At 34.9% G+C, this 62,506-nt stretch overlaps 2 protein-coding genes across 5 annotated transcripts; both read left to right on the forward strand.

Annotated features, from left to right (window-relative positions):
* Window positions 1-767: 767 nt before the first annotated feature.
* LOC113226957 (tetraspanin-13) lies at window positions 768-18,075 on the forward strand. Of its 3 annotated transcripts, XR_003310160.1 has the most exons (8): window positions 768-1,023; window positions 3,140-3,307; window positions 9,076-9,174; window positions 10,009-10,128; window positions 11,633-11,764; window positions 13,237-13,352; window positions 16,680-16,745; window positions 17,527-17,567. XR_003310160.1 is itself a non-coding variant. In XM_026459781.1 (7 exons), exons 1-6 carry the CDS (start codon window positions 964-966, stop codon window positions 13,309-13,311), a joined length of 654 nt encoding a protein of 217 aa, XP_026315566.1. In that variant the 5' UTR covers window positions 768-963; the 3' UTR covers window positions 13,312-13,352; window positions 17,527-17,650. The 3 variants fall into 3 exon arrangements, 2 of the variants coding, with proteins under 2 accessions (XP_026315566.1, XP_026315565.1); XM_026459781.1 differs by lacking the exon at window positions 16,680-16,745 and having other exon boundaries at window positions 17,527-17,650; XM_026459780.1 differs by lacking the exons at window positions 13,237-13,352; window positions 16,680-16,745 and having other exon boundaries at window positions 17,527-18,075.
* A 6,326-nt stretch (window positions 18,076-24,401) lies between these two features.
* Window positions 24,402-57,521, forward strand: LOC113226845 (uridine phosphorylase 1). 2 transcript variants are annotated; one of them, XM_026459621.1, is made up of 9 exons: window positions 32,194-32,562; window positions 34,092-34,296; window positions 37,328-37,451; window positions 39,186-39,347; window positions 48,718-48,903; window positions 52,920-53,058; window positions 54,240-54,433; window positions 54,844-54,917; window positions 55,703-57,521. In XM_026459621.1, exons 2-9 carry the CDS (start codon window positions 34,103-34,105, stop codon window positions 55,809-55,811), a joined length of 1,182 nt encoding a protein of 393 aa, XP_026315406.1. In that variant the 5' UTR covers window positions 32,194-32,562; window positions 34,092-34,102; the 3' UTR covers window positions 55,812-57,521. The 2 variants fall into 2 exon arrangements, with proteins under 2 accessions (XP_026315408.1, XP_026315406.1); XM_026459623.1 differs by lacking the exons at window positions 32,194-32,562; window positions 34,092-34,296 and adding an exon at window positions 24,402-24,669.
* Window positions 57,522-62,506: the final 4,985 nt, after the last annotated feature.

A 62,506-nucleotide genomic window follows, 5' to 3' on the forward strand; every position in this document is an offset into this window, starting at 1 on the left:
ATTCGCTCTGGACCTTTTGGAGGGAAAAGTATCGCTTTTATTTTGACTTTCAATTATATTGTGAAATCTACTTTAAAGTGGAATAGGATAGTGCTATTGTGCCTTAATCGAAGATTAAGACGCGAAATTATACGAATCTCGAACTAAAATACCCGTATCGGCCCGTTTTAAGGAATCCCGAGTCAATCCAAGCACGCCGCCTCAAATTGTGTATCTTCTTTGTGGCGGCCATATTTACAGAAACATATTTAAACTTCATGTTTAGGCTGATGGCTTTGTCAAAGCCTTAATAAATTAAAAAAAAAAATTACCATAGTAGATTCGCTCTGGACCTTTTGGAGGGAAAAGTGTCGTTTTTATTTTGACTTTCAATTATTTTGTGAAATATACTTTAAAGTGGAATAGGATAGTGCTATTGTGCCTTAATCGAAGATTAAAACGCGAAATTATACCAATCTCGAACTAAAATACCCGTATCGGCCCGTTCTAAGGAATCCCGAGTCAATCCAAGCACGCCGCCTCAAATTGCCTATCCTCTTTGTGGCGGCCATATTTACAGAAAAACTTATATTTATGTTTTCGGCTGAAGGTCTTTGTTTCCATGGCCAGCAATAAATTAATAAAAAAAAACTGACCATAGTATTTATGTGGTCTGTGTGACTAACTGAACTGATAGATAGTCATTGAATTCAGTCCACAAATTAGAAAGATATTTAGTCAGTCAGTGAGTGAAGTGCATTAGTGCAGTCAGAGAATAGAAGTAACGTGAAATGGAATTGTAATTTTGTTCTTTGTGTTCGAAGACTTGTTGAAAATTTATTTATTTAATAATACGACCCATTTTCTTACGACGAATACGAGTGTGAAGTGTTTCGAACGCTATTCTTTTATTGAATTTCGTGGACCGTAATCTCAAATCTTGGTGAAACCATAATCTTTCCGGACCGACAAGATTCCAGCAAGATGTGTGGAGGTTTTACTTGTTCTAAGAATGCTCTAATTGCGTTGAATATTCTTTATGTGGTAAGTTAAGTATTGGACTTAAAATCGTGAACTTAACAAATGATTCCGAACAAAGGTTATAATAACTCTTGACCTTTCTATCGTATTGTGCTCTAAATTGACAAGTTTTATAAGTTTTCGATGTAATGTATGACAATGTAGTACAAGTAATCAGTTCGTAATTCATATCAATCGGCTCATAAATCTTTATCGAGAGCGATACTGTAGCTTAGAAATTGATGAAATAGAACGTGATTGCATTGTATTGAACAATGAAAATAAAGCTAGACCAAATTACCATTTATATCATGCTGGCATATACACCTGGGTCACCGTAGGAAGGGGACATAAAGTTATTTATAAAGAAAACATTCTTTTGGACTTACAGCTTAAGCCAAAGCATCAAACAAGACTTAAAGATAATGTGAAATTTAAATGTAACTTATAAGATACCAAACAATACTTTAAAACTAAACAAAGAAAGCAAAAAGATAAATACACACAACTTTACACAATTTACTACAATCCAACACTTATCTTAAATTTACAAAGCAACATAAGGCCGATGTTTGTGTATTCCAAGTAACATAACATTTTTTCACAATCTTGTTTGACATGGTAATATTTCACACAATTAATGCTGAGTCTACACAATGGGCTAACTTTACAATTCCTTTGCCGTACCCAATTTTGCTGTCAAAATCACAAAATTTGGAACTGAGATAATGCAGTTATATAGTTGATTAGGCTTTTTCTACACTGCTCTGTGACATGCCAATGTTGAAACTTGCTGAAACTCCTGTCGGCAAAATTATACTATTTTACTTACCACAATCATGACTTCACTACTAAACACTCAATAATGTGCAATGTACAGGCCAGCACATCTAGCTACACATTGATGTGTCTTGTTCTGTTGCACTGGAGGTGATTTTCATACAAAAATGTTCATAGTGCCCTGAGCTCATTACTAAGAAATTGATAGGGAGGGGCACTATAAACAAAACTTATGCACAAAGATATGGGACTGTACATAACGTAGAAATTAAAGGCTTCAAACCATCGCCCTCTAATTGAGAAGCAAGCATTCTCCCACTAGTCTTATCATCAGTCACTATTGTGCGTTGTGGCCAGAAAAGTACTGATACTAATAAATTTCAATTCTAATTATCGTTTAGTCTTATTGAATGGATTAGTCGCATTATGAAACATATTTAGAAGCAGTATTTAGCAGTTGCTGTTCAGGCCCCCAATTCAAAACTCTTTGATATTTTAACCGAATCGTTCGATTGGATATCATTCTCGAATCAAAGGACGCTTTCCAAGCTATTCAGAACATTCAGAGTTAAACGTTCGATTCGGATTCGGATACAATATCTTTATGCAACAGCGTTTACGGAGTTAGTTGGTGAAATAGATTATAAGAAAAATGAAAATCCTTTTATATACATTTTTAAGGCTTTAAAGGCCTAAAATATAGGAATGCATTAGTCTTGCACTATAATAAATTAATAAAATTGAACAAAATCCAGATTTTATTTAAAATAATAAAAGATTTCCATAATACATTCTTGCTTTGTAAACAATAGGACGTTTGGTAACTTTCATTCGATAACTGTGTTCTGAATAACGTTTGTAGCCTTTGCCGGTCGAGAAGTTCGAGTAATCGTACGGGTGTGACGTCATTTCGATTCGGTTTCGAATACGACAGTTTGACGTTCGATTCGGTTATTGTGAATAAAAATGAAATGAAATTGTACAATATCAAATCGAATCGGTCGACAACAGAGTTATCGTAAGGTTCTGAATCGACCTGCAGGTTGGATAAATTGCTCACAGAAACATTCAAAAACTGCCATTTGGCATTAAGAGAGAATAAAGAGTCAAAATGGACTTATCGATTTTTGTTCTGACTGTCCTTAATTGGGAAATAACTTTTTGCCCTGGTTGACAGAACAACCTAAATAATGACTTCCCCATGTGATAGTGTGCCACAACTGTGATAGTACCTATCTATCATATCACTGTCTAGCATTAGGTAGCACTACACTGAGGTATTTGCATGCTTGATGCATTAACTACATTTTGATTCGATATTATACATATAATTAATAGACAAATGTTTTGTTTCCGGCAGGTGGTAGCATCCATCCTGATTTCAGTGGCAGTGTATGGGCAAGCGTCCTCTTTAGTTGGAAATCTACCAATCGTAGGGGGTATTCTAGCATGTGGAGTGTTTCTTATTCTGGTGTCTCTTCTTGGATTGGCTGGAGCTGTAAAGCATCATCAAGTTATGCTGTTCTTTGTATCCTTTTTAACCTTATAAATTAACTGGATGTTTTTAACACTAAACAATTATGTTAACCATGTGTATGGTTAATATAAGGAATGTGTATTCCTTATAGTATTAGTAAATGCAAACTATTGTTAAATATGTAGTGACATGAATTGAAGCATAATGAGCAATGTCTTTATAACAATATAAATAAAAAAATAAATAAAAAAAATTAGTCTCCATTTGTACATGACAGAATATAATGTCAAATTGTAGGTACAATAAATAGTGGTTGCAAAATTTTAGATCTCTCTTTGAAAAAGCTTTATTAATTTTACAATTGCATCGCATTTTATGTGTTTTAATGTTTTTATCGCATCTTATTTTCTTTTAATTTTTAATTTTTATTTTTAAATTCATTCTGTTTTTTACTTTTGCTCTGCATGTTGTTCCCGTTTTATTCCATATTTCTTTCAACAAGTTTGCTTTGGTTTCTCTTAATTTATTTTTATTACAAAATAATAGTTTGATGTTGTGCATCAAAGAACTCTAACCCTTGAGTCACAGGTTATAACATATTTTAGGGGTGGAAGTATCACCACCACCTTAGGCACTGTTGTACAAAACCTGTATAATTGTAATCCATGCCATGTAACATGTTTCTGTTTTTTATGTATACAATAAATATATTATTAATTACTTAGCTATTTTTTTGGATGGTCTTAGGTCTTGTTTTGTTTTGTTTTGACAGAGGTACTTCTGTGTTTTTTCTGTGTTGGTTAAATTTACTAAATAATTTATTGTAGATTATGATTAATATTATTAGTCCTAGAAAACCAAATTTTACAGTATGTTAAAGATAACCATATGTTGATTCAACATGTGAACATTTAAGTACACATAATTTTGTGTGTGTATAATTTTTGTGTTTATGGTCATGTGTCAATTTAGGAGTCATTCTGCTATATATATAAAAAGAAAAGATTAAATTAAAGATTATTTGTATTTTTATTTAAAAAAATCGATATATAACAAAAATAGGTTTTTCTTACATTGTAAAACTAAAAAAATATTGAGATCTCGTCTTAGGATTATAATTATAACTATAAATATTTGAAAATCAATTTTACGTAATATAATTTATTTAGAGAATGTCATTTTTTTTTAAATTGGCCTCTATAAGGCACTTAGGACTAGTGTTCGACTTGTGCTTTGCGTAAATGGGATTTTTACATTTGTCGCACATTGACTTGTCATCGTTTTAATTTTTGATAAACAAAAGGCACAATATATCCTTTTCTTTGACTCCGGTAATTTATAATTATTATTAGACATATTAAGACTGAAAAAAAGCAGCCGTTGTAGCCTATAATGGTTTGACCTACTGCCTCTCAAGCAGAGACCGTGGGTTCGAATCTCCGAAAATTTCGGAATTTATGTGCAAAATTTTGTTTGAAATTTATCATGAGCGTGTGAAGTCCCCAACCCGCCTTGGGCCAACGTGGCGGACTGTTTGATGGGGTCGGCTGTCTGATTGGGCCGGGGTGGCCCAAAACCCTCGCCTTAGAAGAGACCCGTGTCCAATAGTGGGACGTACAAATAGCGGACTGAACTCATGATCTACGATGTTACTTTGTACGTCGTCTTGTAAAATATTATCATCTCTTTCACTGTCCAACCATTCGATCTCTTCGTCACTAAATTCTTGTAGTAACCAGGATATTTCTGCACCTTTTACACAACCTAATCACGCCATTTTGTTGTAATAATATAGCGTGTAAAAAAATAACAATTTGTAATTAAAAATATATAATTTTTATGCGCATAAAAATCACGAAATCCTATTGACTACACGATAACACCAAAGTCAAAAACTAACGCAAAAGATACGTCTCGTCAACTGAGTTGGCAGGAACGGCGGGTGCACTGGTGTTTAATACGAAGGAATTATATCATTTTTTTCGAAATCAAATACGTCGTTTCGACGTAGGTTATCTTTCTAGGGTTAAAGATGGGTCGACAGTAGGTGCTGACAAATGTTCTGTTCTTCAATAGAAGAATGCTGCTCTTGTTGCCAGTGATTCTGTTGCTCCATTTGTCCTTCTCTGGGACTTGAAGGCTTATTTGTCATAAAGTTGTTCCCATAGTAGATGACCAATCTCATTGGGTGGTTGACGCCAGGTCTCGCTTAGCTTGTTAGTTCATACACAGAATACTAGATCTTGAGGCCCATACAGCCAACTGCATGTGCGATCTGCTGCAACTATAAAAACTTTTTGTTTAGTTGAATAATCGTAATTTTGTAAACTAGAACATTGTTAATATGATTTAATATATAATAATAGCCATTGTGTAAGTTTAGTCACTTCCTGTTTGAGAAATCTGTGTTTTGCAAGTATGATAGCCGATAGCAATTAAAATAATTTGATTTTTTTACACAACTAATTTTATGCCCTTAGTTCATGTCAGAGGTACCCAGACTTTTTTCTCATAGACCACTTTCAAAATTTAGCTGGTTCCGGTGGACAACCTGCAGCTACATTTCTACCATATTCCATATCTATATTATTTTTTGTCACGCCAACGTAGATCCCCGTCGTATCTCCCGTGGACCCCTGGGGTCCACCTGGACCACTTTGGGAACTAAGGGTTCACGTCATACGTGAAGTGATAAGATATATAATTATAAACTAAATTTAAATCTCCTCCATACTCATAACTAAAACGGTTGGACAATTGGATTATTTTTAATTATTTACCTTGAATTGGGTTGCTTGTTGACGCGGAATGAGCTTTTGTCGAAAAAAAATCCCCCAACATCGGGATTGACAAAATAGATAAGTCTAAAATTTAAGGAAATGAATCTTTGAAATGTTATTTGTAATTTTATGTAACATTTAAATTGACCTTTATCATATATAGAAAGTGAAAAATTTAAAAACTTTGCACATCATATAAAAATTGTAGCTTTAATAATTTTTACCGAAACCATTGCACCATAATTAACGTTGATGCTTGTAGCTGTTCACAATACAGAGATCAAGTTACCACATTCCTTGTCGTCATCAAGATTTATAAAGAGCCAAAATTTTATATACACACATCAAAAGTGTCTAGGGATCAAGTACGTTTAAGAGTATTGCTGCAATTAGGGTTAATTATATTAACTTTTTTGTATCGCTATTGATACTTTTTAGTGAGTTTTAACATTTAAATTAGGAATATTGTTTAAAATTCGATAATAAGAAGAAAATCGATTGTCAACGTGGTTTTGTATAAAAATGAGTTATAGCGTTTTGACAAAATCATTACAATATCTGCATCGGAACCGAAACAATTTACATTATTATGGAGAGACGACATCATTTAACCCGAGAAGTGATGATGCGAGCCGTCGGAATGTTGGAAGCTGGTTCCAGGCAACGTGCTGTGGCTTTCACTCTTAACACTACACAGAGCGTCATAAGTCGCCTCTGGACGCGCTATCGCATGACGGGCAGCGTGGCCGAGCGACATAGAGGACGATCTCGCATCACGACTCGCAGACAGGACCGGTATATCCAAAATACTGCTCGACGGAATCGTACCATGACCGCCATGATGTTGGTTACGAGGCTCCACAGCTCCTCAGGCTTGCTAATAAGCGATCAAACAATCCGAAATCGTTTACGTGAAGTGGGTCTGCGATCCCGAAGGCCGCTCAGAGTTCCACCTATTGCACCCTGCAATCGTAGGACCCGTTTACGATGGGCTCGCAAACACAGAAACTGGGAGGAAGAAGACTGGCGCTATGTGTGCTTTTCGGATGAATACCGCTTCGGTATGAGACCGGATACAAGACGTACTCGAGTTTGGAGAACATCTGGACGTCATGAACGTTTGAGATATTGTCAGGAAGTTCATCCATATGGTGGGGGAACAATAATGATATGGGCCGGTATTTGGATCGGCGGAAGAACCGATTTCATTTGGATCAGGGGTAACCTCAATGCTCAAGTTTACGCAGAGAGGATTGTTTCAGATGTTATCATCCCTTTGCGAGGCCAGTTGGGTGATTCATTTCAACTAATGCATGACAACGCACGTCCACACACGGCTAGAGTCGTAACACGCATTCTTGCCGAAGCTCGTATCAACGTTCTGCCGTGGCCTGCTCAATCGCCAGACCTCAATCCAATAGAGCACGCATGGGATATGCTTCAAAGAAGAGCTGTGCCTAGTATGCATACCGTACATACTCTACAACAATATTTTGACTTGTTACAAAACACATGGGCGGCCATTCCTCAAAGTGATTTTGATGAACTCATCTTAAGCATGCCAAATCGCTGTAATTGTGTGATTCGTGTTAATGGTGGAAATACAGATTATTAATTTTCTTATCTTTACAATAAAAATGAGCAAAATCATCATTTTCGCCATTTTTTTGTCATTTAATTGACGCCGTTAATTTGAGTTTTTTCCCTCAATTTGCAAAAACATCAATTTTAGTTTATTTTAATTAAATATAGGGGTAAGCGGTTAAATAAAACATAAGCATTAAAGTAAGAAGTCGTCCTGGAAGACTGGATTTGGTAAATATTGCTTAAATAATTTTTATTTCAAAAATATTCACTTGATCCCTAGACACTTTTGATGTGTGTATTTTAACAGGTCACGTCATTCCGGGATTTAAAAGAAGTAAAAAATAAATTTTTAGAAACTGCTTTCATATAAAAGAATCGGAATATCCGACCAATATACACAACGAAAGAGATTGTTGCTTATAAATTATAAAAACTAGTTTAAGATTAGGTACCTGAAATGACATAATTATGTATAACAGTCAATTGCAGCTATTAAAATTTAAATATAGCGTCAGTACAACTATATTATTATAGTGTTGTAATTCAGACATTAATTGTTTGCGCATACTTTCAAGTTGAGACAAGTACTTACACAACTAGCAGCGGGGACAAATAATCAAATAATGCAGATTGATCCATTTTAAACAGAAACAAACACATAGATTACCTACCTTCACAACCTACAGTTATCACACTAGAATATTTATATATCACAGATAGGACAATACCTGTTATCATACGTGTTTGATCATATTTGTTGTTATTACCACCAGATTTTTTTCCTTGTTATATTTCGTTTTTTAGTATTAGATAAAAGGAAATTTAGATCTTTTAACCAGGCGCCATTTCATTCTGTCATTATGTAAGCAAAACAATTAATAAGTACCTTGGAAACAAACTTTTCTTAATTTTACATACTTAATTTATTCCAAAGACCCCTATATACTATATAATACTTAGAGAAAGCTTCTAAACATGAAACGGAAACTTTTTATAAATTACATATTTTCTTTACTGTAATTTATTGACTGAAGAAAAAGATATACTATTACTACAAAAATAAAAAAAAACGAAATATTGTTTAAGACATAGCTTTCCAAAGTGGTCTCGAAAGCAATTGGGGGAGTGGATGCTGTCCACGGAGTGCTACTGAATTTGTTTTATATTATATATATATATATATAATATATTTTATTTCCTTGTGATTTCTTAAGTTAATATAAAAACTACATGTTTTCAATTATTTTTTGTGGTGGTGGGCGTTGAATTTCATCTCGCCTAAGTGGGCGGTGAACCAAAAAAGTTCGGGAATCTATGGTTTAAGACAAAGTTAACTTAAGTAAGTTTTTTAGGCGGTATTGCTAGATTAAACTTAAACTTTTCTACTGGCAACACTGTTAGAAACGGTTTACTGTGAACAAATTTCTATGTGTCCTTAACTCCCAACAACAGTATATGGTAATTCTCTTCCTGCTTTTTCTGGTACAATTCTCCGTGGCCTGTGCATGCCTGGCTGTCAACTCTGACCAACAAGAGATGTTGGCTCGACAGGTAATAGCTATTTTCTGTTTTTTTGACGGTTCTGTCGTACTAAGAAACTATACTCTAGCCAATTATTATAATGTTTACAAAGTACCTATTAATACGCTTGATTTATGAATAAAATAATTAAATTTTGAATCCTATTAATATTTATTGCTAGATAGTAGGTAATTGTAGATGAAAAGAAACAAAATTGTAAGACGTAGTTTTATATTCATTTACTAAATATCTCATCCGGAGTCAATAATATATTTAAATTTATAATTACTATCGAGTTCTTAGGTTTTCGCGATTGTTACATATAGGAAATGAAACTATTTTTCCGGATTTAAATCGCGTATATCAGTCAACCGGGACCATGGGACCTGTAAAGGTCCCGAGACGTCGGTTTGTTTGAAAAAAAACAAATATACGCGATTTAAATCCGGAAAAATAGTTTCATTTCCTATTAATAATTATTACTCAAACTTAAAATATTTGCAATCTCTTCCTTCAAATAAAAAATCATTAGGGATGCCACAGTTTCATAAATAATTAATTACCGGTCATTTTAATATTGGGTTCAAATGACTAGTGACTTGAAATTTGTATTGAACAAAATTCGTCACAGACATTACTTACTACAAGAAAATATAAAGAAACAAAAACAAAATAAAAACAGAACAGGTCCGAAAGTTCAGTTGGCGTATTGTTCATTGGAGGTATCGATTTCAGAATGTTTTTCTGTTGGAATCTAGTAACGAAAACGCTACACATGATTTTAGACTTAAGTCTTAACATTTACTTTTATGTAGAGAAGTTTTTTATTTATTACTTCTGCAAAACTAGTTGTTTTTGTATCAGGGATGGAAAAAGGTGAACATGGATGTGCGGGGGCAAATACAGGAGCGCTTTCAATGCTGTTCGTTTGACAAGAGATTGGCCAATAGCACCGGAGAATATCCTACTTGCAATGATGTCGATGTAAGTAGTAACATACACACATCGGCCGGCACATTTGGCGGGCCACTGGTAAAATCCTAAAAAAACGCAATATTTTTTCAAAGATTTGCCTTATTTTACTTTCTTATTTTAGGTCTAATTGAAAATAAAAAAAATAGTCGACTGGCAAAGTCAATTTGATTATACGGGTGAATACAGTTGTGTCAAGTGGTTAAAGGTTAATTTTGTAGTCTTGTGAATTTCCTAAAAATTTAGTTGGCAAAGTTTTTTTATTCAGTAAACTGTCAATTCTTAAATTTTCAGCTGTTAAATAAAAAAATGCCTTTTTTAATTAAGATTCAATTCAGAGAGATTTCTATAAAGGTTGCGTAAGGCCCTGCTACGTCGATGTTCCAAGCTGTTATAGTCTTATTTATTTAAATATAAACGTTACTATTTTATATTCCCAGTTTCGTTTTGTTTCGCTGAATATGTGTGTGTTGTAAAATTATGTTTGAGTGCAATTACATATAATGTTTTATGCAAGAGTAAAGTATACCAGATTTCACATTCAGATAATGCAATTTGACTCACTATGTTATACTAATAAAATAATAGTAGTTTTTCATTATGTAAGTGACTGTTACATAATGAAAGGCATTAAAACACGAGCACGAGTGTTTTAATGCCTAATCATGTATAGTTACATACACTGCTTTATCTACACATATGTACGAGTATATTATAAGCTCTCTGTGACGTGTTCAGGAACCTCATGTTACGACTGCCGAAATGGCGGCAAATAAAACTTTTCTCACGCAAGTTACACAACCGTAGTTTTTATTTTTAATCCATAGACAAACTAGAAACCACTCCAACTATCATATCGTTCGATATCAAGTAACGTGTGAAATTGTCAAAATTGTTTGCTATTGACATTTCATTTCGAAAAAACTTCGTCTCGACTGATATTACAATTGAGGTCCAATTAAATTGTGTTGTTTTTTAGAGATGTTCGAAATTTGAATGTAATACTAACATCGAATTCGATGTTATTATGAAGCAATAATAACGTTTTCACAGATAAGAAATTTGTTCTAACAAAACAGTTTACCTTTATGCTGGTAGGAATTTGCGGTTTTTTAATATATAATAGAGAGTTAATGATATGTGTGTAGATGTATGTAATGTAGTTTTACATTATGCAATGGACGTAAGCCACAATTATTATTGTCAATAGTAAATTCATACACATCTAAACAAAACGAAAATAGGTTCCAGGTGTAGTTGTATGCAAAACAAGTGTAGGGCGGAGTTGCCAGAAACAAAAACGTTCAACAAAAAAAAAGTTTTTTTAAAATAATAAACATACTGACTAATATTGTAAATAAAAAATAATTAATAGTGATTAGATGAGATCTTGGTTTGGTATGGTGTGACGGGCTGATCTCCGCAACTCGACGTCTAGGTGCCTATTTTGGTGTGGGTGGCTTGGGATTTCAGCAGATGTCTTTTTTTATTTTTAAAATAATATTCTACCTTTCAGAAAATTTGCTGCCACGACGGCAAAATAACAGAGGATTGTTGGTGTCAACCATGCATGCAAAAATTGAAGGAGACCATTGACTACGCGTTCAAACTATGCGGCGGTATTGGACTTTTCTTCAGCTTTACCGAGGTATTTATTTCAATTATTTCGACCTTTTCATTACATAATGCATACATTTTTTAATCACTTATGGTATGAGTAGAATCGTTGCAATGATTTTGATAGAAAATAAATTTTCTTTTTGTTTGTAAAAGGTAAACCATACATATTATGTCTGCTATTCCAGTTAGGGATTATTATAGTTTTTACTTTATATTTCATTGGTATTTTATACCCATAAATTTGGGGTTTTAAATCATTCCGAATATTATGTATTCATTCTGTGAAGTGTGTCACCTTTATCACAATTATATTTACAAAGTGATATGTGACCGAGTTAAGTAACGCAGGTAAAAATGTTCATTTTTAGTTGTGTAAATTTAATTTTGTTAGTTTTGTACTTCAAGACGTGTGTTTACATGCACTTACAGATACCGTGAAAACAAATAAGGGAAATAAATATATTTTCTTAAAAGATTTAACTTTGATTTTTTTAAACTGTCACATACACAGTGAAATCAAATAAGGACAACATTTTTTAAAACTTGATTTTTTTTAAATTAACACACAGACATAGTGAATGACACAGTGAAATAAAAATAAGGGAAACAAACTAACACTAAGTCATAGGAGTTTTTCTTAAATTTGCAAAGTTCGCTAAAATTTAGAATAAGGTTAAGAATGAAACTGAAAATTAAATTGATAACAGTTTTGTAATGCACTTTTATATTTTACAATACAATAATTAGTAGCACGAATTTTGCACATAAATGATGAAAACGGTAACCGTAAGAGACCGTTACAGCCGTTTATAAATTGAACACAAAATGCATGCACTTAAAATAGAATTTACAATGTATTTGTTTTTTCGGTATTAAAACTTGTTACTGGTACAAAGAAAATACTTACCTTACTGATATTTATTATGTGTTCAATTTTGCAGGCTCTGGAATTACAAATGGGGAATTCACATAATAATAATTTTTGATTTTTCAATTTGTTTATCCTTTGAATTCATTAAGGCTCAGTCATTTATTTAATTGAGGCTGCACTATGGACTTCATTATTAAACATATTGTATTGTAGTATTAAAGTTAAAGGCATAATATTGCAACTTTATTGCAATATCATTAATGGTTAGTTTTCAGTTCATTCGATTACTTTTATGTTTGTGTGTGAGTTGGTACCTCAATGAACTAATTTTCCAGCTTCAGAGACCCTTGTAACTGAGTTTTAAGGTTAACTGGTTAGTTCTACAACCCATATGTTTGGTTAACCATTGAACGTGTACAGGTTGCTCATATTAAATTGATTAAAATGTAAAATATTATTTTGATTGAATATAATAAAAATTTTGTTATTTCCTTCAAATAATTACAAGGGTTGACCAAAAATGGGGTTTCTAACCTAACCTTAAACTGCTCTAAACACCTGGTCCCTGTACTGCAGTACGAAAATCTGGTTTTCTATTTGTGACTAACAAGTGGTGGATTATTTTGCAGTTTCTGGGTGTATGGTTGACAGTAAGATACCGTAACCAAAAGGACCCGCGTGCTAACCCCAGTGCATTTCTGTGAATGATCTGACGATACGGACTCACCGCATTATAATTATTGAGGTGGTTTGGTGTTTCGCGCATGTCTATCGCTTAGGCGGTTACTGCATTTCTTTTGACCAGCTGTTTCTTCTGCCCCCTACCCAGTAATGAACGTCACAAATTGAAATATAGTGAGTGGCTTTGGAAATGCCGAGTATTTGAATATTACTCTGAACGTTTGACGATCGGTCTGAATATTTTTTTTACACCCCTCTTTACATCGTCTTTTCGGTCCTTTCTATACATGTACAGGGTGACACATGGCTATGCGACACGGAGGGTACTTTTAATGCCGAAGATAAGATATTTGACTTATTTTTTCTTAAGTATTACTGCTTTCAATGACATTAAAAAGTTGCTTGCCTCATCTGGGAAACAAACCGATCAAAATGTGAAGAAAATCTGTATTTTTATGATGCCGGTCGAAAAGGTACAATTGTAAGAATTATTTCCTTATAAGTAGTATTTTAAATTAAAAAAGCTGTGGCAACCTAATATATTGACCTACCGCCTCAAGCACAGGCCGTAGGTTCGAATCCGGGCTCGCACCCCTGAGTTTCACGTAATATGTGCTTTTCAGAGAAGGGAAATATCGTGATGAAACCAGTATGGCTAGCACGACAAGGCGCGACTTGCGCGAGAGCGACACAAAGCGCGAGATCTCTATGCGAGAATAGCAATATCTCGCGCTTTGTGTCGCTCTTGCGATAGTTCTGCCCTGACGGGCTAGCCCTACTGCATGTCGAAGAAGGTTCACAACCCTCTGAAAACGTGTGAAGTCACCAACCCGCATTGGGCCAGCATGGTGGACTTGGCCTAAACCCTCGCCTGAGGTGAGACCCGCGCCCAGTATTGGGACGTATGAGTTGATTACGATGGAGATAATAAATTAATTATCCTATCTACAACAATCAAAGTACTTTCCCTTCATGCCGCATAGAAGTGGGACACCCTGTAGGTATGCAGAATAAACCAACACCGGAAGTAAAAATTGTTGCAAAAGATTTGCACATTATTACATTGCTAATTCAATGGTGTTTTCAACGTATTAAAGCTCTGTAGCCCGGTGGTTCAATAGTTGTTTAGCGATTGAGATCCTTACTCCATTTAATATCAAAGTTACGTATATTTGTGAGTGTTAATGATGGAACGAAAACATCATAGTGAGACAAAACCACCCTGGGAAGATGTCCCAACTCAAATTGGTCCAGCGTGACGATAGCTAAAATTTCTTAGTCCCGTGTATCAATAGATTGGATACCCCTATCTCGACCCCTCCTACGTATCGAAATCGTATTCGAAATTGCCAAGTTTACAGGGGAGCGTTTTAAAGTTTTGAATTCACTGAAATGAGCATAACACGTGACTTTATTTGACTTCTCAGTTTTATTCGGTAAAGCTCGTTACTCACATAGAGTAAATCTAGGATTTTATAATACTCTATGTGAGTAACTAGCTTTGTCGAATAAAACTGAGAAATGCTAAAGTCACGTGTTATGCTCATTTCTGTGAATCCCAATATTTAAAACGCTCCTCTGTAAACTTGGCAATTTTGACATACGATATTTATGTAAGAGGGGTCGATTTGACTGCTCTGTAGTAGTGAGACGTAAAGTGGATTGATGATTTGACTTGATTTTAATATTTTATTCACATGAATATGTTGAGCATGACTATGAGGTTTTTTATAATTACGTCTAGAGAAGCGTTCAGTGGAAAGATGCTCCCTCATTTTCATTCATTCACTCATTCAAAACGATCCTCAGTACGTAGCTTGTACGGCACTAAAGTGTAACTCCTAAATGGATGTTACCGTTTATTTTATAAATTGTGATTTCTGATTTCTGATTTAGCGTGCCGCAATTTCTTTTACGAATTTACAATCTACTTTCTCGTTTTGTCATCAAACGGAAGTCAATTTTTTTTTTAATAAGAAATACATTTTTAGTAACGATACTTATCAAGTACCCCACTAAGTCTTATCTGTCGGGAAGGTAAGAAAATTTAAATTGAATTTGTTGCTAGCAGGAGATACAACTGATTGGAAAAAAGTGTAGTGACCCCCTTTGACTGGTATTATAGTCAACCTGTGACGAATGTTTTCTCTTTTCCACATGTTATACTTTAATATGTGTATGAAAAGGCTGCACAACTATCTAGTGGCCTAAACGTTGATTATAATACGAGCTTTACGCTGGTGCTACATTGATGTTTATGCATGGCTGACAATTATACTTCAGGCTGCAGTTTGTGTCTTTGACATGAAGTGAGTGAGGATGCTGTGGTTCAAAATAATAGCATAGTATATTTAAGACGAGTAGTGTCACTCCTCTGTTCGGCGCGTCCAATGCCTACACGTCCTTCGCAACGTAGGGTTGTCAAATGTTATTTTAGTAGCAGCTACGCGTTGTAAACATAATTAGGGAAAAATAAGGTATTCTCCAATATTCTCATGCTATAGGGTAAATAACCTTTGTCAAATGCGGCATTTACATGTTGATGTTTGTCGCGGGTTATAATTTTGGGTGTATAATCATGAAATGCAAGTTAATATACACATAACTATACATATATAAATAAAAACAAATTATATATAATTACAATTAAAAAAAAATATCATTATGACATAGTAAATTATTTTAAATACCGAGCGAATGCTTTAATTCTATAATCAAAGACGCGTATGACTCGCGCAGTGCAGCTCGAGTGCAGCGCGAGATTATACGATTCCGTACAGGGCTTACGGCGGCCGTGCACACGTCTATGCCGCGCTGCTATGTTTGTATGGGGTTATCCTACTTGTTTTATTATATTATGATAATAGTTAAAGACACTTACTATGTCGAATTACCGGGTAATGTAAAAAAATGTAGCCACAGCCTTACATGTCGTGGCGTTGCACACTTCAATTAATTTCCCATAAAGAAAAATCTGATGTTACCGCTTCGTAATCGTGTAGTGTATTAATTTGAGTTAACACTTTTTTTTTCATACATATTTTCATTTGACCATTTAATTATTTTCTCTCACCTATAAAAAGTGAAAGGAAAGCAATTTCACCATGAAAATTAAAAAAATAAATATTTTGAAGTTGTAAGTACTCTCCATTCTTATGGTATCTCAGATTGCTATTGAAAGTTATACTCAAATATCTGTGTAATCCAAATTGAACAAAAAAACTTATAATAATGAAAAATATCAATAAAGACGAAGCATACGAAAATTTTGGACCTTGTAATGTCCCCACCTCGTACCCAGTAAATTCTTTAAAACTAAAACATATTACATGTCATTCATTAAAACTGTTTCAAAGACTATTAAGAAGTGCACAAAACAATATGTTTATAGAAAGCAGAAGTCAGCCTACCTCGTCGAAATTAACATTGGCTTGGATTAACCCTTTTACTTTTTGCGGTAATTAAATTCTATTTATGAGCATGCAGTCGCATTTGTGGTTTAAAGAATTTTTTTAGCATGTCTTGAATGCACTGGCTTTGAAATGTTACACATTTGACGCAGACTAACTAGTGGACACCTGTATTGTGTAAATAGCATGCAGTTACGACTATCTATGTGACGAGAATTTTTATTAAAAGATAATGGGTTGTGTTCATTGCCTTACTACATTATAGCTCACTAATTTGAAGACGAGAATTAGTCAGCAATAGATAATTACTATAATATAATTAATATAATTACTGTAACGACATAATAATAAAAACTAAAAGTATAACTTAATTTTAAAATTTTTTAATTATAAGTATTATAATTTTGGTCTATTCGTATGTATTCTATTTTGGTCTATGTGCCAGTCACAATGACATTATAATTATACATTGTTATATATAAATGTTGAAATAGATATTCGATATACTAAACAACATCATAGAGTATACTAAAATGTAATTTACATTTTTTAATGGAATGGAATTCACATCGGAAGCAAAACATAATTTTTTTGCCAAATTTATTGACATTTAATCAAGATAGAGCGAATTTTCTATTGCGGCACCAAGACTACAAATTAGTGTTGATAATTGTTTCAAGATATATGTGTCATGAAGTAATTATCTTCTAAACATCGAATAAATTACATTATATACTTTCAAATTTTTTGTTGAATGAACACAACATATTGTCTTTCTGTTAATATATTTTTGACATATTTCTACAGCAATCTATATTTGTTTTTCAGTTATTCGCTCTGTGGCTGGCTCGACGGTACCGCAATCAACCTGACCCCAACTATAAGGAGCCTCATGCAATTTTTCCTAGAAGCAATTATTTATATTAGTTATTAAGCGTCGTCCAAGTTTCAGTTTAGCTATGTAATAGGCAAGCTGTACATTGTGAAATTTAATTCCTGGAGAAGGGGTTTAAGTACCAATACGTACATGCAGCTTTTGAGAATTAGTTGCAGGTAGGAAGGGTCGATTTTATTTACTCGTTGCGTGAAAGTTCCCATAGTAGAAATTGATTAAATGAATAGGTTTTATCATCTCTAAACATTTCTTTTTGAACAAAACGTGGCACATTTTCCAACATACCTTAGTAGCCCGCTATATTACTTGCGTATTTACAATACTGGAGCTAGATGACGCAGCTAATTGCTAAGGCGCTGGCAGCTATTATAGAATTATTTAATGTAAATTAATAAATAAATATTAGACAACGTCACATTACGTTGTTCCGATCCCAAAGTAACTAAAGCTTTTGTGTACCACAAACACCCAAATCTCCGTGGCCGGATAACTGCCTCCGTAGCCGATCGGTTACCATGCCGGATGGCCACGCAGAGGTCCCAGGTTCGATTCCCGGGCCGGGACAAATATTTGCATGACCTACATTTATTTGTCTCGTGAGTTTGGTTATAATTTGTGGTTGTCTATGTGTGTGTCCATGGCACCCGCGACACAGGGTTTCCCTAGTGCGGGGCTGTGTTGAGTGTGTGCGTTATTATAAAAAAAACCTGAGCCAATATAGAAAACTTAGTATTCCACATTGACCCGACCGGAGATCGACCTCGGTACCTCAGAGATGGCTTCATGTAAATCGGTGTGCAAGCCACTCGGCCACGGAGGTCGTCGAATATTTTTTTAAGTTACCTTGCTAGTTACTTTCCTTTTAATATTAAGGAGCGATGTCATTTAAATGATTAACACTATTTAGAGGTTTCTTATCCCAGTATGATTTCTTTTTGTTTTCTCGATATTTTGGAAGTTAGACTCTATATGGTCACAGGTTGACTAGCAGCAGCAGATGACTGCTTTTTGAGAACAGAGATATCTCTTCGCTATCCACGACTACTTTTATTTCGATTACTTGTCGTGTTACTCATTTCTTTCCGAGAAACCATACACCTGTATCCACATGCGAAACTGAAGTCGAAACATTTTTTATTCTATGATTATTTTTGTTAGCACCGGATTCCATGGGATTCCAAGAAACCTGTAATTACTGATAATCATTTAGTGAATAATCACGGTAGTCTTACATTTATAACTTAAAAATTAATTTTGAACACAGGTACATTAGGAACGGACTAGGACGGTTGACTCAACCGTGACCATGGGACCTGTAAAGGGCCCGAAACGTTGGTTTGTTTGAAAAAACAAACATACGCGATTTAAATCCGGAAAAATAGTTTCATTTCCTATGTGTAACAATCGCGAAAACCTAACAACTCGATAACAGATATACTATTTCATAGTTAAATTTTTATGAAGATTTTCTGCAATTGCCAGCGCCTAAAACCAATAGACAAACGTAATAAAGGACGAAGTCCTACGTTGTGAATAAATATAATAAAATTGTCTATTTATTTTAAAATTATAATGGTAGCTTCACACGGCCCGTGATTTCACGTACCCGTCGTCACAAGTTACCGATACGCGGCGGCGGATCCGACAGGCCAGTTGGCGCATGCTTACACGGCGCGACCCGCGAAACCACGGGATGTGGGAAGCCAGCTTTACAGTTACCAATTGTAAGCGTGTCTTATATGCTATAACGTTCTCGGTTTTACTTGTCAGTGATTAGTTTTATTTAGTGTAATTAAAGTTAGAATTTAATTTAAGAATTTTAAAAACATAGCTAGAAGTTTTAAAATAGTCTGTTCATTAAACTAGTATGATTTATCAAGAGGCTTCCTATTTGGGAATAGTAGTACTTTAATGTAATTAAGTGTATATTTTATTGTATTGACGTGAAACTTGAACAATTTGTTGTGTAAGTGAATACTATACGATCTTTTTATGGTGAGTTGACCGGAAAAGACGTGCACGTAATGTCGTTTGATACGGAAGATGGGAAACAGAATGGGGTCTGCCATGTAAGAGGTAGATAAGTCCACCTCCCTGGACTATATTACTAACAACATAAACGACAACTTTTGTTCCATGACTTAATAATTCATCAGATTTTAGTTTCGTACAAAAACATATTTAAATACACATATATAAACATATTTAAATAGATCACTCTAAATGGTGATAACACGTTGCGATTGCAAAAGACAACGCTAGCGTAAATATCAGTCCGATGCAAAATGCAACGCTTTTTTTATTATCTTTTTCTGTGTATTTTTATGTTGTGGCGTTGCAATATATGGTTTCCATTCTATACTATTCTAAACAGATTGGATGAGTTCATTAAGGACTGGGGAGGGTATGACAATAACTGGAGGAATGGAAAATTTAGGGGAAGCTAATGGACCAGTGCAAAATTTAAAGAAGTGGTTTTCATTTAATTGCTACATCTCGACATAGAAACGGTTTATTTTAATTGGAGAATCAAAATTACGTGCACGTAATTTCAGTAGCGTATTTTCTGCTTGATGTTCTGAACTTAGGGATTATTCTGGAGTACATTAAAAAAAAAAATCTTGCATACTAACGTATCACTTTTCCGTCACTATGTAAACTACTAATAAAATGTTTATCTTCGAATGTATTAGCGCGACAATACGGGTTTTCAGTATATGTGTCCCTAAAAACACGAAACAAATCTCCGTACTTCCGCGAACGATTTATTACGTATTTTCATAGAAAAAATACGGGTTACATGATCCCACCTCGACATCAGAGTTGGCAGATGGGTGCAACTTCTCGCACAGAACTTGCATGAATCGCGTACCACTTGAAAGATTCGCTTAAAATTTTAATTTACTTACCGAATATCTGAGCTAATATTCTACGCTGCACTGCTGTGGTATGTTTCTTGTATAGAAATGCTTAATTTTATTTATTGGTTCATCGTTTTGTTATTAAGGAAACCTAAAACGATGCTGATTTCCTTGGTTTTTAAGCTTTTTTTTGTGTAATAATACTGTGTCAGATTAGGTTGGTCTTAAATTAAGAAATTCCTTGTACTACGAATACCACAGCAACGGAATTCACTCCGGGATGCAATACAGAACATTCAATTTAGAACAAGTTCATTTCTCAAATTGATCCCGCCGGCAATCGACTCCAAGAATTCCACGTCCAGTGCAAATCGTCACGCCACCGAGATCGTCAAAAATACTGCGCGGGTGTTAGACATAATAAAAAAATTGGAATATCTCGTATTTTTTGGGATATATGTACGATGCTGTCGTATGTGTTCATCGTATACGATTAAAAATTCACGTACGCCTGGCAACCCTGATTGATGTACGCGTATTGATTCATTACGTACATCATTCCAAAGACATGCTCCAGAAAATCCCCAGGTCACCTAAGTCACTTGTGCTTTCTCAATTGAATATGATTAATTGTACATTTTGTGTACTAGTCAATAGATTAATTTTAGCATAATCTTCTTGTTTTTTGTCTATCGATGAAGTCTGAACAAAATCTGAATTTATTAGAAAAAACTAAAGTTTATGTTTAAATTTCTGCTCATTTTTATTTTACAATGTTTGTTTTCGTTATTGTGAATAAATTGAGTTGGTATAAAAAAGAACTTAAAAATGAATAGCATGCAAACATTGGCTTACAATTACATGGACGTCGGGTCCGCGCTAAAAAGTGTCCGAACTTATAGGGCGTTAAAATCGTATACAGAGCGTCATTCACGCTTTAGTCTTCGTTTGTGTTCACAGCAAAGCAAGCAAAATTAGACAGTACTGCGATGACATTACAATTTAAATTCAACGTTTTAGCTTTTTCATATTCCTTTACATGTCACTACGTTTAAATAGGTTGACTTGGGACATTTTTTTCGTGGTTTTTGTATTAGACCCGTCGTCCATTTATTTGCAAGTCAATGCATGTAAATGAATTTTTCTTATTTCTTGGTTTATATTAATGGACGTCGCAGTTCAATGATTTGGGACGAAGCTATTATGATTAAAACTTAACTATGAGCTTTTTGTAGAATGACTTCAATTATAATTTGGTTTTAGTACTTTATCCAAGTTTCGCATCATGTTCGTCGAAATTATTTCGTTTCTTTTAATACTCATCTTACTTGAAGCACTTGTATTTTATTTAAATTTAATATCGGGACATTTGACGTTTCGGACGTGTTGCAACGTTCATGGTCTCGAAGGTATTGAAGGGACGAGCGTCAACATCTTCTAGCTGTGCTACTTTTTCTAAGTATCCACACTTTTGATTCAAATCGGAATCGATCCGATCGGGTAGTCTCGAAATCAGGTGGATTTCCGAGCGAGAAGATAAACCTGATTCCTACTATATCTTTCTAATTTGTGAGTTAAATCAACTATTGTTTCGATTTGAAATGTCAAAGTTTCCGATCGGCCAGTTGTGATTCGCAATTATGCGCCTCGACTCGGAAGAGACGCAGTTTCCGACCGGGAGAGGCAATCAAAAGCAAGCTGTTGGTCCTCATTATTTATTTGTGCACTAGGGTTGTCACTAGATCGACACGCAATACTGATGATATCAGGCAACTAGTCGGGCGATACTTGATGTCGTTTACATTACCAACACCAAGATGAAGATGTAGCTTACAAACCAAATGCCGGCAGGTAGAATACTAGCAGGGCTAGAAGATTTTGACAGTTGCTTTCTCATTCTCTTCGAAACCATGGACTTTGCGACACGTCCGAAACGTCGAAATAAATAAAACATATTTGTACGTGTTAAGTTGTTAAGTCCCGATATTAAATTCAAATGTGTGAAAATTGTGAAAGTTTAAATAAACAAATAATTTTATTACTCATAAACACGATCTTCCAATTCTGAATGTATTCTATGTATATTGTGCAGAGAACTCACCCGAATTAGAATCAAGATTGATTCTAATTCGGGTCAGTTCTCTACACACTCCGACCATCTTCATTACCACTGACGATTTGATGTCTGCAAGTGATGACGTTATGAAGGATGAAGTTCTCTCCTATACCTCTTTAAACCATCCGATTTAGAATGTCGAACGATTGAATTCTTCCGCCTTTTGCAATAATAATGATGATACTTACGATTGCTCATGTTATACAGTTTTATCTTCTAATTAAGGTCTGAAGGTCTAGATCGTGCATTAACTTTGTGTACTAGTAATACTAAAAATACCTGGTAAATTGGATTTCTACTTTCATTCAATTATTTAGCGTACGACTTGCCTACGTTTTTGTTACGTTTTCTCAGATAAAGGGAGCTATGAAAGTGTATAAAAAACAAAGGGAAAACTTTCACATTACAAGAATAAAAAGTTTTACAATTTTTAGAGCTGATCGTGCAACCACAGTGTCGTCCCAAAGCGCCTTTCATTATTATGCGAAAATACGTGCGCGCACGATCGCGTACACGTACAAGCCGAGCTGTTATTTGTACGGAGTTATCATACTTCTCTTAGTTTACTATGGTACAACTTTACACACAAAATTGCTACTATGAGTAACTATTTGTTCCATTCATGATTATGTTCTTGTAGTACGTACACGTCTTGTTGCATGATCCTTAAACATTTTTATTTGTACAATCCATTGACGTCTAATAAAATTCCTTTGTCTACCACTTGCCATCTTATTTGCAAAGCTTTAATTAGTTTGCTAGTGCTCCAATTATTTTCGAAACGAATTTATTTTTTTGGTATGCTTTATCATTTATTTTTTGGAATTTATTTTTATTACAATTTTCGATCGTAAATATAAATACGTTTGTATTTTACGCGTGACAATTCAAACATACCTTTCCTCGATGTAATTTAAATAACTCAGATTTAATCCTTTCCAAAAAGACTACAATTGGCGAAAATTATTTGAGATTGCGAAGTGTTCAAGGCATTTTTGCTTGTAACTGAAATTAGTTTAAAAATAATTGAAATTATGATAATTATACTCAAATATTTTTGAACATTGACATCTCGGATCATTTTGTGGTTGATTGTATCATCATTCTTTATTGTATTGTCAGTGTACTGATAACTAAATGTAATTATTCTGAAATAAAATTTGTTAAGCATCATGTATGTTTTATTAATTTACCACCAACGATGTAATTCTGGACTCATATGTGGTAGGTTTGTGCGACAAATTTAGAAGCACTGCAGCGAGCGCTTCTATAAGTGTCTAATTTGAAAGCGCCCTTCTATGTGTCACAGGGATTTATAACAGAGATCTATGTAAAACTGACTGGTGTTGGCCTTCGTATGAAATATTTCAACATTTTCTGTATAAAATTACAGAAACACTTTGCTGTTGTTATAAATGTTGCAAATCTTGCTAATGTTAAGTTTGGAGTATGCAATCTTCTAAGTGACCTATAGATTTACCAACCATTAAGGCGATTAAGGTACCTTCATATTACTTGCTTGTAGCAGCGCCGTGGTGGCGCGGCAGCCGGGCTTTTGTAGCGTTTTAGTAATTTTTAGCTCATTAATTGTGGCTGCAAGAGTGGCGTCACGACATCAGTGGCGCTGCAACTGCGCTCTAAATCGCTATCTCCAATGAAAATACGCCAATTTAATTTTTGGACCTGTCCTGTTTTTATTTTTTCCCCCAATTTTCTTTTCTCCCTTTTCTGAACTAAATATTTATACCATTACAATATTGCAAAATAATCATGTAGTGTAGGTGCTTGAAGATCGATGTAAGTCAAATATGTCATTTGATGCTGCAGCTCATTAATCATCGCGGGATTTGACAACGCCGCCGCGCAAGCTCTGGTGCGCAAGACGCCGCCCGCCCGCCACCAGCGCCGCCATGCCCAGGGTGGAAATAACAGAACCCTCACTCGCGCGCCACCCGCCACCAGTCGCGCATCGCCCGTCTCCATCGCCATACCCATCGATCCATAGAACGTGACTTTGTACCGCGTCACACAAATCTCGTACAAATACAGTGTAGTGACAGTGCCACGATGTCCTTCGATAAAGACGAACTTCGTGATGAGTAAGTACCTACTAACTAATTAACAACCGTAAAAGAAATTGCACCTTGTTAGCTCTTTTAATCCTCTGCTTGCCTTTCGTGCAAATTAAGAGTCTCTCTAGTAATTAACGGTAATTTATATTTGTCGTGGTATATATATGTGTAGTATTTAGTACATAAGGGCGGAATGTCACCGAATAAACTGCTATCGTATACGTGTTTAGGGTATGGATATGTGTAAGGGATTTTTACGTGTCTGGTTGATGTACAGTCATAATAAATAATATGTATATGAAATGGAACGTGAAATGAAGAGCGTAAAGTTGCGGGAAGTTTTAATTGAACACGTCTGCGACTCAACGTAGGCCGCAGTGTAATATAACGAAGGTGTGCAGATAAAAGAAACAGACGGAGGGGTGGCGGGACATTGTTGCTTCGGTAAACAACAGACCATTCATGGGGAATGGGAAGTAGGTGAACTTGACACGACCTCTTTAGCGTCATGTTAACCTACTTTGCGGAATTGTCGATATTATATAAGATTCCTAGGAAACTGAAATTCTTTACAGGTGAAATATATTATTATTTGATTAGCAGATGCAATGGCTTGAGACGAAAATTTCTAAAATATATATTAGCCTAAATGGACAGAAAGAGGATTATTACTTTACTTGTGAGTCAGCTAATTGAACTATGTATGAATGGGAAACCAAGAAACGTAGAAGTTGAATTTTCTGCCGTTTCCCAATACCTTTACCAAACAGAACAAAAGAGTACCTACAATAAAGATTGCTGTAACTCACTCATTTCACATTTTGAGATAATGCGAATTCAATGTTTATCGTCTCCTAATATTATGTTTACAAATAATTTGCAATTGAATCGTTTTTATGATTCATTTGTATTTCAGTATTTATTTATGTGCCCTATATTTAACCTGTATATGTATTTGTATTTTAACCTGTATTTGTCGGCAAGTAAAATAATGAAATTATATTAGAATGTCGATTTTTGCAACAAAATATTTTACAGCTCTTTTTTGCTTTTTTTATATAAAATATACCTATAAGTGCGCATTTGACCTCTATGTTACCTGGTCGAAAGTGACGATGAGGTCGACGATAGCGCATGCACACCTAAATAATGCCGATTGACTCTCACTTTTAAAAGGCCCAAGTTATAATGTTTAGGGAATAAGTCTGCAGGCAGGGAAATCTTTGGAATATCCACAACATAGCGGTGGAACCCCAGTATATGTCTAGTCCCTCGGTGATGGAACGGGGAAGGCGGAATTAAATCGTGTAATTCCAACGCATACACTTCGTGATATATATCCTGTAGAATACCGATAAGCCGACAACTTTAAGGCGGTGTTAAGGCTCTGCAGCTTCGCATCTACTAATTCCGAGTCACCTATAAGCCCCTTGACACGTTTGTCGATCGATTGAATCCAAGGTAGTCAGTTGGTATATAGCAGAGCCATCCCATAGGTGGCAACAGTACTCTACATACGACCAGACTTGTGCTTAGTACAGCTGAAGCAACTGTCCCGGTGTGAAGCAACGCCTTATCAAAGATGACAAGCTTCCTGGTCCTTCCTGGAATTATTGGCCTTGGATTCTATGTATCTGCCGAAATTCAAATTGGACGACAGATCAAGTACGGTTACCTATCAGTAGTCCGAAGATACATTTTCCAGAAATAACGTTTGCTAACTTAAACTAACCTAACCGAACCTAATCGTGTATTTGCGATAAACATCCAACATATCCTGAAAGAATAACGGTTTCGTTCTAATTCGATTTTGGGTGTAATGAAAATTCGAATAATCGTTATTTCGGAAAAAAAACCGAGTTTGTGATAGGTTACCGTCAAGTACCTATCTACAAGTGTGCTAGGAACTCCGGCCCGGCTATCTATCGCCTATGTTCGGAAGGGTAGACTTGTAAGACCACTCGAATCGAAGGTCCCCTAACAAATCCGCGATCCAATCGCAAAGGTCAGTGGGGGGAAAGGCTTGCGTGCCAGAAGATCCTTATTAACAAGTATATTCACGTTTACAGAATTCCGTTATATATATATATATCCGTGTAACGGAATTCTGTGAACGATTGACCAGGCTTTGCCTTTTCAGCGGATGTAATTAGGTAGCTACGTTTGATTGCTTATTCTTATTTGAAAATAAAAATAACAGAACGCCATATAGATAAAACAATAGAGAGTGTACAGCAATGAAACATGGAGGGCTATATGATAAGAATAATAAATTGGCCTTGAAGATAATCTCAGCACTATATATATATATATATCGTCCCTTACAACGAAAACCAATTAAATCGAAATTTTGACGAAAATGACTTAAGAATGCCAAAGTACTTAAAATTTTGTCATTTTTCGTCTGCGAAAACCGATTAATCGCTAAGTCTTATAGTATCGCTGCTAGCTAATAAGATAAACGATTATTTCAAGCATTACCAAGGTTTGTTTTCAAATACAAAACATTAAGCATAATTAGCTTGACTGCTGACATATTTGTCTCCAATGATTGTCAGTTAATCTGATAAAATTTGGTTTTCTTCAGATAGAGCTCATGAAATACTCAATTTTTCCCTCAGTAACAACCATTTACTAAGATTTAAATCTCCATTCTAGATTAAAATGGTCAAATAAAAGCTATTATAACAGTTTAATTGATTTTACCTGACGAATTCCATTTTAACATTACAATCTAATCGGCTAAGAAAATATTCTATATCAAGATAATTGTTTTTCTCTGATAATACTTATTCAAGGATGCAACTTAATTACTACAGCGAAAAATGATTTAACCAGATTAATTTGTTTTACCTGAAGAATTCCATATTAATCAATACAACATTGTAACGCTAACTAACTGTAACGAAAATATTGTATATCTAGATAATTGTTTTTCTCTGAGACGATACCTAGTCACGGACAAACACTAAAACTTTAACCCTAGATAGGAAGAGAAGAACCACAAGAGCGTATTCGACACAATGTTCTTTTGAAATAGAAAATGAAAGGGTCTTTGTGTGCTAAAAGTTTTTTTGCACTACCCTTTACATCAGCCAAAGCGTGGTACAAAATGCTGTAAAAAATAAAGATTTTGTTGGACAATACAGTAAAGATAAAGACCCTCGTGGAATGTGCGTGGCACATAATAAGACACCTCCTGAAAAAGTTCAAGAGGTCCATGACCACATGCGATCGTTTCCATCCATGGAGAGTCATTACGTAAGAAAGAAGTCTAAACGTCAATATTTGGATAGAAAACTATCTATTGCAAAGATGTACAGTCTTTATGTTGACGAATGTAAAAAGAAAAACAGTAAACCTGTATCTGAGATAACATATCGGAGAATGTTTTGCAATGATTTCAATTTGGGATTCTTTAAACCGAAAAAGGACCAATGTCTGATTTGCACTAAATATGCACGAAGTGATGCTAAAGATAAAACGGAACTCGAAAAACAATTTGCTGAATACAATGCCAGGAAAGAGGCTTGTAATAAAGAAAAGGAAAATGATAAGATAAGAGCCGGTGATAATAAGGATTTTTTATCTGCTTCTTTTGATTTACAAGCCATACTTCAGATACCTAGTGTAGACATCGGTCTTCTATATTACACGCGCAAATTAACTGTCTATAATTTGACAGTATACGAGAGTGCTCTTCCAAACCATGCATATTGTTTCACTTGGTCAGAAGTAAATGGCAAAAAAGGTAGCGCGGAAATAGGTACTATTTTGTACCACTACTTGTCGAATTGCATTCCAAATTCTGTGACTTAAGTAACCCTTTTTTCTGATACCTGTGGCGGGCAGAATCGGAATAAGAACGTAGCGGCAATTCTACTCTGGGCTGTTCAAAAAATAGAAAACTTGCAAATCATTGAACAAAAATTCCTTGAAAGTGGACATTCACACATGGAGGCAGACTCTATGCATAGCGCTATCGAGACGGAACAAGAATATACAGATATCTATTCAATGCCAGATTGGATAAAGGTATTTAAGAAAGCAAGATCAAAAAAAGTATATATTAAGAAAGAAAATAAGAAAGTTGTTAAGAACCCATACGTTGTGAAAGAATTCAAATATGATGAGTTCAAAGATTTAAAAGATCTGTCTAACAAAATTTTGTTAAATACAAAAATAGACACAGAAGGAAAGCAAGTTAAGTGGTTAAAGATAAAGCGACTGAGAGATATTAAAGGAGAAAACAAAATATTCAATTACGTTATGTCAGAGAATTTTTTCTGCAATTGATGTTAGTAAAAAAAGAAAAGGAATGAAAGAAAAGGAAGTAAAGCCAGTGAAAACTTAGATTCTGAGCCAACAAAGAGAACATAATTACGAAACAAGAAATAGAAAGAAAAGGACTGTGGACGAAACGGCAACGTCCGTGATTTCTGAAAGATCAGAAATCAGTGAAGTGCAATATTTTCCTGATAAACTATTGCAACTCTACAAAAAAACCTTTATCTATAAGTGTTGCAAAAATGAGAGACTTGCTGCAATTATGCAGCAAAGGCGTCATACCAGAGGGGTACCATCCCTGGTTCAACAATTTGAATAGCGATGCTGTTTGTAAAGACAGGGTACCTGATTGCACAGTCTCTGATGACGAATCTGCAATATCTTCGGATGATGACTAACAACAACCCAATTCAAAATAGTTTATTTTTTTAAGTACCTACCTAACCCTGGTATTCTATTTTTACTGTCTTAATTTTAATTATATTTGATTATAATTGTAATGACATATTATTCTCAGTTTTACCTAACTAGAAGATAAAAATGCTTAGTCATAAACAAATTAGATAATTTTGTTTAGAATTTAATTAAGTTTATCAAAGTAAAAAATTAAATAGTCCTTGTTTGATTTTCTAATTTGATTATTATTTCAATTACCTATTCTCGATACCTAGAATATGTAAATGCTTGATGTAGATGCGCATTAAAGATAATATTTTATTTAGAATTTGAAAATATGCAAAGTCGCAGGACTTTGCATATTTAAATTTTTCCCAAAAATGTCCAAATCCCATGGAAATTTCGGGAATTTTTTTTCCAAGTAAGATTATCATAGGTCACAAAGGTACATTTATGTAAAATTTTAGACGTCTAGCGCAATAATATTGGATTTGCTTTGGTATGTCAGTCAGTCGGTCGGTAACTCAATAATAAGCAGTTTTTCCTTTATTTACATTTTTTTTTGGTACATATTACTGGCAATTGAAGCGCGATTTTATTGTTATTTGAACTAATCAAGCTAATTTGTACTTAATGAATTATTTCGACTTATAAAGTTGATAACAAAGGAACGTACTGAAACTCTAATAAATTACTTACTTAACTTTTTAGATTCTTAAATTTTCTGCAGGGAAAACCAATTATCTTGATACATTTTCACTTGTAACTTCACAAGGGACAGCTGTACAGGTATTTTTTTATCATGGTTAGTCTTAATTTACTGAAATTAAAAAGTAATTTCGCGGGATTTGCCGTATTCCTATTGCCTTAAAAGATATAGACATTTATCAGTTCTCAGGGAAAACCAATTAAATGGGTGACCTTGTGACAATTATTGAAATTTTCATTACAAAGCAATAATTTTTTTAAACTTCAATAGACATGTTCAAATAGAACGTTTTATTAATGTACTGATGCTATAAAGCAAAAATAACAATTTTAAAAATTAGGGTTTTCAAACCCGCAAACTTTGTAATCGCGATATCTCCGTTTGCACTTTTTATGATTTAACTGGTTTTCGTTGTAAGGGGGCGATATATATATATATATCCGTGTAACGGAATTCTGTGAACGATTGACCAGGCTTTGCCTTTTCAGCGGATGTAATTAGGTAGCAACGTTTGATTGCTTATTCTTATTTGAAAATAAAAATAACAGAACGCCATATATGTAGATAAAACAATAGAGAGTGTACAGCAATGAAACATGGAGGGCTATATGATAAGAATAATAAATTGGCCTTGAAGATAATCTCAGCACAGAGTACTAAGAACCGATTTCAAAAGTTATTCATCCCCTAGTTTGCCACACTCAGAGGTGGAATATATTCTTCAAATTTAGACGGGACCACTTCTGAAGTACCCTCTTTCCAACAAAAAAAAAACATCAAAATCGATTCACAAATCGATTACAGTTATCGCGCGATAGCAGTTATCGCGTAACATACATACAAAAAAACACAGTCGAATTGAAAACCTCTACTTTTTTGAAATCGTTTAAACGGTTTTTAAACGGACGTTTTATTGCATTCTTCAAGTGATAGTGTCCATTAAAAATTACCCATGAGAGCTTAGAGGATGGAAAAAAAATCATGGGAGCCTCTCAAATTACAAAAAAAAAATCACCTGTTCTATATAAAATATGTACAATGATAATATATTCACTGAACCATAGGAATAATAGAACAGTTGATTTTATTCCTGGCTAAGGGTGTCAATGTAAAAGTTTTTAAAAGGGTGTTCTAATCTTTTGCTAAGTAAATAAGTCGCTATATAAATATTTTTGAGCAATTTGATTAATCCTACGGACCGTTCTTTGTGAAGAGCATCGGCTATATACTTATTACTTTGAACGGCTAAATTGATATTATTAATAATGCCCGTCTGCCCATGGTCCATTTGATAAATCGAGGCTTAAGATGGCGTGAATTTATCACTTTGACCGGGCAGTATGCATTCAGTAAAGATAATTTGTTTTATTACTTTGACCAAAACAGAGTCGTCATTATTCATACTGACCGGGAGAGGAAACTAATAATACAGGTTTTACTAATAATATTGCTTACAGTTACTAGAGTTATGATGATTAGGTAATATTATGGACTATTTTGGCAAAGTAAAATGTGTAGAGTCATACAGTGCGTGTTAACAACAGAGACCATTAATGCAATGTTATCTTATATCAATTTGTCAATATTTGTATAACATTACTTAGTGCGTAGGTATAATGTTTTAGTACTGAAAGTGATACGATATATGACTATCGCCGTTATTTTTGCTCACAGTAGCTGTGTAATTCCGCCATGAGGTTAGAGTCGCCTCTATATTTAGCACTTATTAGAATTCCTACGAAATTGTCTGCTTTTATTTTACACTTAACAACTCGTAAATATCAGGTGAGTTGGAAGTCAAATGCGCACGTATTTATTTATCTAGACTATGACACTATTTAGACTAAAACCTTGTATCTTCTATGGTTTTGGATTTCACCATACTGTCCTATTTAAAGAAACACTGTATATATCTGCTTATTTAATAATAACACGGAAAATTACGTTTTAGTCAATATTTTTGCAAATCAGACTCGTTTATATAAGCGGAATCACTGTAGTAAAATTTGTTTGTTTTCTTAACTAACTATATCCTCCTAAAAGTCAACGAAATTCAATGTAATAAAGTTCATCGTTAACATAAAAATGTATTTTATTATAATAATTTATTATTGCATTTCAGAACGGTTTGAAGTTGTGGCCAAACTTCCAATGCCCTGATTTATTTATACATTTCTAGTTGATCGACTTACTATACTCGAAAACATCGATGTAAACAATTATTTCCAGATTCGACGTTCATTACGGCTTCACTGTGTGCCTAGAAAGTTGCGTGGAACGAAATAATCGGTGGTTATTCTTTCTACACAATATTGATACACAGTTATACGTAAGTGCAATGGTTTGAAACTTAATGCGAGGGTTAGTAAATGACAGTGAACTGTGAGCCGGGTTATTCGGCTGCCGATGGTTGAGGCAGCCTTACGTGAGTTTCTGACGTGTGAATTAATAAATAGTCTTCACGAGTGTTGTTCTTAGATTAAACTTTTTTTTAAGAATATTACTTTTTTCATCCAGTGGACTTTGAGGTATGTATTTTCATTTGCTTCAGTTATTAACGTTTTCGATTTATTTATATTTTTTTTATCTATATCCAATATTTTATTTCAACTATTCACATAAAAGTGTAATAGTAATTACTCGTGTGGCAGCGGAATTAATTTATATTTCCTTAAAATAAGTAGATATTTAAAAAGGAAAATGTATGTAAACATTTATTTTCCAGCTGTAAAATATTCACAATATTCTATTTATCATTTCATAAGTAACTCATCGTTACGCATTAAAACGACATGTTGTCCTTCTCAAAAATGAAAGGGAAAACAAAGTTAGTAATAGTAGGTGCGTGCTTCTGGTAGGTCCAAAAAAATCCAATCTTTAAAAACCAGTTCGAATTTTAGAAACAAGTGTGTAGAGAAAACAATCACAGCCATGATATTCAAAAAAGAAAATAACTTCTATTAAATTTTAAATCTAAATAAAAATTATCTAGATAAAATAACCAATAACAATATCACGAAAACCTGTTTCTATAAGAATTCCGTGTTCGTTTAATAATAACAAACTTAGTTTAGTGACGACCTCGAGATATTGTTTGCCAACAGAAACTGCGTCTGCAAATGGCACAGTTTACATAAAACTTGTTCAAGTTCAGATTTGCGATAACCTGAGATAAACTCCAAATATTATTAGTAAAAAAAATATTTATTACATTCAATAAATTTCTTAATTCTTAGAGTAGAGCTCTTTGTGAAAAAGTTCGTCCACGGAAGAAGGTATTGCCACCTTACCTATTTCTGCCGCCAAGCATTAATGTGAACATTACTGCGTTCCGGTTTCGTAGGGCAAGGGTGCTGGTGAAATTACAGGCACATGGGACGTGTCATCTTATGTCTCAGGGTGTCGGACGCCGTGGCAGTGCCTCTCAGATGTTTGTGATTTAAGAGTAGCACTGCAACTGGAAGGGACAGCCGTGTCGCTTACCACGTATTATAAAAAAAAGAAAATTTTACATCGATGATTTCGATTGTACTGGAATTGCATTTTATGTTTGGTTTTCAGAATTTTTTTTACTCACATCTCAAAAGTTTAGTTACTTGACGTAGTACAAGGATAGTTAAAAAAAAAGAAAATCAAGTTTTTCTTATGATACCAACTGACTGGACGAACGAGTCGTGCACCGACACGCCGGTAAGCGACACGCCTATACATAGCAAACTCAGAGCTTCAAATCGCTAAGATTGAATCTGCCACAGCGTTCGTCACCATGAGAACTAAATTGACAAGTCCCATGTCCTTGTAATTTCACCAGCACCCTTACATTCAAAATTGGAACGCAGAAATGCTCACATTACCGCAAAAATAGGTTAGGTGACAGTACTTTCCTGGCCGAAGTCTTTCACTATGGGTCTAATGCTACTCAAATATAACAACTAACAATAATGTATGTATTAGGCAACTTTAGATTTGATTTTGTTCGTCAACCACTTTATTTTGTTTCCTCTTTGCATTGAAAAAAAAAAATTTTTATATTTTCTTTTTGTTACCACTTATACAGCATATCCAGCTATGCCGTGTAATTGTGAAGTAAAAGTTCTGGACGGACGATCGCAGCACTTAAATGGCTGCGGGTTCAACTCTGCACTCCAGAATGGCACACAGAATGATGAAAATATCCACAGTGGGCATCATCCCCACAGAAAGGTGTACGACGAAGAAGAGACGGAAGGCGAAGACGTTAGCGTAGATCGAAATTTAGTTAGGTTAGAAATTTTTTTAATGTCACAGGGCAGCGGTTTTTCAATTGAAGTTCTGTTTTTGCATTCTATGAGATTCACAGAATTGTATACGTGAATTTTACTGAACCCTCATAATGGTGGCACATTTTAAACACTTGCCCGCATATTTGTGGTCATCCTTTTGTAGAGTTCAAATTAATTATTTGTTGGTATGTGTTGTTTAACTGCCTCTGTGGCCGAACGGTTACCATACTGGACAGCCACGCAGAGGTCCCGGGTTTGATTCCTGTGCCGGCAGAAATATTTGTAGGGCCCACATTTGTTTCTCTCGTGAGTTTGGGTGTAATTTGTGGATATCTTTGTGTGTGTGTCCATGGTACCCGCGATACAGAGTTTCCCTATGAGTGTGTGCTTGTTGTGTTAAAAGTGTGTGTAATTCTGGACTCGAAAGGAACGAATAGTGTTAATATTTTAAAAATGACATCAAAACAGTAATTTGTACTTCAAACTCCTCAAACAATTAATTCTGGTTCTTAAATGTCTGTTACACTGATTTATCTTTCAAATTATAAATGACTTTACTTCAAAGAGGACTCTATTATCCGTTGAATATTAAGGGAAGAAAAATGGCAAAGGTTATTTGCCATTTATGAAGATTTTCAAAGAACTGAATTTTACATCTCATAACGATGACTCAAAATTACTACGTATACTAGTTGGTTAACCGCATTAAATTATAGCATATTAGCATTTCTTGCTGAGTTTGCAAATATATAAAAGAATCTTAAATAATTGTTTACTCTTGTACCGAAAGATTAATAATTGTGAATATACCATCATCACCGTCAGCCCATTTATGTATCCCACTGTTGGTCACGGGTCTCCTCTCAGTTGCGGGTTTAGGCCATAGTCCGCCATGCTGGATCAATGCGGGTTGGGGGCTTCTCACGTTTTCCGAGGGTGGTGAACTCCGAGGCACTGCTAAGAAAACCCAGACGAGAAGCATTTTTTTTATTTATAAAAATATAAGTGCGCATTTGACCTCCAACTCACCTGATGGAAATAAAATAATGCCTATTGACTCTCGCCTTTAAAAGGCCCAAGTTATAACGTTCGGAGAACAAGTCTGCAGGCAGGGAATTCCACTCTATAGTCGTTCGCCATATAAATTTGGAAGCGTAACGCTTTGTGCGAATCTTTGGAATATCCACAACATAGTGGTGGAACCCAAACCTGCGCCTAGTCCTCTGGTGATGGAAAGGCAGAATTAAATCGTGTAATTCCATCGCACTCTCTCCGTGATATATCCTGTAAAATACCGAAAAGCAGGCAATTTTACGGCGGTGTTCAAGGCTTTGCAGCTTTGCAATTTAGAAAAGTTCGCTTGCTGATGTGGACCTACGGGGAATCGATCTCGGGATCTTCCTCATTTACGGCTCACAGAATTAACCGTTGCGCCACAGAGATCGTTCATCGATTAATCTGTCTGGTACAGACAGACGGATCGATCGTTGACAAACGTTCTTTGCTTTTAGTTTCGATTTACTACTCAAAGAAAGTAGTATATTAATAGTAAATTATGTATAATAGAAATAGATTTTGTACTAACATATCACGCCGTTAATACAATAGTGTATTAACTCAAAAAGCGTATTTTTTTCAAAATCGATGAGAAAAGAATTACACACTTCTCGTGTAAGACTATTAAAATATATGTATAGGTTAATGTTTATTACAGATATCTAAACAATTTCCTACTTGCCAAATAGATTTAAAAGGGGAAAAAATGATTTTATACTTTTCAATAAGGTCTGTTTTGGCCAGAACTAGCTCACCAATTGTTTGTCTCATTTTTAGTTAAGTAAATATGTTTTAATTGTTTCTCACAATATTCTAACTACGGTTGTATAAAGAGATTAAAATTTTATGTTCAGCAATACTATCATAAAATCTTGAATTTCACATAGTTTGAGTTACGCCACTATTGCAATAACCGTGCGATACGTGGTCCGGGATTGATACAGACGTGGTTATATTTATGTCATCTACCACATACAATTTTGTGGAGTAAATTCAATTTCAAAGTTACGTAGGCTCATGTACTAGCGTGATGATTTTGCCTTTGTTATTTAGATGTGATGGGAAATGCTGGTGGTTAGTTCCTGTTTAATCTCAATTAGGTATAGTGGGTACATTTTGTATTCTATGTAACTTAAGCTTAGCTAACTTAACAATATTTTTATTTACTATGTACAAGTGCTTAAGTTAGGCAGATATGCTTAAGATAAAATCTGTAGCTCTATTGAAAAAGCGTACAAGTCTGATTTTGTCCAAATTTTTTTGAAGCCAAAAACATCAGAAAAAATAACGCGTCTATTAGTGTGAACAGATTTAATATATCTTTTAAAATAACGAACTTTTCTTGTGGAAAAGGGTACAATTATGATACAAATTCCAACGTGGAACGATTCATATATAGTTGTACTTCAATGAACAAAAGTTTACTTTGTGATTTTATTTGAATCAACTAGCACATGTTTAAAATTACGAAAACTCGGTGAATATCGATGTATCTGTCCATCTATACTTATTTACACTTGTGTTTTATTTTCATTCTGGATATAAGTCATTATCTATTAAACTAAGAGAAAAAATAATATTTCCATGTGAATGAGCATAATTTATTTAGTCCTTTGGCATACCACATTTATTGTATCTATATGTATTTATGTGAGCGTAACGAGTCTAAGTTCGAATCATATTAAGCGTTAACTGCATTTTGCGTCTCTACACGTGGATTTTTTGACTTGAACCCCTTTTCACTATAGCCACAGAAATATCTAAGTGTAAAAACAAATAGAGCAAGAAGCTAATGTTCTTTTGCTGTCAATATTGGTACCATTAAAGTACTTTTATAATATAACTGTTAACGAAATAAGTTTATATATATGTATTTAATAAAAATATATAAGATTTTCCCAAATTATGGAATGCGCGAAAGCGGAATGAACATTGTAAAACCGCACAAAGCATTGATTAATATTTGTATTGCCAGGTACCCAGATGGTACGGTGCGTCTTCGCAACCCGAACATCGAGCTTATGGACCAAGACATTCTGTATCACTTGGCGCTCGGCAGCGGCTCCCACGACCTCGTCGAGATGTTCGGAGACGTTAAGGTTTGATTTTGTGACAGTAACTACATTTGTATATAAATATTAACCGGAAAAATAATAACTTGACAAAAACTTGTTAATTTGATTGTCATTATGAGGTGCTCAGACACAAGACAATTTTTCATTGTTATTTGGTTTATTCAGCGAAAAATGGTGTATATTAAAACTTATGAGAATATTAAACAACAAACCATTTACATTTCACATTTCACATTACAAACCATTACATTTGACATCAAATGATGTACGAAAATTTGCATTGTTGGATAAGTCTTCTTCTTATTTTGGAGTTACGAGTTTAGATTCATATAAATTTTTTGTTGAAAAGCGTGAGATGTAGAGACTTGTACGCGATGTCTACAGTACAATGTAAAGATGTTCCCTATAATAATATTACAGAATACTAAGGCGTTAAAAACGGCGTCTGGGATAGTGTATAATATTAACGTATACATTTTGTATTGTCATCAATATTTTAATTTCATGAATATGTGACTACGATACTACCGCATCAATGTTCTCATAGATCTACGAGCTAAGGTTCCGCAATCCTGCTTCTCGATTCGCGTTGCGAACTCCTAACTTGATTAGAAGGTTACAGAACTTGTTATATCTATCAATAAGTTTTCCCCCGTTGTTATTAAAGTCTCTTCTTAAGGAATAACAGTGTCGTATGAGCTGTCGTCGTATAAGAAGCTTTACGGAGGACAGGAGACATTTTCGACGAAAGCCTAACTCTAAATCTGAGATGATGAGTTATAGTTCACAACTATGTTGGCATCTGCTTAAGAATCTCGTGATTGATTATGGCAAACTGTCTTTTTCACCCAACTACAGCGAAGTGATAAATAAGAGTAGTAATTTAAGAGACTTTAAGTAGATGACGTCGATTGCATGTTCACGTTCATTTGTACTAATGACAATCAATTAAGCAGGCTTTTAAGAATTGTTACCTATTGGATTTGATTAGTTGTGACTGCAAGAGTATGAAGACATCCAGTAAATAAATGAGAATAACAAAATGGTTTCAAAACTGAAATCACTACTAGAGAATAATTATAATAATTATAAGAAACTAGTGGAGTAATTTCACAAAAAATAATTGAATATCAATTCAATAAAAATTTTATTAATACAGTGAATAGCGACATCTCTCGCCAGGACTGGTAGCTGTAAAGGTACTAACTGGGTGATAAATATGTCATAGATTTCTCATAGATGGCGCTACGACTAAAAAGTCGTTGAAAAACCAAATACAAAGACACGACGCAAGCACATAGAGGAATTCGTAAGGTCCGTTGGTTCGGTCCGTGGCTTAGTTGGTATAGCGTCTGGCACGGTATGCAAGAAGACGTCGGTTCGAATCCGACCGGACCGAAGGAATTTTTTCTGAGTGTTCGATCTTTGTATTAATAATTATAACAAACTAGTGGAGAAATTTCACAAAAAATAATTGAATATCAATTCAATAAAAATTTAATCACTACTACAGAGTTCAAAACAGTGAGTAGCTTATTTACGTTGTACATACATATAAAAGTTCGGCCTTCGACTGCCGATGATGAAGCTTGTTTCGTACTATTTAGTAGTCGAGATGTAGTCTTTTAAACTAATATTTTATTCAAGAAGCTTACTTATATCTAATGTGTTTCCAATATCTCGGGAGTCTGTTTATGAATGACAATGACATAATAAAATGTAAATAAAATATTAGTAAATATGTATTGTTATTTGCAGTTTGTGTGTATGGGGGGTACACCGAAGCGCATGCAGGAATTCGCGTTCACCATCATGCAAGAGATAGGCCACAAGCTGCCCTGCGGCACCACGCTCCATGACATCAGCCAGTTCTCTTATCGATATTCCATGTACAAAGTTGGACCCGTGCTTTCCATTAGTGTAAGTATCATAACATTACCGGTTCTGTATTTCACAAATGTCTTTGGTTAATTTGATAGATCAGTTTGATTGTCGAATTTGAAAAAGTCTTCTACATAAAATGTAAACATTCGTGGTGCCAAGTTGTTGTTGTCGAGGAATAAAATTACTGTTCAGTAAAAGAATGTTCGCCCACCACTAAGATACATACCTACCTATGTAATAAAAATGTATCTACGACACATGTAGCTCAAGTTATAGCGTGCGATTTCATCTTTTTGGCCGGATCAATAGGGTAACACGGACAATTACAAATCCATACAATGAGGTCAAAGGTGCGCAATCGAATTTGTATGAAAAACACTTTTCACGGTGTATTAAGTTTTTTATATAGGTATACTGATCAATAAAAATCAAAAGTAGATGTTGGACAAATATCTATTAGACACTTCTACACATCAATCAATCAATCAGCCTATTGCAGTCCACTGCTAGACATAAGCCTCCCCAAGTGTACGCATCCAACGCTACCCGCCACTTTCTTCAGATCGTCGGTCCATCTTGCAGGGGGATGTTCTTCGTTACGTTTGCCGAAACGTGGTGTCCACTCGAGAACCCGTCTGCTCCATCGCTCATCGGTTCTCTGCCAGATGTGGCCTGCCTACTGCCACTTCAGCATGCTACATTTCTGGACGATGTCCACAACTTTAGTCTTATGCCGATGATAACTTCGTTCCGAACTTTGTTCCTTAACGAGCAGCATAGACGTTTCCATAGCTCGCTGAGCGACGTGTAGTCTGTGAGCCAGTTTGACCGCCATATTCCACGTCTCGGCTCCGTGAGTCATGACCGGTAGGACGCATTGGTTGTAAACCCTGGTCTTTAGGCACTGTGTGAGTGGTGACGAGAAGACATGACGCAGTTTCCCAAATGCTGCCCAGCCCAGCTGCAGTCTCCTAGCTATTTGCGCTCGAAGTTGTCTCTGCCTAGTTGCAGGCTTTGCCCGATGTATAGATTTCTACACATAAAAATACTGAAACACTTTATGATCACGTGTTGTTACGTATCAATCAGAGAGAACTCTATTCGAGATGGATGTAATGGATGTAATCACTCGAGTATAACAGAAACAATTGCACTTGCCCTTTGTTTACACAGATTACAAACGCTCCTTGACCTTATTGGTACAGTGTTTTAAGTCGATTATTGCATTCTGACGCGAGACATCAGCTGACAAACATATTTATAATGCAATTGTTTTTTTTGTTTGTATTGTACAATACAGTCTATTGTATACAAAATTTCGTGGGCGATGAAATGTTATATAAATACATAAATTACGGTGGAAATTTAATGTCTTTTTGAATAAGTTGACAATAGCGCAAAAAAAATGTAGTGTTATCAAGTCAGCCTATCAAGATTCTTGATAGACTCGATCACAATATGATTAAATTCATTGCTTTAAATGATTGTTCAATCTTCATTAAAATAGTTGCATCAATCATGCTTGAAAGGCTCAGATGGAAATAAGTTACATTATCTAAACAACACTTTGTTTATTTCAATCACATTTCTTTCCCAGTAGGTATAGTTACATAAATAGACAATCGAGTGAGTGAGATGCGTGAGTGGAAGGCCACTCACGAATAACATAAATTATTCTACTTGTCAAAATTACATCTCTCTCTATAATAAGGCTGAGATTTATAAAATGAGCTTTGAGTACGACTAAGCAAAGATAGCAAGCTAAGAAAGTTTTTCGTATGTACTAAATTAACTTTGATTAAAACTGTTTAAGTAGTAGTAATTTTAACTATTTAAGTTTAAGCAAGAAAATAAATGAAACTGAGTTTACTCCGTGAATTCTTGCTTAAACTTTGGTAAAGTTGTTTTAGTAAATACGACTACCTTGCTTAGCTCGCCACTTTTGTTTAGGCGAAATCAAAGTTCGTTTTGTAAATCTCAGCTTTAGAAAACACGAGAACTATTCCTAACAAATGTTACAATTACGAGTGCTTATTATTATCACGCATTGACTGAACATTCTCAATTGAGACAAGTTAACGGGTGTCGTTTTGTTGCGCTATATGGTTCTGAAGTACATTTCCATGCCATGTGACTCGACACGTGCTGTTGAGTAGAAATTGGTTCACTCTGGTTTGTATTTAATATCTATTAAAAAAACATAAGAAACTTTTGTCACTAAATCTATCACGTACATAATGTCTTCGAATGCATACAAGATAGACGGACGTCCACTCGCTTTATTGTTGTTCCTTATTAACTATTAATTCTTTGGAAATTAAACTTTATTTGTTTTATTCAAACAAACCAACTTTTCTGGCTCTCTGACACTGTTACGTTGGCTTGTTTGTAAAAACAAATACACACAATTTACCTAGATCCGGAAATAATACTTTCAATTCCAATGTAGGTATACCAATTGCGGAAACCTAACAACTCGATACTTACTATTATAAAAGAAAAACACGTCTTCAAACGTGTTTTTGATTTAAAATGGTACTTACGTCCATTTATGACCTCCGTTTTTTACTTGATTCTTTCCTTTGTAAAACTATTTTTTATTATTTAACTTAATTTTCAATTCCGTATCTACATTTTGTATCTACATTAGGCTTTACGATTTTGTGAAGTACGTGAGGAACACTTTAAGTTTCCGGAATGAATAAGAAAAAATACTTTAAATGGTCAGAAATTGTTTTCAGAAACATTCTCCGTTAGCGTTAATGCACTTTTTCATACGAATGAACCAATTTTGAAAACATTTATGCCACTCCTCCGTGACAATCTCTGAAACATATTTTTCATACTCTTTGATAGCCTCTTTAGGTGATGAAAATCGTTGACCGCGTAACTGGTTCTTAATTTTTGGAAAGAAATAAAAGTTGCAAGGTGCCAGGTCGGGATTGTACGCGAGATGGCTCATAAGGTCAACGTTGTTTACCTTCAAAAATTTATTTGTCTGTCTGGCCGTGTGAGATCTGGCATTATCGTGATGCAAGATGATAAGGCGTTTACGGTTATTTTTACGGAGTTTGTCAATAACTTCCGGCCAACAAATGGACATGTATCAATCACTATTCACGGTACAACGATTCTCCAAAGCAACAGTAGCCACGTGTCCAGTTTTATTAAAATAAGAAGCAATAATCCGCTTAGAGGCACTTTGCACGCGCGCCACTTTGGTTGGTTTCGGCTCATCTCGAAAGACCCATACGCGCGATTGCCGCTTTATTTTGGGATCGTTACTATAAATCCATGTTTCGTCACCTGTTACTATATACCACACCAAATTTGACGCCCCTTCGTTGAATCTGGTAAGCATGGCATTCCACCAAGTGACGCGATCCGTTTTTTGAGCCTCAATCAAATTGTGTGGGATCCACCGAGAGCATAGCTTTTTCACACCCAAATGTTTGTGTAGTCTTTATTGTATTTTACTCATACCTATGCCTAATGCCCGAATTTTATGGTATGTCACATGCCTGTCTGTTTTGATCATACGGCGCACAGAATCAATGTTTTTGTTGTTCCCAGCAGTGGACGGGCGACTATCATGAAATTCGTCACTGAGATTCACACGATTGTGTTTGAACTCTGCAAACCATCTATAAATAGTCGTCTTGCATTGCGATTCATCGCCAACGGCAGTTTGAAGCTGAGCGAAGCTCCGCTGAGCTGTTCAATTACGCTTAAAGCCGTCGAAAATCATACTACGAAAATTTTAATAAAAAATATAAATAAAATTTTCATGAATTAAATCCATGGTGATGTAGACAACCAATTTCTAAAATGACGCCACAATGTAAAAACAAGTGACAGTCAGATGAAACAGACTGTATTCTACAGCCAAAGAGTTCCATTTTCAAATGTATTTTAAAAAAAATATTGTTTATGTAAGTGGCCAGTTCCGGAAACTTATAGTGCGCCCTATGTATTATGTCAGTCTGCTGCCGCTACGAGGTTGAACTCTTTAAGGAAACCACTGTGTGGTGGTATTGGCCAAGTATCGTGAATCTAAATAATTTCATAAATAATATAAAGTTATTTGTTGCGCAATTCATCAAATATGTATACAAGTTATAGAGTGAAAATCGAAAACCAAAATTAATCAATATTCAGCACGTGATTGATCGTGTGTGTTGAATGCTACGGGGATATTTGGCGAATATCGTTGATAAGAACCTAATTCGATTCTAGTTTGTTTTGGAATAATTAAACGATCTATTTTTGCTACAGTATTTCTAATTTACGAGGTGTTATTGGGCGATTGTGTAAAAAGTTTTCTTCCATTTATGAGCTATTCATCGTAGAAGCGGGTAGGGAGAGGACCTTACACATCTTAGAATTAGTTTTGCGAATTTTTTGTCATGATAGAATTTCGTGATAGAAATGATAGAATTTCGTGTCATGTAGGTTTCATAAAAAAAATAGATTTGATCGCGATTCATTAATATGACGTGCTATACATAGCACACGAAACCAAATGTTCTCGTAACTAAAAAAATTGTGAAATTGAGAAAACACGATTTGAAATTTCAAAAAAAATACTGAATGGATATTACTGCGAATAATGTGATTATTTATATTTATACATAATATTTAGTTATCCATTTATAAACGGGAATATAAACTTAATGGTTTCATTCGGTAAATTTTTGAACTTTCGTTTCGAAAATGTAATCGGGTTTTCTCAATTCCACAATTTTTGAGTCACGACGTATTTGCTTTATGTGCAACATTATATTGGTCCTAAATTTTCAAATTACTCTTTAATCAAAACACATGATTTCGTACAAAAGATAACGTAATAGTACATTATTGCAGAAGCCGGAAAGTAAGGGATTGCTGGACGAGTAAGAGTTAATAGTGAAATAGTAAAAGACTAAAGAGAGAAAGATATATAATAGAAAAAGTAAAAAAATATTAATTAACATAAAAATTTATACAATACAATTGCTAAAAGAAAAGGTTATTTGTAAGTGTTTTTCCAGGCACTTTAATAATAGTCTGTTAATCTTCTAATGATATGTTTGAACTTAGAATCATAACGCATAGAATGATAGTTTCATAAAAAACGAACTGTCACAAGTGAGGTAAAAATCAAATTCATGTAGGCGTAAGCAACTTGTATTTACGCTCGTCGGCACGCACACAAATATACAAATAACGATGCCATGGGATAACATTTCCCTCAAAAGTGGGGAAATTGTATCTTGCTTAACTCATCGTTAAGTTAGAGGTGCCTACAGATCTGCTCGATTTTGTCGATCGACAATGCCGATCAGGTGCCTACAGATATGCTCGATTTTGTCGATCGTTACTGTTGATCGACAACGTCAAGTGATAGGAATTTTCAAAAATTTATTTTTGGTAATCCTTATGGAAATGGCATTTATATCTGAATACACGAAGGCGAACACGACTTTTCTCATTTCTAAATCCAAGATGGCGGACACGTCTTATCAAATAAATGCAATATGGGAATCGTTTTCAAGGTATTCGAGGTGCTCATCACGAATATGGCATTTATTTCTAAATCCAAGATGGCGGACGACTTTTGAAATAAATGCAATATGGGTATCATTTTCGAAGTATTTGGGGGTGCTCATTACGAATATGGCACTCATTTCTAAATCCAAGATGGCGGGCACGATTTTTCATATAATGGCAAGTTGGGGATCGTTTTCGAGGTATTTGGGGGTGCTCATTAGGAATATAGCACTTATTTCTAAATCCAAGATGGCGGACATGACTTTTCAAATAATAGCAAGTTGGGTGTTGTTTTCAAGGTATTTGGGGCTGCTCATTCCGAATATAGCACATGTTTCTAAATCCAAGATGACGAAGAATTAGAAGAAGAAGAATTAGAAGTCTTGTCCGCCATCTTGTATTCAGATATACATGCCATTTCCTTATGGTTTACCAAAAATACATTTTTGAAAACTTTTGTCAACCATCTTGAATTTTGAAATTAATGCTACATTCGTAATAAGCACTCGAAAACGTGTCTAATTCTCAATCGTTACTGTCGATCGACAATGTCGAGCAAATCTGTAGGCACCTTATTAAATACTACCTAATTTTTATTTAACTCATATATGAACAAAAACCTACAAGCGAGTTTAAGTGCGACTATCGAATTTGAATATATAAATAGCCTGATATTATCTGTGGGTATGTTTACATGAAAAGTACACGATAACAATAAAGAACCTGAACCTGAAAGTTATTTATACACGATTTTGGAGAACTGACGATGACTTTTTAGTCAGTGTTAGTTCCCTGAAATAATTTTAGTTAAGAACTTTTGAGTCTGGGCAAGACAATTTTTTTAAATGTTTGTATGATGAACAAGCATAATGATTTTTCACATGAAACTAATGAAGGCAAATACTAAATATATTTCGTAAAAATAGCTAACGTAAATTCCCTACAATGTTGTTGCGGCGGTGTACATTTGTAGAAATTTTGCAACCGTCGCGATATTGCCTATTCTCAAAAAATTACGTAATATAATTATTTTGAAACAGAATAGCAAAATGGGGAGAAAAAACCCGGTACTTTGCAACATTTTCGTATCTTGTTGCAACGAAATTAATTTTCTGTTTTAGTGAATATTTACATAAAAATACAAGTTATAATACGTAATATAATACGTAGTAATAGTAATAATAAATAATACGTTACTTCATAAAATAGTAAATAATACGTTACTTCCTTGTGGAATGTGATGTTAGTGTCTATTTTATGTTTGTCTGATCTATTTTTAAACGCAATTACCGCACATTTCGTCATTTTTTTTTACAAAAATTTTTAAGCTGTTCGCGGTGCAACTTGACCTTGAGCACTGACAGCCCGGTCACTCGTGTAGGCCCATAGGGCCCCCTACAATTTGCCTCACTTAGCGTGTGCGGGCTAGGTTTCTATGCGTTATTATTCTAAGTGTTTGAATGTGTATCTATTACTATATTTTCGTTACCGCTCTTCTCAATAGCACTCATTTTCGCGACCAAAATACACGAAATAGACGAAAAACAAAAGAATACCAAAACACTTTAGTTTAAATGTTACCGCGATTTTCTTTTTTTTAAGTAAGCGGTACAGGTAGGTATTTTTAATTTTCGTAGTTATAAACACTGGGCATTTGGCTGTATGAGTTTTTTATCTGCCTGTTTAAATAGTTCATTAATAGTATATAGATTTAAAAGTTTATACCTACAAGAGGACAGTAATGGATTTTCATACTTACTTTGCAGGGAAGAAGTCGCATGGTCCATAAATAATAAAGTTTCCGTGTTCATTTTTTGAAAGTAATGCAAACATTTCCAAGCATGTTTGAAAAAAAAAAGTTTTCCATAATACTATTTTCTAGAGTAGGAATGCCAAATTCCCTGGCGTGAAATAAGCAGTATTGCATTTTATAATAACGCCAGTTTGGCCCGCTTCCACTATAGGCCGCTGTCTCTTTATTTATTCACATCTATGTCCGCTTTTTGAGCACACATGCTCTCATTGGGATAACACGAATTATGTAAAGAGAGACCAAAACTCACCTTAGGCCTTAATTCAGTAAACTACAAAGATTTTTTGTAATATTGGCTTAGAACTACCACAGTTTGCTCGGTAGTTATTTAACCATTTTGTTCTTTATTATTAGATACAGGCGTCATTTATTGATCATTTGATCAATGATTAATAACTTTTAGTAGTATGGTACTCTAAATGCCATAATACGACGTTATGCAATATATGTAACTACTAGGTCTCTCGCTACATTTCCGCGTCCTGGAAAGACAATGCGCAATGGAAACAAACTTTCTAGACTTTTTCAAAAGTAGATTCCTATATTATAGGCTAGGTCTTATAGTCTTGGTATTCAGACAGTTAAAACAGAATAATTTTAATTAAGTTTTCTATTAACTCTTACAAAATCTCGAAATCCTTTTCCTTTAGGTTTATAAAAAAAAGTATTTAATTTCTGCCGTAAAATTAATATTTAATATCATATTATAATCAATTGCTCCTAATGCCTACATGCAATTTTAATTAGTCTATTAAAAAAAATTATAATATAAAAATGTCCCCAACATCATTCCCTGACTATGTCCCAAGTTCCATAATCAAACACATTCTGTGCTTCAAATCAACACATTTAACAAAACTAACCTTTAAATATTAAACATTCGATCAAATAAAATATGTTTTTGCAAAATTATAGCTATCCACGATTAAAACACAATAAATAAGTTTAAAAAATTTATTATTATTCGTGTCCCAACCAAAAAAAATCATTCCCTCACACTTTTACCTTCACTCGATTTGTGAACGCATTTTTAATCTTTATGAATGTGTGCATTTTGTAAGTTATTAAAAGTGAACATCTCAAAAGTAAGTTCATATCGCTATTTTTTCTTAGTTTATTTTGTTTTTGTCATTCCCTCACCCTCAAATGTTCTGACTGCTCTATACATTTTCTTAAAAGTTATTTATTTTGGCAACCACTATATCATCAAAAACTATTTACATAACTACTACGACATTGACAAAAAATAAATACAAATTCTTCCTACAAATTTTCATAAATATCGGAAGCACAAATTGAATCGAACTGCCTATAAAATTACAAGTTATTTATTCATTTTCTTATTGTACCTACCTACATTTGATTAAGTTTCGATCTTCAGTTTCCACAGTTGATAATAAACTCCACTGTATAGTGTTTGCCAGTTTGTTATGACTGTTAGTATTCAGTAAATTTTTAATGTTTTTTAATTAACCTTCTAAGGCCCCGTGTATATCAAAACATACATAATATGTGCAGAAGTGATTCAGATCCAGACAATATTATTCCTCATGATGACGTAAATATCAAGTCTCTCTCTCTCATCTTAGCGTTGTCCCGGTTGCGTCCTCAGCAGGGTTGCTGCGGAGCCCGGGGTCCGCTTTCCTACTTTTTCTCCTCCACGTAAATATCAAGTGTACATTATAATTAAAAAAAATAAAGAATTTATTATTATTTTATTATTATTTATTATTAATTATAAAATATCGCATTAAAATTTAGCGCTATAAATTCTATATGACCATAGAGTATCTAGAAAAATACGTTTTTCATACAAATACTTGCTACCTTGGGTATTAGGAGGTTAAGTGACTTAAGTGTCCAATCTCGATGTTCCCGAGACTGAAAACAGTCTCGAGTCTCGAAATTTTCGAGACCTAGAATCTCGGAATGAAATAACCACTGTATACAGAAACGGTGTTTAGGGTAGGAGTAAGGAAGTCATGTACGAGCCTATGTCCTAACTGCTATGGATGATATTATTGTTATGATTACTTGCTAAAGTTAACGCTGTGCTACTTTCAGCATGGCATGGGTATCCCATCAGTGGGTATCCTGCTCCACGAGGTGATAAAGCTGATGTACCACGCGAGGGTCCAAGACCCGGTATTCTTCCGCATCGGCACGTGCGGTGGCATCGGGTATGAGGGTGGCACTGTCGTTATTTCTGATGAGGCCGTTGACGGAGCGCTGAAAAATGCTCTGGAGTTGGTGAGTTATTGCATTTTTTATTTTATTGAATATCATAATGTTTTTAACACTGTGATTATTTATGTATTGGTGAAAATACTCCACTAGTTTGTTATTATTATTGTTGCAAAGATCGAACAACACAAAGAAATATTCCTTCGATCTGACTAGACTTGAACCAAAGTCTTGCCACACCGGGCCATCATTCTTGCCATCTGACATTTTTTTTGTGGGGAAATCCTCCTATAATTCTATTCTAGAATTCTACAGGCTAAAACCCCATGGTGGCCTTCTCGGGTGCTCTAGTGGGCGGAATGCGGGATCGACTTTGCGCACCGCTTTGCAACCTCCCCAGCACATGAGATGAGCTACGTCCTCCCCCTCCCCCTTCTCACGACGAAGCGGGCCACACCGCCCCGTCGGCCTTCTCGTAGCTGCCAAACTTACTGGCGAATGAAGGCCGCGGCCGCGAAGGTACGCCGTCGCCGAGCAGGATCGGCCGTCGCCGAGCAGGATCGGCCCTCTCCCGATCACGCTCGGCAATCTCTTTTTGAAGCATCACCGCTTCACAGAAGGAGACCCTGTCGCATGGGACTCTTGATCCGTCAGCATAGCCGCTATTAGCCATCTGACCTACAACCGACTCTGACCCGGCTCGAGTCCAGGCACATCTAAGGATTTTTTTTTTGTGTTCGAACTTTGTATTAATAATAATCCAAACTAGAATTATAAATGCGAAAGTAACTTTGTCTGTTACGTTTTCACGCCTAAACCGCTGAACCAAATTTGATGAATTTGGGTATAGAGATAGATGGGAGCTGGACCTAGGAGAAGGACATACTTTTTGTCACAAAAATAAATCTTAACGGTGAAGTAGGGGTTGAAAGTTTATATGGAGAACCAATAATTTCTCAAGTAGTACAGTAGGTTACTCGAAGTACTTATTCTACCCAGACGAAGTTGCGGGCACCAGCTAGTAAGTGTATACATACCTGCAAAACTATGGTGAAGACTTAACTTATAGGAATGTGTGTAACCGTCATATACATTACATATTTGCTTGAACTGTAGTGGAATCCTCGCGGTACTGAATATATACTCAGACTAGGACTGAGCGTTATTTTCCGAAAGCGTTTCAAGAAACTCTTTCAATGTAACGAGAAAACGCTTTCATGTAGGTTTCAGAAACGGTCACTAAAGAAACGACATTTTAAGAAAACGAAACGGACTCGCACTGCAAGTCATGTATGTATGTAGTTATTTGTCAATGGCGTTACGTTCTTCAAACATGTTACGTTACTTGTGTGCGACTGGATAGAAAACAGTTCATTCGTTCGTGATTCGTTCCAATCATGCGTTACAGAAAAAAAGACTTTATTATGTTAACTTAGGTTACATTTTATAAAGTAAAGTCCCAAAAACAGAAACTGTTACGCTACCGTTCGAAATCGTTTCACTGTATCTTTGTAAAATAGATCTTATGCTAGATGCATTCAGTTGATATTTCTATGACAAATTAGACCGCCTAAAGTACGTTTCTTTTTAGAAAATAACCGTTTCGTTTCGTTTTTCAATAAAGACGTTATAACCCAGCTTTAACTCAGACACACATAAAGGTTTTTTTATGGTACTAAGTGCACAAAGATCTGAGGAGCACTGCCACTGTGCCTGTCACCCTGAGACTTAAGTTGACAAGTCACTTCAAAACCGGAACGCAATAATGTTCACATTACTGCTTGGAGGCAGAAATAGGTAGGGTGGCAGTACTTCTCTGGACGAACTTTTCACAAGGAGCTCTATTGCTACTCAAAGGTACAAATAATGGACACTGTTTTAAGTTTTAAATGTGAACGTTACGTAAATGATAAGGTAGTTTGTACATCTCTAGATGTGGCCCACTGTTGTAGTGATCAATCAAACGACGATTTTGTCGAAATTTACTGCAGATCTTGCGCTTATTATGGCCACAAAGAGAGTTATTAAATAGAGATAGCGTATTTGAACTAATGATAATGAAATGTATCAGTAGATGAATGAACCTTGGTTATACACTTCAACGAACTACTGAAAGTCAAACATAGGCCTCAGTGAATAAATGAAACTTAGTCAAATAGGTACAGTAGGTATGCGTCATATAAAGTTGATATTATGATAAGGAGACTAAAAACTGCGACAGAAATAGCCATTTCTTAGAAACACCAAGTAAATACTGTGGTTTAGACTTTCCAACATTTTGCTTCTACGAATGTTGTTTTTCCAAAACCGTTTTTGTGGTAATACATACGTAGAACCATGTGTTTGCAATTTGTGTGCGTTATGTTTATTTTAATTATTTTACTGAAATTAACATGGTCGATGTTAGAAAAACAGTGTGTTTATTATATTTTTGTAGTCCACATAAATTAATACGTGATAAGAACGATTTGATTAGATCAACACGCGTTGCGGAGCCTCGAGTCACGTGGCGTATTAGGGTGAAGCCAGACGAGCGTAATCTTGTCAATTGAGAATCGCGTTTTTTGAGTTGCTATGTTTACGCTGCCTTTGGTTTCACAAAATGACGCAAAATGAGAGTTGTCTGCCGACTCCCGGGCGCAATACAAACATTTATTGCCCACTGGCAGTACTTTACAAATTGATCTGAATATTCACATAAACTTTTATTTTATGAAACTGCCCATTCTTTGATATTTCCATATTGTGAAGGTGTCCCTAGCTTTCTTTCCTTATTGTATTTAGTAGGAGTAGAGCTCCTTGTGAAAGAGTTCGTCCAGGCAAGTACTGCCACCTTACCTATTTCTGCCGCCAAGCAGTAATGTCAGCGTTATTGTTTTCCGGGTTTGAAGGGTAACATTACAGGCATATGGGACTTGTCAACTTATGCCTCAGGCTGACGGGCACTGTGACAGTGCCCCTCAGATCTTTGCGATTTAAAGCTCTGAATGGCACTGCAACTGTTATGGACAGGCGTGCACATTACTATTGAGCGTACAACTTGTTCGTCTCGTCCCTTGATGTTATAAAAAAAGTCTAACATCGTCTAATGGTCCATTACATTATATAACACAAATACCCCGTCCGTACAAACCCTTAAAAGCAACTTTCTTTCTTACTTCCCATCATGGTGAAAGAATTTGCCAATCGGCGTAAGTACCCAGGATGCGCCGGGAACAACAGGAAAGGAATGCTTCGACGTGTGTGGTGGCTCCGTACATGCACCCCACACTGCAACAAATACACTCCCTAAGCAACTGAATAGAATACGTTCGTCTGGGGTCCCAACCGAATTTAGTTACGTATGTAGTTTACTACGAGACTTAAAAAACGCAATTCCCAATTCACAAAATTACGCTCGTCTGTTCTCACAATAACGTTCTTACTACCAAAGTCATCGCTATCAAATAACAAATAATATGTATAAACAAACCTGTTGTAAGTTTCAATTTTGATTTTTAGTACCTATTGAGAAATCCTAGTGCCTAGAGCCTAGTGCTCTTTAGGCTGGAAATTTATGATTATATTCTTTTATATCTGTCTTTAAGCAATTAACAGTTTTCTACGTCTTTTTTGATACAGAGGTCAAAGTTTGTGATGAATATATTTTCAGTAAACAATATGGTTATGATAACTTATTATCTTTAGGTACCTAATTACCAACATTTTTGTTATTTTATTTTACATAATAATGTAAATAAAAAAGTAATATAATTGTACAGGTATTGGTTATTTTAATACATATAAATGCAATTGCAATTCGCAAAATTCTTTTCAATTTTCTTCAATACCTGCTATCTTATGTCTTGCGTTTGTTCCTTGTGTATCGCATCACTACGAGGCATCCTGAGTTGTTGATTGTTCGACTCTCGGCTGAAGAAACCCGGTATTCTTCGGTATTCTCACATTGATTTGAAAATGGAAGCATTTCCATTAATATGGATTTTCGGAAAGCAACGTATTATCCATATATTTAGTAGTATTATCATACCCATAGATACAGAAAAAAAAGGTCATACCACATTGATAACAAATTTTTCCAGACGGTTCTGGGTAAGACTGTGCAGCGACCGGCAAAGCTTGACCGAAGACTCGCGCGCGAGCTCAAAAGCCTCACTGACCCTGAGGATCCATATGACACGATCATCGGGAAAACTATGTGCACTTATGACTTTTATGAAGGTACGTGAGAGAATTAACTCAATTTATCAATGTAACGTAAGCACAAGTTTGGGTCTTCAAGTCTTCTTGAAATGAAAGCAATCTGTATGAATATGCTTAAGTTTTATTTAGCAATAACAAATCTATTATGTTTTCCGTTTTGCCTTCTTTATGATGATTAAAAATCATTAATACATATATGCTGTAGGACATAGTTTCCCAAAGTGGTCCCAACTGGACCCCAGTGGGCGCTGAAGAGTCCTAGAGGGTCGGTAGGAGCCTCGGAGGCAATTGGGGGTTAATGCTGTCCAGGGGGTGCCACCGCATTTGAAAAAAACAAACCTGAATTATTATTAATCTATATAAACTGCACTACTTACATGTATAATTCTTTTCCTTGTAATTTTTTGTGTTAATATAAAAAATACGTGTTTTCAATTTTTTTTTGTTGTGGTGGGTTGGAATTTTTTTATCTTGCCAAAAAAATTGTGAACCTATGCTGTAGAAGATTCAAGAATAATACCCTCTTATGACCCAGAACTTTATATCAACGGGTTTCTAGAATGGCCGCTATTCTTAAATAATTACCAAACTCAGCAGTAAGATTGTTTAAAAATAACTAGAGAATATCTAAAATACAAGGCCGAGGTACCGTACAGGCCCATGTTATGACGTGATTATTTTAAACAATAAAAAGCTCTTTTTTTTTTTGCACAATAAAATTAAGCTCATTTAATTGCCTCCGTGGTCGAACGGTTACCATGCCGGATTGCCAGGCAGAGGTCGTTGGTTGGATTCCCGGGCCGGGAGAAATATTTTATGGCCTACATTTATTTCTCTCGTGAATTTGGGTGTAATTTGTAGTTGTCTATGTGTGTGTCCATGGCATCCGCGACACAGGGTTTTCCTAGTGCGGGGCTATGTTGAGTGTGTGCGTTATTATTATTATTATTGTCATTGCAACTGCGTAATAAGACAAAAAATATTTTTTTTTTTGTTAAGGCCATCATTCTAAAAGCAGCGATATGCATGCACGAATTCATTCTAATTGATAATTGTTCCGTTGATATTTTCGTACTGGCTGATCCTCATACTTCATAACATCATCAAATATTCCATAAATTCTACACATGTAGCGTGACCAATTAAAACTATAAAAATAACTTTCGAACTACTCACCTAATAATCAATAACACTTACAGGTCAAGGACGTTTGGACGGGGCGTTCTGCGACTTCACAGAGAACGATAAAATGGAATATTTGGAGAGCATCCATAAGTCTGGAGTGGTTAACATTGAGATGGAGTCTTTATCTTTTGCTGCACTTACGCACCATGCTGGTATTAAAGCTGCCGTCATTTGTGTGACTCTCTTGGATCGCCTTAAGGGTGATCAGGTAATATTTAACTTATGTTGAAATGATAGGTTTGCCAACTTGATAATTCATAAAAAGTTATAGTTGTATAAGCTTGACACTTAGACTTAAATCCAACTCTATGCCGCTTACGATAAAAACGGTCAAAAGTACAAAATGTCAAGCTTGACGTGTTCTTAACTATACATAAGACAAAAGTACCACAAAGGAAACAACACAGTTTACGTATCTCTGATAATACGAGATTTCAATATGAAACAAAGATTATTTAACTTTGACTTTGAGATATATATTAAAGTACCAATTGTGATTTTAAGAAAATACTGCATGTTGTTTTGAATAAGCCTGAGAATGATATTGCTGATAAAAAATCAGCAATACAGGTGAAGAAAAGCAAAGAGATGAACATTATTGGGTTATAACTATTTCAGGTATTAGCACCTAAGGAGGTGTTGGACGAGTGGCAAACGCGTCCAACGAAGCTGGTTTGCCGTCATATTAAGAGGTAACACTGAAGTAAAACTCTTTCTACAATTATAATCACAGCTAGTAGCAGTAGAGCTCCTTGTGAAAGAGTTCGTCCAGGGAAGTACTGTCACCTTACTTATTTCTGCCGCAAAGCAGTAATGTGAGCATTATTGCGTCCGGTTTTGAAGGGTAAGGGTGCTGGTGTAACTACAAGCAGATGGATTTGAGATTGAAATATACATACTTATGTACCTACACATTTGTATACAAAATTTCGGGCCCTTTGCAGGTCTCCTGGTCGTGGCTGACTGTCAACAGGTTTAAATAAAGAAATACACCCGATTTAGATTCATTTGTATAATTGACATTTTTTGTGAAACAATTCCTGTAATTTTTATTGATTAATACAAAGATCGAACACATAGAAAAACTTTTCCGACCAGACCCATCTGGTTGAAGTCCCAACTTGAACCCACGACCATACTCCACCGTAGTATTGCTATTACCAACGGAGCTACGGGTCAAGTTATTGAGTTATCGAAATTTTCCTACGTGTTTTTGTTAAAAATCTTTGTACTGGATTTTTCGGCACTCTGCTCCGCTAGTGACAACTAGCGAGAGATTTTAGAACCTTCTTCACCGCAGCCAGCACCTTTACAGGTACTTCGACTGACGTAGATGTCGCTTTTAGATCAAATGTATTAGGTATTGAGATAGTTTCATTTCCTATGTGTAACAGTCGCGTAAACCTAGAACTCGATATGTAAATTGATGTAAATTTCAAAACTGCACTTCAATTAATTACTTTTATTTAATTCGTAGGTACCTGCAGATGAAGGGTCGTCTGTCACTGGATGGGCACGGCTCTATAGCAGTAAAGAGCCCTCGACGCTTCAAGCTCGTGCAGCAGGAATCCGAGACCTACGATTAATGTATAACCGACATACTGCACTCGATACTAGCGAAGTACACTGCGCCTTCTAAAAGCTTGAACGCAAAATGTAAAAAAAAGATAAGGAATATTCTGTCAGTCAATCCACCATTTTTTATTGTACGCAAACGCTGATATATACGGTCTAGTATAATTTGTGAAGGCGAGTTGCCTTCTCTGATGGAATATTCTTTATTAAAGTTCTGACAACTGCGACGGGGCTTAATATTACGCTAATCATTCACTGATTATCAAATAACACTATGATGTCGCTGCCTTTCAAGAATAGTAACTCAAGCCAAAATAATATTTTTTTTATTTATAACACGTATTCTCAAACCTTTTTCGTTTTTGTTTATTAAAAACGTCGGACCGGCCTTCGGCTAATATAATCACGTAACGTTGGACAAGTATTCGATTAATATCATCTTCCTGACGAATTAGCTGTTTTTGAGACAGGGCGCTATTCTAGAAAGCCATCGACCATAGTATAATGACCAAATATAGTAACTGCATACAAACGTAGCAGCGCGGCTGCTACGTGTGAATGTCGATCGTGCTCCGTGTACGGACGCACACATTCGCCTAATAGCTAAAGGCGCGTGAGACGCGAGTTACATCGCAAGATTATGCGTCTTTTTTATATGTAAAAATAAGTGCGCATTTGGCCTCCATCTCCCCTGATGGGAAGTGACGATGAGGTCGACTGTCACCTTTTTTCACTGTCGCCTTTAGGTCGGTCCTAGTTGGGTCCAAGTTATAGCGTTCGGGGAACAAGTCCGCAGGCAGGTATCAATTCCACTTCCTAGCCGCTTGCCGTATGAATGTGGAAGCGAAACGCTTCCTTCCTGGAAATATCCACAACATAGGGTTGAACCCCAGCCCACATCTAGTCCCCCGATGATGGAAAGGGGAAGTCGAAATCAAATCGTGCGATTCCATCGCACACTCTACGTGATATATCCTGTAGAATACCGATAAGCAGGCAACTTTCAGGTGTTCAAGGCTCTGCAGCTTCGCCTCTACCAACTCCGAGTCACATATAAACTTCTTGGCAATCTTGTCGATTGGATCCAAGGTGGCCAATTGGTATTTAGCAGAGCCGGCAGCAGTACAACATACACGACCGGATTTGTGCTTGGTATAGCTAAAGCAACTGTCCCGACGTCTGTACACGGCACGCGATGGGCGCGCACACAAATAAGCCACGCTTGCATGCTACGTTTGTATGGAGTTACCATACTTGTCTCGTTATACTATGTATATAAACAATGGATTTCGCTAAAAATGAGGTCGCCATTTCATCCGCTCATCTATTACTGGCGACGGGTCATAAAATAGTAGATAGCTTTAATATTGATGGTAGAGATCAGGAATATAATCAGTTATTAATCTAATGCAACTGATTGTTCGCACTGCCATACTCACATCGTGTGATACCATTATTGTTATTTCCCGTGATGTTAAAGCCAAACTTAAATTTTACATCAGTGAAAACCTTTATTTATTTATTTTGTAAACCCCTCGACACAAAAGATTAGCAAGTCCAATTGAGCTAGGCTATGTAATCTCCAAGGGCTTGAAACATTCAAACCTTTTTCAATAACGTACGCTCTTAATGGAATGAGAAATTCGTTTGAAAACAAATGAAAGGGCACTTTAAAAGTTCATTATAGTAAGACAGAATTATTGCAACCTTAATATCGATACCTCCAATGAACGCTACGCCAACTTAATTTTTTAACCTGTTTTTTTTATAATTATTAATACAAAGATCGAACACTCAGAAAAAATTCCTTAGATCCGGTCGGATTCGAACCGACGTCTTCTTGCATATCGCTACACCGACTAAGCCACGGAACGAACCAACGGACCTCACAAATTTTTTCTATGTGCTTGAGTCGTGTCTTTGTATTTGGTTTGTCAACGACTTTTTAGTCTGTTTTTTTTTGTTTTTTGTGTCTTTTTTTTTTTTCACAAAATTCGTTGTTTTTTTCGAATTTTGTTCTTAATTTCTTTTTTTTTCACAAAATTAGTAAAGCATAATATTAGTAAATAAATATGGCTGTTTACAAATCTAACAGAAAATGACCAAAACTTAAAGCTTAGGCGTAGTGTTCATTGGAGATATCGACATAATAACTCAATCAGACAATGTATGAAGGATTTATACATTGTCTGATTGTGTTATAGCTTCTATCTATCCGAACTCAACGTTTTTTCTGTTAGAGAGCTATTCGAAATATGATTCTATGGTATAGCCGTTTTAAATCGTACTTGTAATTCGTACTCGTGTGTCGGAGGTTTTATATATTTTTTAAATTTGGAGGTTTATATAATTATAAATTGCGTATTATTACGATGACGTCGCATTTGTGTGCGTGTAAGGTTATAAGGTAGACGACGAAAGCTATTTAGATATTAATATAACTATAATGTTAAATGTTATAATATTATTGCAATTTATAATATAAATTTCCGTCGAATCAACGACCAAAATTAAGATGCTATTCGAGAACCTTAGGTCAGTAATAATTTAATTCTATTCTAACCTATATCTATTTGACCTAACCTATTCTAATTTCAATCCAATTCTTAAATTTACATATCGTATCGTAATCGAAATAATTGGAACATATCCATAAATTTTGCTGAAAGTACCCATAAATATATGGATTTATTTTGTGGAGTGCATTAATGCTCACAGGCAATAAAATTATATAATTAACTGAATAAAGCATTTGCTTTATTCCAGCAACAGTCTCTGTTGCTGGTCTGGAATGTTATTGATATAACTATTTATATTGTATCGAATTTACGTACCAAATAAATTATTCCTTTTGGATAAAACTTTAACAAAGTTGTAAAAAAATTTGAATAAGTAACATCTCATGATTTTTATGAATTGGTACATTATAGAGCGATGCCGATATCAGCAACAGTCGCGTATAAAGTCATTTATACATATATGTGCAAAAGCTATATCAAGTTAAAGTTTACCCTCGTTATTAGCTATTTTTTATTCACGTTTGTAAACATTTATTATGAAATATGACAATTCTAGTGTCAGCATTTCATGGCCAAAAACAAACGTGTATAATGTTATCAAAGGTTAGTTAAAAACAATCTTGTCAGAATTCATTGTAGCTGCGCAACATCATATTGTATCTTCGATAATAAAAACGACAAAATTCGCAAAAACCGATACCGAAACTAAAAACCGACCTCAAGAGTTTACATGTATTTGCCAAGTTTTATTGAAATCAGTTACAGGAAGGTACGCGAAACAGGATTCATTCGCTAGTGGCTAACCTTAGAGGTGGAATATTTTTTTCACATTTAAATGGGACCACTACTGAGGTACCCTTTTTCCAACAAAAAAGAGTCATCAAAATCGGTTCACATATGGAGTTATCGCGTCACATACATACATAATTTACATTCTAATTGAGAACCTCTTCCTTTTTTTAAGTCGATTAAAAACTTACGCGGCACCAGCCCAATACCATTTGTCTGGTGCCTAAATTTGACTAAATTGTTTTTCAGAATATAGAAATATGTTATTTTAATTTTGGAATTTTTTAAAAATCTGTCAGTTTGTTACTCAAAAATGTAACTCTCGTATTGCGAAATTTTATTATTGAGTGTTTGATATGTTTATTTAATAATTTTACGTTATCATTGGACGGTTATTTTATTATTATTATTATTAACTTTATTGACAACTTTATATAGATCTATTAACGCAACTGTTCTTGAAACTTTATACCCTCAATACTTAATATCAAAACATCCTTTTGTCCAAAATTGTTCGATCTTTGCTGAAAATTTACCGATTAATATTTAGTATCTATTTATTCCAATATTATTTATATACTTATTACTAATGTATTAACTATCACAATAACTTAAGAAATTTATTGCAACATTATATAAAATAAATTAAGGCCGTAGGTTAAGACATAATTATTATGTTTACGAGTTTTATAAATTATGTTATATTGCAAATTTTAGCAAACTTGTGATAAAGGCAGTAGTTCGTAAATATAAGGATCACGCTAAATTATCGACTTGTTGGATACCTTATCCGTTTTAATAAGAATTATAGTAAATGTTTAAATTTACAGTACCTACACATGTAAATCAATTTCATTTTGCCAATTTGGAACTTGGCTTGAGTGGAAAAATGAGACTATTTTAACAGCTACTTTGTCTTTATTACTATTACAATGTCACAGGCAATGAATAATTTCTCGGTAATGTTCAAAGACAAGAGCCGTCAACTAAACTTGAAACAGTCTCAATCCATTATTTGTCTTGCGACATTCTACTGTTTTATAACTGGTTGATTTTATTGCTGTCGTTATGTCGCAAGCTAATCTTAATATCATAACGCAAAAACGCTCTATTTTTACTGGGTACAATAGGGTAAAAGTTGAGTGGGTGTAATTTCCGCTCATCTTGTCTCTAAGCTTAACACCAGCGATACCTAAATGGTCGGATATTCGGATGCTTCTATGCTTATACTTCACTTGCAACTGAGCATTGTTATCGAAATATGGAAGCGGCTTATTACATATTTTTTCTTTTTTTAAACCCCGAAATGACAATATGTCACGACTTTTATACTTGAAATACTTAAGATTTTGGCTTACTATGAATCTTACAGCTCTAATGATGAACAGGAACAGGACGTTGTGATGGTTTCAGCTGGTTTCGGCAAGTTTCGGTAAAAAATTATTAAAACTAGTTTCAACAATTCTCACTTTTTGATATAAGATACAAGTCAATTTAAACGTTACGTAAAATTACAAATAACATTTTAAACGTTTATTTTTGTTTTCGATACAATGTTAGCGACCAACTGTAGGTAAATAAGCATCCGACGACCAGTGATGACAGCCCAATTTTTCATTCTGGCAGACTCCTGATTATCATGAATTCATGAGGCGTTAGGTAATGAAACAAGGGAATAATAATAAAGGATTTTTCTTTCGAGAAGATGACTCCGAATTTTTAAATCGTAATTTAGTTAGAAACGATTGATTAAAATTTAAGTTAAACAATGAACTCTTGCAGAAGAAACAATGACAAAAGTATACCAAAAAGTAGATAAGTTAGTGCGATTTCATGTGCTTCCACGTGTGGTAATTGTTGGTGATTGAATACACAGAGTGTTATCAAATTATTGCTTTTGATGTTAACGCATTTCTTGTTATCACAAAAACATGTTATTACTGTTGATATGATTGTTTTGTTTCATAATTAGCGGTCGGATATTCGGTTGCTTTCACATTTAAAGTTCACAATTTTCCATGAATTGCTATGAAAGTATATTATTAAAATATATTTTTTCTTTTAAATCCCGGGATCTGGAAGGACGAGATATTTTACGCTTTCTAGATTTTGGCTCACTATAAACCTTAAAGGTCTGATGATGACAACCGTCAGGAATATGACAACTGGATGTGAATTGGGTGCTGAAGCACTATGACAGCTGCTAGCTGGAAATGTCAACTTTAAACTTAAAGTTAAAAGTGTCAGTCATTCATCGTGACATTCACATATTTTCGTGGAATAACTGCTACTAGTTTGCTATAATTATTAATATAAAGATCGAACACAAAGAAAAATAGTCGGGGCGAAGGAATTTTTCTTTGTGTTTAATCTTTGTATTAATAAAATTATAATGATGGTACCATGGTTTCGGCAAAAAAAAAATCAAGACTACAAAACTTTATTCTTTTTGATTAATGAATATAATATAATAAAATTTTTGATTGCCTGAAGTTTTCACATTTTTCACTTTTAATATGTGATTAAAATTAAATTAAATGTTAAATAAAATTATAAAATAACATGACGCTTAAAACGTCTAATTTCCTTCAGTTTTATACTTATTAATTTCAGGTAAATAAGTATCCGATTATCCGACCACTATTTATAATCACGTCAGTATGAATGTATTTATTGTATTTGAAATTAATGGTTAAGATACACGAATCTGTAAGTAATGTTACATACTAAGGTAAATTCTAAAGGTTCTCGTAATCGCAGAAAAATTAAAACCGCTTGGTTATTGCTCTCATTAATGCAGAACTTCGCGTTTGGTTATTTTTAATGAAGTAAGTATACTTGTAGAATAATTATATATACTTGAAGCGTGGCTTCTTGAATAGCTTATTTCGACCAATGTATGGTTGCTTCCAGCCGTAACACTGCGTCATCAGGGCATTCACACTTAAACTACTATAATATAAGTTTGTTGTGGCGAGCGAATCAAGAGTCAGATCGAAGCGACAAAAGCTATTTGTGGCGTCACACTGTAGTGACGTATTAAAGCTGCTAAGGAACGTTTTGTTAAGAAAGCACCGAGTATCATGCTCTTAAATTGACCCATTTAATATGTGTGGTACACGGATTGAAACTGACGATTTTCACACATTATTTGATTTTCAATTCGGGACTTAATTGTGTATAAAAAAATATTTTTCACCTCACTAGTTCGGAAAGGCTTTCTTTCTCATTAGAAATTTGCGCGCAAAAGCGTTTTTTGCACGCTAGCGTGGAAAAGGTTTTTGAAATTCGAAGTTGACGACGAACTGTGGTGCACCTAACTTTTTCTTTCGATGAGGAAAAAAGATAATGACACGTTCAATTACGTTACCTATTTATGTAATATAAATCCGTTGGTA

Source organism: Hyposmocoma kahamanoa, unplaced genomic scaffold (genome assembly GCF_003589595.1).
Source record: "Hyposmocoma kahamanoa isolate Upper Pololo Valley unplaced genomic scaffold, ASM358959v1 202, whole genome shotgun sequence".
NCBI classification, from domain to species: domain Eukaryota; kingdom Metazoa; phylum Arthropoda; class Insecta; order Lepidoptera; family Cosmopterigidae; genus Hyposmocoma; species Hyposmocoma kahamanoa.

Bases quoted from the DNA above. Each gene is read 5' to 3' on its own strand.
- LOC113226957 (XM_026459780.1), top strand. From the start codon at position 964: ATGTGTGGAGGTTTTACTTGTTCTAAGAATGCTCTAATTGCGTTGAAT. The intron at 1,024-3,139 runs GTAAGTTAAGTA...TGTTTCCGGCAG, and splicing joins CGTTGAATATTCTTTATGTG to GTGGTAGCATCCATCCTGAT. The intron at 9,175-10,008 runs GTAATAGCTATT...TTTTTGTATCAG, and splicing joins AAGAGATGTTGGCTCGACAG to GGATGGAAAAAGGTGAACAT.
- LOC113226845 (XM_026459621.1), top strand. From the start codon at position 34,103: ATGCCGTGTAATTGTGAAGTAAAAGTTCTGGACGGACGATCGCAGCAC. The intron at 34,297-37,327 runs GTTAGAAATTTT...TTGTATTGCCAG, and splicing joins GTAGATCGAAATTTAGTTAG to GTACCCAGATGGTACGGTGC. The intron at 39,348-48,717 runs GTAAGTATCATA...TGCTACTTTCAG, and splicing joins GACCCGTGCTTTCCATTAGT to CATGGCATGGGTATCCCATC.